Here is a 53666-nt window from a genome sequence, read left to right as displayed (position 1 = left end):
TTCTCTAAATATAAAATATCTGTTGAACATGTAATGGGCTTGATTTTTAATGATAATTTTCACAGATCATTAACTCTTTTTATATGATATAGTGAAAACTGATACAAACTATTTTCCGGTCACTCATGGGTCTCCAGTGGGTCCGGTCACAAGACACGGTGTGAACATCACTGATCTCCCCCTGTGTGATTGATGGAGGACAGCTTACTATATGGACTTTAACAGACATATTGAAAAAGTTATGCAAAATCTTATACAAAATATATAAAATGTATAAAGAGGATTTGCAAATGACATCCTAAACTTTATTACAGATGTCCTGGTATAAAACTTGTAAAAGATAAAATACTGTATGAAACAACTAGCTATTAAAAGAAAAAAAAAATAAGTGTAAAGGAAATTTACACGTATCGTAATTGTCCATTCAACAGATTTACTTTCCCAAATATGAATCTTCATAGAAAAATGTATTCATAGAGGCTTCTGATTTATCATTATCATTTATCAAAGTTGACATGAAACGCAAGTTGCGATATTCCTTTCTTCCCTTTATTGATGTAGGCTATGTCCAAGTGAAATTGCTTCTTGTTTTTTTAGTTTTTTTTAATATATATGTGGGTGGGACTTGATTTTGGAATTGATCAGGAATTGATTAGATCATTGTGGTTTACTATTGACTATTGGTGGATCTCATGTGAGTGACAGGTTGTCCCGCCCTCATGCCAGTAAACACGTCATCAGAGAAGAGATGAGATGTCACTGCAAGTTGTGTGTGTGTGTGTTGGGGGGGGTAAATAAATCAATCATTAATTTATTTTTATTAAAGATTACGAGTCGAAATAAATAAATAAATAAATAAAAAGATGTGCACAGATAAATCATTAATAATAAATACTGCAATATTCCATCAAAATAAGAATTGGTCATTTGATTTCATGGTGGCTTTATTTAATTACATTATTTCATTTATGTGAAATTATTATTAAATTGCCCTTTTATGTTAATTTTCAGTTTTATTTTTTCACAGTAAATGCAAACAAATGCAAAGTCTGTCCAGTCAAATTCTATCGAACAGTAACTTTACACTCCTCTATAGAATCCTTCACTGTCATTGGAAAGGTTGTGACTATCAGGACATCTTAAATGAGCAAATATTTGAGCAAATGAAAGTTTTACGGTCAAGGATAAACTGCTCAGTTTAATAATGTGAGCTGTCCTTTCGTACTCTAGCTGTCATCGCACACAGATCTTCACACTTCATTACCCACACTCATAACATTCACAGGCCACTCGCTATAAATATTCAGCGGCACTGCGGAGTCACTCATGGATCAAATGGCACTGGCAGTGACTGTCATCACATATATCAAGTTCTTTTAAATCCTGTATTGATTTTAAAATAAATAAATAAATAATTTCAGTGCAGCTCAAAAACACAAAACAACATCAAATTCAGTCCAAACTAAAATTAGGTATATACCACACAAATAATTAACATGATTCTGATTGCAGGAATATCGAGGATGATGTGACCTAATGATTAATAATTTTTTTATGGCTCAAGTCTTTAGTTTGTTTTGAAGTTGAATGTTGATTAAAATGCGTGGGTCATATTTCACCACCAAATCAAAAGAAAAATAAGAGATTGTATTTTGCAAGAAGAAAAAGACTATAAAAAATGTTCAGAGGATGAGCTATGTTATGCTCGTAAATGTCACAATGTGAAAAAATATTGATGGCTTTATTTTCTTAAAGAAAAATATAGCTCCTTATGTTTTTCTTTTCGTTTTTATAGTGAAATAGGCCTACGACCTACACATCTTGGGCCTCGTTTACACTGTCAGTGAAATGTGACCCAATTCCGATTTTTTGCTCATATGTGACACAGATCGGATGTGTTCTATGACCGTGTAAACAGGAAAAAAACGCATGCATTTGGATATTTCGAGATCAGTTTCAGGCCTCATTCATATGTGGAAATAAATCTGATCTAAATCGGATATGTGCCAATGCGACTGTCATGTAAACAGGCAGATCGGATTTTCTGAGGCATTAGGCAACGTCTCCACGGTTTAATGATGAGAGAAACCCCGACTCGCTTCTGCAAAGGGAACATTGTGTCGTCGTAGGAGAGGAATATCAAAGGTTGGCTTGCTCATCCTAAAACGTCGGACCCGCTACGCCTCGTTAAAGCCAATATTTAAACACAATATCCCCCACCAGTCCTGAGATAAGTCCACACAATAACTGAAGCAAATGCACAGGGCTGCAATGATGGCACTTTTGGTCCTCCTCCGCCTCATAATCATGGTGATGTTTGGCGAACTTCGCATATATCGCAGAGCTAGCGTCAATCATATTTTGCGTTCGTCCATCTGTGCAAGATAATTTAACCCTTTAAGCATGCGCAATGTTTCAGATAGTATGGCAAGTGTAAACGCATGAATCGGATATGGGTCACAGTTGAAAGAATGTGTAAACGGACGGTCAAAAAAATCGGATATAGGCAACAAATCAGAATTGGGCATCAAGACCTGCAGTGTAAACGAGGCCTTAGTGCGATTCACTACTGAACACTGCTGCTAAGAAATGCTGCTGCTGCATAAATAGATATACATATTAATCCCGTAGCAGATCTAGGCAGGTGGAGCTGGGGGAGGTGGAGGGTTTCAGAGGAACCTGCACACTGCAGCTTACTAGCTTACAGCAAACAACGAACCAAACGATTTCAATTTTGAGCAAGCAATCTCATTGGCTGCAGGATAAATTGTTTAGTTGTTCAGTACATATATATGATACTGAATAACTGAACAATCATATATACCATAATGATGTAAAATAATGGACCATAAGGTTAATCAAATGGGGCCTTTCTATGTCACCCACACAAGGAAAAAAACACCATAAACACCATTACTAACACAATTACCATTAACTACTAAACAACATAAAATACCCTAAAGTACACAATAGAGCTGCATGATTTATAGTTAAAAGATCGCGATCAAGATTCAAGCACCCATGCGTTCTTATTCCTAAATGCCAACGATTTGGCTGTGTCTATCAAACCTGTTGAAAGTAAAGGCCTATTTATACTTCTGCGTCGGACCTACGCCGGAGCCTCTACGCTGTAGGCAACGCGTTGGTTTTAATTCATACTTCTGCGTCGTTGTCCGCGTTGACGCGCAATTACTCATGCAGAGGGACCATGTGAAACCCGAGGGAGGGGTTCTAGCAGACCAATCACAGCGCTTGCGTCCGCGTAGAATTGACGCGTTGTTACATTTTTGGAGAGGTGCGCGTCAGGGTACGCCGAAGGGTACGCGCGCTAAACACAGCCTACGACGTAGCTACGGCATAAGTTCGACGCAGAAGTATAAATAGGCCTTAACTTGACGCTTCAAATAAAGCTTGTATCAATTACATTGTTACAACAGTAGGTGGCGCAAGTAACTTTAAAAAAATGTATTTGTCATTGAATCATTCATTCAAAATGCTAGTTCATCCTGTAATGAAACAAGTGAAGTCTTTGAGTGAGTCATTGAATCATTCACTCAGATTAATTTTTTTTAATTCAAATTAAGTATATTTTTTAAACAGACTGCAGCAATTAACATTTTGTCGTGATCTCTATTTTAAACAAAAAAATCGTGATTCTCAATTTATCCCCTAGTACACAACTGATAACATAGGAAGCAACATAGCTATATAAATGCAATATAACATAATGCATCATGCAGAGACTTATGATCCATCCTTTTTACTGTTTTGTCTTTTACCAACAAAAAAACATGCATATTCTTTTTAAATATAAAATGCATTTTGAACGATAAGGTAACTTACAGTTCACAATTAGTAGCATTTTTACATTATTCTTTTAAAACTGCACACATAAAAAATGACAGTGTAAAGAATAGTGCTGTATTCTTTATGTAACAGCCATCATGTGAATGCACAGAAGCCTGCAGGACGAATCACAGGGCACAGGGGGTGAACATTAACAGACATTGTTTGGCTCACATTACTGCCTCTTTGTTTGTTCTGATGACTAGCGGGAGATAGACATTCCCTGACTGTTTTAGAAGTGAGAGCTGCTGTCTGTACTATCACACCATGCCTGGGTTTGATTTAAAGCCCTCTCTCACACTCTCTGGAAGACAACACTCTGCTGCCATGCTCTTTGTTGACAAAACACTTCGTATCTTGCCCACTAGACACTAGGGTGCTGGATTTGGTGTCCGTCTGGGTGTAAGTGTGAGGCAGATAGGAAGATATGGGAAGTTTCAAACATTCTTGTCAGCTTTATGGCTTTGCGTAATCCCGCTGCAACCCCACTACATCATAGTCAGCGTTCTCCTGCTGGGCTTGGCAGCGGGGGGCTCGTGCCTTACAATTTTCAACACTTAACACTGGAGAGACTCTCTCTGCCCCAGACGCTACTCGTATCGGATTGTGTGGCGTACAGTGTGTGACTGAATGTCGATTTCAGAATTTTACTTGAATCCTGTCCACAATTCAGACACTTTTTAAATCTTAATCACGTTAATCCTTTACAAATATTCACCAGTTACTATAGTAACACTAATTACGGCATACTATATATTGTTAGTGGAAATGCTGTTTCGCCAATTCTGGAAAGTCTATTAGGGGAATGAAGGCATACCTTGTTTTTATTACAATGATTTCGAAATGTCTGTTTTTCATTACAAATAAAAGTTTCTTTTTTATAAACCATGATTTATCTTGGTAATGGAAGCCATCAATGGTTGTTGTTTTTTTGGTATTGCTACAAATACCACCAAATATTACAATTTTAAAATAAAAAAATTCTATTTTTGGCACGTTCCTTCAGAAATCATTCTAATATGCTTATTACAATAATGCTTATTAGTACAAGAAACATTCCTTATTATTATCAATGTTGAAAACAGTTGTGCTGCTTTATTTTTTTGTGGAAAGCGTAAGACATTTTTACGATTCTTTAATGAATAGAAATATCAAAAGAACAGCATTTATTTGAAATAGAAATCTTCTGTAACATTATAAATGTCATTATTGTCACTTGATCAATTTAATGTGTCGTTGTTGGGGAATATATATATGTGTGTGTGTGTGTGTGTGTGTGTGTGTGTGTGTGTGTGTGTGTGTGTGTGTGTGTGTGTGTGTGTGTGTGTGTGTGTGTGTGTGTGTGTGTGTGTGTGTGTGTGTGTGTGTGTGTGTGTGTGTGTGTCAGCTAAAATAATGACTATTAATGTCCAGCTGGAGTGCCTATGGTAGCCACCAGAGGGCACTCTTTCCGTCTTTATCTCATCAGGGACTGCATTTTCCATAACCCATTTCCCATACTCATTATGCTTGATTACTTTCAGCTGCTTCTCATTACCCTTGTTAACTCTGCATAGAATGAGTGAAAATACAGGGCTTATATAGGCAGAGTCTTTAATGTTGTTACATGGCATTTCTGAGTGTTATCCTTGTTTTATTTCTCTGCCTGTTTTCAAGATTCCCCATTTGCCTGTGTTTTCTGCCCTGTTGCTCACTTGTATGGTTTGCCCATGTGTTTGGGATTACGATTCTGGATTGTCCCAATAAAACTGCGTTTTGAAGTCTCTGAGCAACACCTACAGCAAAATATGGTTCTTGATAAGAAGAAAATTCTTGTAATGTACAATGTAAATGTTCATAAGGTGAAGGCCACTTGGCACATATCTCAATGGCATTGAAAGCACCTCGTTCATTAGTGTCATATTCATCCGTCTTCACCGTTCTCTACAATCCAACTCAAAACCCAGTCTAAGCTCTGTATCAAAGAACGTTTGCCAGGGAGAGTAATTAGCATATAAGAATAGCGCCTATTGAATCCACCGCTTCTAAAAGTGTGCTCCGCAGAGACCTACTGCCCCCTAATTCATCAGAGGAGAGGACAGACGGACAGGCGCGCACACACACACACACACACACACGGCAGAGTGGTTGGCATGTAGATCTGAAACGATATCTTACGAAGCTGTCTGCACCTTCTACATCGTTTCTGGCTCAAAACACTTCTCCTCTAAAATAAACCCTTTGCTTTTCTAGTCCTAACCTACTCGCTGCCCTACAAAGACCCCAGGTCGGCCACACACAACTGGTCACAGATTGAAAAACAGATACACTTTCACTGGTTTTAAGATTAAACACGATGTCTGTTGTGCATTTTTGTGCTCCTGTCTGTTTCAAGCACTGAGATTATAAAAAAGTCTATTTGGTTTGATGCAATGCCATTTATATAGGCTACTTACATAGGTTATTTAAGTGTAACCAGTATAAGTTCAGTACAAGTTAAGTAAAATCAACAACATGTCCTCCTCGTCTGGGTTACAGTGAGGCACTTATAATTATAACTAATGGGGCCAATCCATAAACATATGTTAAAATACTCACTCAACAATATATGTGTTGTTAACATGATTTTAGAGTGCAAAAACTCGCATAATAATCAGAAGAATTTTTGCCAGAAGAATTCATGGAAGCTTTCATAAATTAATTAAATAATTAATTTGAAAAATAATTACATTTATAAATAAGCTTAACATGCCTTCTTCTAAATTCTTGAAAATGTACTTATATTGCTCATTTGCTTATATTCATAAGTGCCTCGTTCTTTTTTCTTTTTTGGATATTAATGTACAAGTCAAAATAATATTTGTGGTAATCAACATTATGCCACCAAATGCTGTTGAAGGATCATAACTTGCATAAAAGCCAGATCATTCCCTTAAGTGTAATACAACAAAAGCATCTGTGCTTCTTTAAATGAACAGCATTTGATGATCTTCAAAAGCAGAATTCTTTTTCTCAACTTATGCCGGTGTAATTTACAATATAAATGAGAGTGCAAATGCCAAATGAGTCACATAAAACAGTGGCGTACAGTCTAGAACTTGATATGTAATATGATTATAGTGTTCAAACGAATCCATTCTGTGACAGCAGGTGGCAAGAAACCCATGATCCACTCACGTTATTCACACCGGTGGGAAAGAAAATCATTCTAAAGTGAGATCAATGTCAAAGCCAGTCGGTGATTTTCACCCCAAATTAGCGTTCCTGTGGTGATGAAGTAAGATTATCTCGCTGAAACCATTATACTAATTTTGTGCCCTGCTTTTGTTTTTCTTCTTAATTTGCTAGGCACATTCTAGGTCACTGAAGACGAGTAGCATGTTGCGCGTGGTGCATATTTGGGATAATATGAAATATGCAGCAGCAGGGTTTGGCTGACCGTCTGTCCACACTGAACTGTAATTCCATTCCCGATGGCCTCCCAGGAAAGAAACACTGGTGCCCTTAACACTATCCCAGTGTCTAAGACATCTCAACTACCATGACATAATTTAGTGTCAGACTGGATGCTAATGTGACTGATTAAGTAAGACCCTTCCTGCTCATGGGCTTGAAATCTACACTCTTAAGAAAAAAAAAGGATCAAAGGCGTTCTAAATAGATCCCTTGTGTTCTTGACTCAATATTAAAGAACACTTTAATTTATGCCAAAAAGGTTCTAACGAGTAAATGTCTTAAATGATTGCATAATATACGTTTCATGCATAAATGGTTATATATATATATATATATATATATATATATATATATATATATATATATATGTATGTATGTATGTATGTAGTGATAAAGTGTTTACGAACTGTTTTTAAGGGTATTTTTTAAGAATTCTCATTTATTAATGGATTTTTATTGCCATTTTGTGAACGAAACTTCAAAAAACAAAACCTTCCTCCGATTTCTAGTTTGTCTATGAAAGCCTGATTTTTTTTTATGTGAAGGACGTTTTTGCCAGGGAAAGGGATGCAACGGTTACGCGCTCTCCCGAGAGCCTCTTCTTAAAAGTTTAGGATCATGCCGAAAGAACCATTTTGTACAGTAATGTCAATGTGTCATGCAAAGAAAGGGGAATAATTCAAACTAGCTGCTAATCTATTGTCATCAATATACTCAAACTATCATCTGAGTAATTTGAATTACCTCATCTGTCGACATGATGCCGCTGAATTGCAGACCTGGTGCAAATCACTATGATCAGATGCTTTCTTAACTGCTGCTTTCTCGCTGTCCTTCTTGTTGTTTATTTTGTTATTGAAAGGAAAGCGATAATTAACGTTACATATTCATAAACGTCACTCTCGTGGACGGCGTCGGGATGTTCCTTAAAAGTATATCGCTGCAAAGGTATTTCCAACTTACTTTTACCTCTAAAAGCGATGAACGAAAAAGAACATTGTGGTAAGTATATCGGGGCCTTGCCTCACGTTCAATCTCTTCTTTCTTGTAGGCCTACAAGAGCCACGAGAGCGAGCACGAGCACGAGCAGTTAGTTGTTGGCTGCAGTTCACTTAACGGCCATCGGTGTCGCTAATAACAAGGGTTTCTGAATTCTACGTTATAGCCAAAGACTATAGAAATACAAAAAAGGGACTTTGATATAGACTTTGACCCTTTAATTCATAAAATAAAGAAGAAAACAAACCCCTAAGCTTCTGTAATACAATAAAATATAAAGAAGGAAATACACAAGAGGAAAAACAAAACAAATAAATGATAAAGTCATGATAATGGTATGCTAAAAAGTTTCCAGGATCACTTTAAAACAAAAAAGGGAAAAAGGTTACTTTATTTTAAGGTAACGTAGTTACATTGTACTTACTCAAATAAGTACTGAGTAATATGAATTAACTACATGCACTTACTAAAGAGTTAAGGTTAGGTTTAGGGTTAGTTACTTGTAATTATGCATAATTTACTGTTATTACAATAAGTACATGAAGTAATGTGTATCTACGTCACCTTCGCTTAGAATAAAGTGTTACCAAAAAAAAAAAAATCTTCAAAAAATCTTCAAGCTCTTGAAGAAATTGTTAAAAAATCCCTAAATTTCTATTTATTTAATTAAAGTATAAATTATTGAATATAACTTAAATATACTGATAATTATAGAGAATAATTAGTCAAATTAATAAGATTTAAATTATTTCATAGACATCCATCCTGTTATGAGGGATTTGATTAAAATCCTTGTTATGAATAGATATTTTATTTACAAGTATTTCTTTCAATTGACTACAAACTAAACAAGACATTTTTGGGGTCTTTGTCAAGTTGTTCTTATAAAATAACACAGTCTCTTTGATGAAAGATCTGATGAATGGAGATAAAAATAGAATCTGATGATGTTGTGAGAGTACGCAAAAGACAGTCCCCTTCGACCAGACCGATAAACTGTTCTTTAAACAGATAGACTGTCCAACACGTGCATAAACGCACATATGACCATATTCATAATTTTAAAAAAAATCTGCTTCAACTGATTATTAAATACTCTGCATCTTAAAAGCCAGTTCTGAAGTTCTGATCGCAGTGTTTTTGTAGAAACTAAAGGCCAACTTAGGTTTTTGTGCGTGCTTCTGAATATGCATAAACATATCTGGGGACGTATGATATGACATCTCAGCCTTGTGTGTCTGATATATGTCAGTGAACATGGGTGGAGTCAGCACCGGAGAAGTGTAACTCTTCCCAGAGTGGGTGCTTCTTCCATATAAAGCGTTGCAGGAGCTCAAAGCCCTTGTTAGAACAGGAATCCTCAGTCACTTCGGCTGCAGCACTGCTACTGCTGCGTCTGGGCGCCCTGATCCTTTGCACAGCTGCAGAGAGGTGAGAGAAGGGCAGAGAGAGATAGACAGAGAGACATTACCACACAGCTAACAATGGCAGATTTGTCGATTAAGTTCAATCCTGTGCATTATGCATGCATATGGACACTGTGTTATTCGGCTAGTCTGAATTTACAAATATTTGCATTGCAGTGATTTGAGAATAATTGTGGGTTTAAATGTTTCTTAAAATTGCCAATGCATATTGATGGAAAAATCCATTTTGGTTGGATTAAATACACAGTAAAAGTGGTGACATGCAATTGTTACCTTAAATAACTTTTTCTTCCTGATTTAATGCATTCAAATTAGTTTGTGGGTATACATCAATTTATTCAGGTGGATTCAGTGATGTTAAATAATATTTTTTGACTTGAATAAAACCGGTTGATTTACATGTTACCATTTCATGTTTCAAGGTTACGATTTTTTCAGTGTTTAGCATTGATTTTGAAAAGCTGAATAAATTCTGGACTAAGAAGGCTGGACTATATCATAGTGTGATATAATTCACATGTACATTAATAAAGTAATTACACGTGCATTTATAAATATTTATTTAATTTATGTTTTAATTTAAGTAAAGTTATTAAGAGCATACATGGAATCATGTTTTTATATTATTTTTTTCCTGTTCATTGTAATAGCATGCAGTGTCATTTACAACAACCTGCTTAGAGTTTAAAAGGAAGGAAGAGCTCATAAACGATAATCACACATACCACACATAACCACATTACATTCTGCATTTATATTCCTGATGCGGCAGGTCTTGCACACGTGTTTTTGTAGAGTATCAGAGTACAGAGAGCACAGGAGCTTAACAAGAACGGGAATGTATGTAGTGAGTGTTTGGAAGCTGAGGAGGAATGTGTTGATTGTTCAGTGATGAGTGACGAGGACAAACAGAAACACTCCGCTATTGCAAAGTGAATGTGCAATACAAGACTTCCAAACGCTAAGAATCAGTTTTTGATGAACATTTTATTCTTTTTGATTTATTTATTTATTTAGAATTGCTGTTTGGTGAAAAATGATTTTCTCCAAGATGATGTAAAGGAAAACTCTAGAAATATATAATAGTTTTTGTTATTTATTAATTAATAATTAACTTTATATTTATTGAGTGGTCTGCTGTAACCTTTACACAGGGGTCCTTTCTGTGATGTAATTTACAGTTTTAGGAAAATAGTTTACATGTTAGTTAAGGCACACCTTTTTGTGATTTTGAACGTTTTTATTTTAATATTAATAATAATAATAATAATAAAAATAAAAAAATAGAAAAATTGAAAAAATTGAAAAAATTGAAAAAATTGAAAAAATTGAAAAAATTGAAAAAATTGAAAAAATATATATACACTGTAAAAAAAAATTACATCCCCAAGTCAAAAATTTCTAGTGACTGATAACATCTAAATTTTTCAATTAGTCTGACATATTATTTCTCATTGAGCCAATGTTAACAGACTATTGCAACAAGAATTGCACTTGGGCCAATTGAAATTTTTTTATGTGACCTGTCACTAGAAAATTTTGACTTTGAGAGGTTAGACATTTTTTACAGTGTGTATATATATATATATATATTATACATCATATTAATAATATATTTTGAATAATAATTTTTTACAGTGTGTGTATATATATATATATATATATATATATATATATATATATATATATATATATATATTATACATCATATTAATAATATATTTTGAATAATAATCATATCGCCTACATAGACAAATGCACATTTACAGCTGGGCACAGTGTCTATTGAAAGGCATTATGTTGTTAAGGTTTACACACTCTAAAATGAACAGTGTGCTGAATATTCTTTGGTTTTCTTTTATTTCCCAGGACAGGCAGTGCAATGATTGAACTGGGCTCAGTGGAGGAGGGCAGCAGTCTGATAGACGAGCTGATGGAGTTGACATCTCAGAGCTTATGTCAGCTCGAGATTAAAGAACATTTCAACATCATTAAAGAAATTGGCCGTGGCAAGTATGGCCATGTGCTGCTGGTCACCCACCGCTGTAAAGGTACGCTATTGAGCCTTCATTCTGGATTAAGTCACTCACTGTGTTTTTTAAAAGTTCAGTAAGTTCTGTGATTTAAAAAATATATAATAATACATACCTGATCCCAGCATTAAAAAGTGCAATCTTGGGTTTTTAACTAACCCCTTTGGGGTCTTGTATCACCCTGAATGGATTTATTTTAAGATAATGACTTGCTGACTGTACATTTTTCAGCTCACAAATGATTACACTCACTTACACAATAAATATGACACAAGACGAAAACTGTTTGAGAGCGCGAGTGAATGGATGAATTCAGCAATTAAATAAATTGAAACCTCAATGGGGTTATGCACTACTAAAAACTTCTGTATTCTGTAAAACAGGTCGCATCGCTTCCGGTTCAGGGCCTGTATTCATAAAGAATCTTAATGCAAAGAGTAGCTCCTAGTGACAAAATTCTAAGAAAATTCTTAGAAATGTGGGCGTTTACTCTTAAAATTAAAGAACAAATCCTAGTAAAGACAAAAGTAATTCAGAAAGCATCTTAACCCTTAAAAGAGGTCTTAAGGTCAAAATTGTTAGGAGCACGGACGAGGACTTTTAAGAGGCTTAAGAGTTTCTTTAGCAGAGGAGAAAATGGCAGAAAGACGAAGAGGGAGAAGAAATGTGTTGCAGGCAATGAATAACAGTGAGTTAATAAGACGCTATAGATTAGATCGTGCAGGGATCATGTTTGTGACAGATCTTATTAGAGACGCGGTAACATCTCCGACACAGCACAGAAAGCCACAGCGCCAGAGGTAATCACTACATTACGATATTTGGCAACTGGGAAAATTCCATGTTTGATACATTAAAACCAACATTCAAACCACCACTTAAATAGACATGCCAGCAATCAGTGTAATTGGAAAGAGTGGAACAATTTTTATCATTCTAAGCCAAGCAAACACCTTATAGGAAATTAACAGCATGGTAAATAAATAAAAAAAGGATTTATATACACATATATAATGTGTGTGTGTGTGTGTGTGTGAGAACGTTCAAATAGGAAAAATTACGCATGTAATTTCAAAGTGAAGGCTTAGAATAGACCCTATACTTAAAATCACTTTTTTTTTTTTCTTCTTGGACAACCAACCAATCACAGTCTTCAAAAGATTGTGTCATACATAGCAACGGGGTCAACCCCGCCTCCTTACTAAGATGAACGTTTTTGTCTTTTCCTTACTCAGAGTTGCTCTCAGATCGGTCCCGAATCGCTTTTAAGCTAAGACTCCTACGTAAAAGTTTTTAAGCTAAATTAAGAGTTTTCTTAGAGGATTCTTAGAATCTTTATGAATACGGGCCCAGGTCTTTTGTGCTTCATCAAATATAGATATAGCTGTTTTTCTCAAGATACTGTCAAAGGAGTGAAAGACTATGTGTATTTCAGTTGACTTTAGTCAGATGCATTTACATTGTTACTGTGCCTCAAGATGCAATCAACTGAAACTGTGTCTGTAAAGTTGTGAACCAAATGGCCCACAGGAACTGATAGGTCAGACGGCCCACACAAATCTTGTGTATCGAGTCTCTGTTATAAAGTTCTGCCCCACAGAAAGAACGCTTTTTTGAAGGACGACATGCTAACATCGCTGCTGAAGAGCTGCTACACTTCAAACCTTTAATAAATTATTCTCCCCACACGAACTCTGGTCAAACGTACTTATTTTATGTATTATAGAAATCTAATACATTAGCGATCATCCAAACGACCGCTAACTGGAGCAAGCAAAGATGATCATAACTGATGTCCATTGCATGCAAATTGATATCTAAAAGTTTCTTTTTCTCACTAACATTTAGATATTTAAATCAATAAAAACTATAAAAAAAGAACTAGCTAGGTTAGCGTATTAGCTTGTTAGCACTGTCGTTAACACTTTCTCCCACACACAGATTGCATGAGACCTGTTTGATCATGTGACGTTCGGCATAAAGCTTCCGAAAACGCATAAGAATAGTTTTTATTCTCAAGATGGTAAATGGACACCACTCACTGAGTTGAACATGCCGAGGCCATGACAGGCGTACTATTTGAAATGTTGCCTGTGGAAAAACCCTTCTGTTTGATTTAATAAAATAACCTAAAGTAGAATATTTTGGACTTTTATAAAATCAGTTTAGATTCAGTTCCCACCTGAAGCACATGTTTAGGTCATCCGACAAAAAAAACTTTATATAATAGCTAGTTCATTTGTGTATGCCTACCAAAAGCATAAAATAATTGTCATTATTATACTAATTAAAGCAATTTCCTGACCAATAATTTGTGGTTAAGACAACTAAAGTGTTTAGCCATTTTGGTCTTGTGGTGTACTTAAATAACTAGGCAAGGCACGCGTTTAACTGCTTTATATCAAATATCGGGGCATCACATACAAAACTCCACATGTGGGTATTACAGGCTCGAACTTCGTTATGACATGCGCAGAATACACACTAGCCAACAACGGCAAGTCTTTAGGGACAACATTAATGCACATATTAAATAGTACTGAATACACCACATTACCTCCCCTTTAAAATTAAAGGTAATCCCCATATAGTGCATTAACATACAGTACACACCAACTTAAAACTATACTTCTTTCACAGAATAGTGATTTCACTCCGGTTAATTTAACGACCGGCAATTTAAACAAAACATGTTAACTTTACAATAACACAAACCCTCTTAAGTAACAAGTCCCAGTATCAATACTATCTTTAATCTCTGTAACGTGACGGTCGCTTAGTCACGCGCTCCGAGCGCCTCAAAGTCACCGTCTCTGGATCAGGCAGCCCGGGCTGGTCCAACGTAAAAGGTGGTGTTGGTGCAGGAGCTGCGGAGACTGACACAGCAAGGTCACTCTCCTGCTCAGTTGACTGAGTTGCTCCTTGAGGCTCTGGGTCTGAATCACTCTGAGGGTAACGAGGTCGCAACTGGTCTCCATGACGCCTGTACACCTGGTCAGTTAACTCTCCCTGCACCCGGTACGACACTGGACCTGTCTGTTGTGTAACTACTCCTGGGATCCATTTAGGTTTATCCCCTGCAGTATTTCGTAGATACACCGGTTCATCCACATCAAACTGTCTCTCAACAGCCCGATTGTCATGTTCTTCCTTCTGCTGATACTGCCTCCTCCTCACCCTCATGGCGATGTTTGGCTTTAGAAAGTCCAACCGCGAACGCACATGTCTCTTTAGGTGCAAATCTGCGGGTGACTCTCCAGTTGCACTATTGGGAGTTGTGCGATATCGCAGTAGGAAATGCGAGATTTTGTCCTCAACACTCAAATCCTCTCCATTCAGCTTTTTCATGCCTGCTTTGAATGTGGCAACATACCTTTCAGCGAGGCCATTTGTAGCTGGATGCCGCGGTGCACCAGTTGTGTGAAGGATACCGTTCCTCTTCATGAACAGCTGAAACTCCTCTGACGTGAAGGTTGTGGCGTTGTCTGTGACAACTTGCTCCGGTAATCCATATGACGCAAAAAGTCTCCGAAGCCTTGAAATGGTTGTGGAGGATGTTATTTGTGCCATTTTGAAAACCTCCAGCCACTTAGAATATGCGTCTACAACTACCATAAACATGTGACCCATGAACGGACCAGCAAAGTCAATGTGGAGCCTTTTCCAAACCTCTCCCGGAAACTCCCAGGGATGCAGAGGAACTGGGCGTGGCATACGCTGCTCCAACTGACACCGGTCACACTGCTTACAGAGCTTTTCAACGTCCATGTCTACATGCGGCCACCAGACATACTGCCTTGCAATGGTCTTCATCTTTACAATGCCAGGATGTCCACTGTGGATCTCCTTAAGCACTGCTGTTCTCAGCTTTGTAGGCACCACTACTCTTGTTCCCCATAGAACACAACCTTGCTCAACAGATAGTTCCTCTCTTTTTTTGTAGTACACTTTCAGTTCTTCTGGTACTTCTTTTGGCCACCCTTCCATGATGTATCTGTGCAGCTTAGATAGCTCTGCATCTTTGCGGGTTGCCTTGGAAATCTGTTTTGCACTCAGTGGTGCGTCTTCCAGGTGTTCACAGATTAGTGCATACAGGTATGCTGTTATTTTCTCTGTTCCTGCGTCCGTGGTTTCCGGCAGTGGAACACGAGACAGACCATCTGCGTTGCCGTGTTCTTCTGACTGGCGATAGATTATGTGATAATCATAGGCAGACAGTATAATTGCCCACCTCTGTATACGCGCTGCTGCCATTGTTGGAAGTCCTTTATGTTCTCCAAACAGCGTGAGCAGAGGTTTATGGTCGGTGATTAAGTTGAACTTTCGCCCCCACAGGTATTGGTGAAATTTCTTCACTCCATACACCAGGCTCAACGCCTCCTTTTCAATTTGCGAATAGTTCCTCTCAGCCGGTGAGAGCGTACGAGACGCATAGGCTATTGGATGCTCTTGCCCATCAGGTGTTGTGTGCTGAATAACGGCTCCAATTCCGTACGCTGAAGCGTCACATGCAAGAGAGAGCGGCAGGTTCGGATCATAGTGAACTAACACCCTGTCGCTGGCCAACATTTCTTTGCACCTATCAAAAGCGCTCTGTTCCACTTTACTCCACCCCCATTTTGTTTGGTCCTTCAGCAGTCTGTAAAGTGGGGCCAAAACAGTACTTTGCTGCGGCAAAAAACGACCATAATAGTTCACTAACCCAAGGAAAGCTCTCAGCTCTTTGATGTTTGTGGGTGTTGGAGCATCATGCACGGCTCTGACCTTGTCTTTAGAAGGGTAGACTCCTTTTCCATCCAACATGTGACCCAGGTACTCAATTTGTGTTTTTCCGAAGTCACACTTTGCCTTTTTTACTCTTAGGCCATTTTCTTGCAGCCGCTGTAGAACTCTGTCCAGGTTCATCAGATGCTCAGTTTCGTCCCTGCCCATCACCAGCAGGTCATCCAAATAGACCACAACATTGAGATCCTTCATCACATTCTCCATGACCCTTTGGAAAATACTGACAGCAGAATTAATGCCAAAACAAAACCGATTGTACACAAACAGTCCTTTATGCGTGTTCACCGTTGTATACTTTTTTGACTCGTCATCTAAAAGGACCTGTTGGTAGGCGGCTGCCAGGTCAATTTTGGAGAATATCTTCCCCCCACATAAGGCTGCCAGAACTTCTTCTATGCGTGGTAGTGGATATGTTTCAGTGTTTGTAGCCATGTTCACAGTTACTTTATAGTCGCCGCACAAGCGGAGTCCACCGTCCCGCTTGGTTACAGGGACCACTGGAGCAGCCCACTCGCTGTGCTTCACAGGGCTGATAACACCATCTTTTTCTAGGCGTTCCAGTTCTTTTTCTACCCTTTCTTTCATTGCGAAGGGTAGGACACGGGCTTTATGGAACCTTGGAACTGCGTCAGGCTTCACAGAAATTGCTGCTTTAACGTCTTTTAACGTCCCCAACTCGTCTTTAAAAACATCAGCATATTTATTTAACACATCTTGAATTGACTTGGATTTAGTTGTTGGGTGTATAATGCTTCCTGTTACTTTTTTTATCATTTTCCAATTCAGTTTGATTTGATCCAGCCATTCACGCCCACACAGAGAAGGACCTCCTCCAGCCACTACTATAAGTGGTAGATCAGCAATCTGATTTCCATAAGCCACTTTTGCAATGAACTGTCCTTTCACTGGAATAGTCTCTCCTGAATAACCCTTCAGTGCGACGCTGCTGCCCTCCAGTGGCACATCTGAGAATGACTGCTCATACACATTTTCTGATATAATGCTAACTCCTGCTCCTGTGTCAATTTCCATAGGCACTTTTTTTCCATTTACATCAAAAATTGCCCTGTATGGCCGTCGGCCAGCACCAGTTGCACTGAACACAGAAAACATCAGAATGTCATCTTCTATTTCGTCAGCTCGAACGTAGCCTGTCATTTTTTTATCTTTGTGTTCACTGTTTCTCTTCCCCCTTTTCTCCTGCCTGTCACGTGTCTGACCCCCAGTCCTGCATGCCTTCTGAATATGCCCGACTTTGCCACATTTATGACACTTTACATTTTTATAGAAACACTCGCTGGCGCTATGACCCTTTCCTTTACATCTATAGCACCCTTGTTTTGAGGGTGAGCGCAGTCTCTCCTTTACCTTGTGAACAGCGGTAACGTCATCACCTTTCCGCAACTGCTGCGCATCTCGGTGGGCTGTCTCCATATTAACAGCAAGCTCTACGGCTCTCGCAAAAGTCAGTCTATCCTCTGAGAGTAATTTGCGCTGGCATGCCTCAGAACTGACTCCGCTGACAAATCCATCACGTAGAGCTTCATCCAGCCTATCCCCGAAATCACATTTTGCAGCGAGTTGACGCAGCTCAGCAGCATATTCCGTCACTGTCTGGCCGCTTTTCTGAACACATTTACGGTACCTGAAACGCTCGGCGATGACCAATGGTTTAGGTTCATAGTAATCCTTTAGAATGGTCACAATTTGATTAAAGGTTTTGTCCTTTGGCTTGTCGGGCTGGACAAGGTTGCGTAGAAGGCCATACGTTGATGCGCCGACTGAGCTCAACAATATTGGGACTTTTTTTCCATCGTTGACTTCATGAGCTTCGAACAGCAACTCCATGCGTTCAACATAGGCAGACCATGTTTCATTCTCCGGCTTGAACTCGTCCGGTCTTTGGGAAAAGTATGCCATTTTCACTAAACCAATTTATCTCGTCGCCAATTATGTGGTGTACTTAAATAACTAGGCAAGGCACGCGTTTAACTGCTTTATATCAAATATCGGGGCATCACATACAAAACTCCACATGTGGGTATTACAGGCTCGAACTTCGTTATGACATGCGCAGAATACACACTAGCCAACAACGGCAAGTCTTTAGGGACAACATTAATGCACATATTAAATAGTACTGAATACACCACAGGTCTCGGCACTTTTTTTTTCTTTTTTGCCCAGGAGTGTAAATGAACATCGGAATTATTCAGTATACATGTATCAAAGTACTATAGTATTACAGTTTGATAGAGTTACTGCATGCACACTTCTGTTAGAGATCACTTCGAGCAGTGCAGAAATGATTTAATGCTATTTAAACGAAACACTATCTCCTCTTTTACACTCCCTCAAATCTTAATGCCAAGACATCATAACAGCTGTGAAAATACTTTCCACTAGGCCTATACGTCATCATTTTATGTCTCTATAGAGCACCATCTACAGTATGAAGGCCAAAAGTCCTCTGATCTTGTGTATTTTTCACTGCTGATTGTGTCACAGGGACTCCAATGGCTCTCAAAGTGCTTCCCAAAGCCTCGACCAAACTGCAGGGCTTCCTGAGAGAATACTGCATCTCCTTGCACCTGTCCTGCCACCCCTGCATCGTGGGCTTGTTTGGAATCGCCTTCCAGTCCAACGAGCACTACGGATTCGCCCAGGAGCTCGTCACAGGACGGGACCTGTTCGCCATCATCCAGCCACGGGTGGGTGCTCAAACATCAGCAGATCTTTCCCTTTATTCATATGCACTGTAATGCTAGCACTGCCAATTCACACACGCATGGGTCTTTCTTCAACTACGGGCACTTTAAAACTCAAACATTAAAACTGATTTGGAAACTTTTTACCATGCCGCCATTATTTTTACTACTTTTCAATTGCATTTTATATATAAATTTGTCCTTTGTCCTGGACATTCAGTCTTTAACTATAACAATTCATCATAAAATAATAATTATTAAATGTTTAATTAATTAAATTAAATACATTTAAAAATATGTACTTTTTTTTTTACACAAATTACAAGGTGTTGATCATGGTGGAAATTATGCCACAATTAGTGTAAATATTACAGTAAAATCAAGATCAATATCGATTGTGCATCATTTCCAATAAATCTGTAATTATGTCAAATGATGCAAAAAGTACAAAAATATTATTTATTTGTGTATATTTAAAACTGAAACCCAAATAAGTCAAGATTTTTTTTTCTTAATCTGTTGTGATCATGATATTTTCTTGGTTTGGAGGTAATAAAATCACTTTCACACACACACTAATAAATAATATTTTTGTACTTTTTGCATCATTTGCGTGCATATATATTATATATATATATATATATATATATATATATATATATATATAGCCAGACATACTGACTATGTCTGTCATTGCCAGATAGCTTACAAATCAATGTCCGACACTTGAGAAGGTTACAATTTCATCGTCACAGACACTATGTGTCTCCAGATGTGATATATTTTATGTCTGCATGCTTATATAATGATGTCTGACAGATGCTGATTTAATGCATTGCGGACTAGAGATATGATGGGTGATTTTTTTTGTCTCAGAAAATAATGCACGGCCTCTGAGGGCTTTCATAACTTCCAGATACTTTAAGAAAATATTAGCAGCAATGGAATAAGCTATGGAGTCTTAAAATATTTAAAATGTTATTTTCTCTTCCGTAACATCCAACACAGAGTGATTCCATAATTTGAGATGGTGGAATGGTGAAAATGACATTGATCGGATCATTTACTGTTGAGCACACAAATGAAAGAAACTAGTGAGAAACGTATATTTTAGGTTTATTTTATTATGTCCACAGTGTCAAAGTGCCCATAGCTGAAGTAAACACTTGCACAGTATGTGACTAATAAAGCTCCAGATCCTTAACATGCCAGTGCTGGCCTGGAGTGACTTTAAGGATCTGGAATCCAGACCGCACGCTAAACATGTTCACATGCTTTTCGTACTGAATAAGGAGCAGGAGGTACGCCTGACATATTTCGGTAATGTTCACATGTCTTAGGAAATCTTGGAGGGTGTAATGTGTGAGATAAAGAGCAGAGCAGCTGTTTTTCTCTGTCACAACACGAGTCTCTGTTACTTCAACATATCCAGTGAAACCTTAAGCCAGACGTACTGAAGGATTGGAAAGATTTAAAGTGGCAATAACACAGCAGGAGCTCCTAAACTCATGCAATCGTATATTGCAATGATGTTGTCTTGACAAAGTTTTGTACCTGCACATAAGCAGAGTTAGCTAAATGTTATTTATATACATTATACACTATTATTCATCTACATATTACCGAAGTAAATTACTGAGCAAATTCAGTTCAGTTCATAATTGTTTTTAAATGTAAAAGATGTAGTTATATATTATGTAAATATGTATACAGTAAATTATTTTCCCAAATTGCCGAACTGCACCGGCTTGTATTTGAGACAGGCGTCTATATGAGACAGGCCTTTAATTTAGTGTTGAGATGAGCATGACAGTAGGAGGTTACCAAATCTGTATTTGTTTAACAGATCAGTTAATGTAAGAATTAGCCTACTATATTATACTATATATACTATAAGGGGGTCGAACACCAGACGAGAAGCGCAGTGCCACGTCTTTAAAATTCGAACACATTATTCTCTATGAGTGTACAGGGTGGGCCATTTATATGGATACACCGCAACAACATGGGAATGGCTGGTGACACCAAAGTCCCGTTTGTGGCACACCAGTACATGTGAGGGGGCAAACTCCTCAAGATGGGTGGTGACCATGACATATACTAATGTGCCACAAACAGGACCTCAATATCACCAACCACTCCCATGCCACCACGGTGTATCCATATAAATGGCCCACCCTGTACATTGTCTCAAATCGGCGTTAATGTATATACTGACTTCACCCTGTGCTGCAATATACATTCAGTTTTACACTCATTAACAGAAATCAGCTGCTTGAATGAAAATTGCTGATGTTATCGGATTTTCAGGTGATACCAGTATGTACACACATATATATATATATATATATATATATAGTCAAACCAAAATTTATTCAGACACCTTGCTATCCTAACTTATATAAATGAACTATTGTGTACTGCACCCTCTAGTAAAAAATATAAAAAATTATATATGGTGTCTGAATAATTTTTTGTTTGACTGTATATAGGCCTATATATATACTACCGGTCAAAAGTTTTAGATCGGTACGTTTTTTAAATGTTTTTAAAAGACGTTTCTTCTGCTCACCAAGGCTGCATTTATTTTATTAAAAATACAAACAAAAACACTGTCATATTGTGAAATATTATTACAATTTAAAACAGCTGTTTTCTATGTTAATATAACCTAAAGTGTAATTTATTCCTGTGATCAAAGCTGAATTTTCAGCATCATTACTCCAGTCTTCAGTGTCACATGATCCTTCAGAAATCATTCTAATATGATGATTTGATGCTCAAGAAACATTTACTATTATTATCAATGTTGAAAACAGTTTTTTACATTTTAATTTCATGATGCTATGATGAATAGAAAGTTCAAAAGAACAGCATTTATCTGAAATGGAAAGCTTTTGAAACATGAAACACTACCGTTCAAAGTTTGGGGTCAGTAAGAATTTTATTTTTATTTTTTGGGGAAAGAAATAAAATAAATCAATACTTTTATTCATCAAGGATGAGTTAAACTGATCAAAGGTTACAGTAAAGACATTTATAATGTTAGAAAATATTCTATTTTAAATAAATGCTGTTCTTTTTGAACTTTCTATTCATCAAAGAATTTTGAAAAAAAAAATTGTACACAACTGTTTTCAACATTGAAAATAATAATGAATGTTTTTTTTTTAGCATAAAATCATATTAGAATGATTTCTGAAGGATCATGTGACACTGAAGACTGGAGTAATGATGCTGAAAATTCAGCTTTCATCTGTGGAATAAATTACATTTGAAAATATATTAAAATAGAAAACAGTCATTTTAAATTGTCATACTATTTCACAATATTACAGTTTTTTTGTTTGTTTTTTTATCAAATAAATTCAGCCTTGGTGAGCAGAAGAGACTTATTTTAAAAACATAAAAAATCTTACCCATCTAAAACTTTTGACCAGTAGTGTATGTACTCAAAAATAAAGATTTACTGTATTAGTTTTTTGTCATTTAATGTCATTTATATTTCATATTTATTTTATGTTACCAAATATTAGTTGTTTTTTTTTGTGCCATTTTTGTGTACAATATAACCTACTTTTAACAAAAGTTTACTGATAAACTGTACTGTATTTCTATTCTTCTCCAGGTGGGCATCCCTGAATGCGCAGTGAAGCGCTGTGCCGTTCAGATCTCTTGTGCTCTGGAGTTCATCCACCAGCGTGGCCTGGTCCACCGGGACATCAAGCCTGAGAACATCCTGCTGCTGGACACACACTGCCGACGGGTCAAACTGGCCGACTTCGGCCTCACCCAGAGACAAGGAACCTTCATCCGCTTCATATCAGGCACGCTGCCGTACATGGCTCCAGAGCTGTGCGCCATGGTCTTAGAGGAAGGTCAGAAGGAGGAGAAAGTCCCTCCGCTCCGAGTGGAGCCCACTTTAGACACCTGGGCCTTTGCTGTTCTTCTATTCTGTATCCTCACGGGCTTCTTCCCTTGGGAGCGCTGCAACGACAGCGACGATTTCTACGAGGAGTTTGCAGACTGGCGCAGAGCGCCGGCAAAGACCCCCGTGCCGTCTCAATGGAAGAGGTTCACACCCATGTGTATGCAGATGTTCAGGAGGATGTTAGCGCTGGATGCCGGTGAGAGGTGCTCCATAGGGGAGGTCAAAGGTTATGTGGGTAAAGACTGGGTACGGGCGAAGGATGCCAACGGATGGGTGGGAGAAAACGGGAAGGTCAGCACGTCCACACCGAGCCCTTGCAGAAGCAGCCACAGTGATGAACAGTGATGGTGTTATATGACAAATGAGCAATCAGAATGTGGTGCTAATTGCAATGCAGACAGATGATTGGTGGGCTGAACTGACATCATTAGAGGTGTTGATATAGATATTGCTTCTCCGAAATAACATCTTAAAGAGTAAAGAGGAAGACACTAATTTGCCAGTATTGTATTGAATTATTGTGGATTTAATACAATTTAGGCTGCTTTGACAGCAATTCATAATTAATTGTCTATATAAAAGTAAGAGGATTCAAGCTATAACATAATTCTTGTAATGTATACTGTATGTTTATTTGACCTTAGAAAGCCTTTGTAACAAAACACTTTTCTACAGGATCTGATTCGCACATGGTTAGATGCGATTTATGTGAAATTGTAGTAAAATGTTCTTGAAATCTTTATTATTGTTACAAAACTCTTTATACCAATAGTAAGGGCAGAGGAAGCAGGGATAATTGTAACGCTCAATATATGACATTGACACAAGACGCCATCTTGTTCAAAATTTCCAAAACTTTTTGGCAATGTTATTTAAATAATATCTGGACAAAATCTGACAACTATGCCATTATAAATCTTTCTTCAAATTAGCTTAAATTGTACATTATTTTCTAGGCTGGTCCATGCACATACATAGAGTAAATAAACTGGCGGTTCCTCTCTCATAAATGTGGTCGACTCTTTTAACTGAGGACAACAGCTGCCATATTGAGCATTACATTTTTCCCATTTATTTCTATATGAGTGGACCGTCTCCTCCCCTTTTATCTCTGATGCAGGAATGAACACGCACAAGTCAAACCTCTACCTCCACACAAAATTTACAGACACTTTCAGGAATGATCCATATTGTATAATTTTATGATTTGCCAATCAGTTTTTTTTTCTAGCATAAATGAGGGTCCAGTGAATGAAGAATACAAAGACAAGACATTAAATGTAGTGTAGATGAAGGGTAGATTTCAAACAACTGTTGTATTTTACTCCAAGTTTATTGAAATATCTATTATATATTTGTATAAAATGTGTATAATTTCATATCAACCAGTTTGTTTTGTTTGCTGTGTGCTTTTGATGAGACCGATGTCACTATTAAAGCCAGTCCTATATTATCCAAGGATAAATCTAGTGTTTGAGAATGTTGTGTATTAACTAACATTAGTAATATAACCATTTTAGTTTACTTGTACTTAATTATAAAATTCAATCATGGCTGCTTATGTCAAAAATGGTGGAGACAAAATTTCAAAGCTTTATGCCAAACATTTCCCATTGTAAAGGCAACATAATATCAGATATGTTGCTTTTAAAACATTTAACTTTAGTATTTTTATGTCCACTTGCACTAAAAACGAACATAAAACTGCCCTTAAATGTCAAACCAACTAAGTATTGATTTACTTATGATTTAAAAAAAAAAACAGATCTGATGTGCTTTTCATAATGCATGAGCTAAGAGCTCTAGACTTCTTGACGAAAGAAAGAAAAAGGATAATTTGCATTAAAAGCAATTCAGTTTAAAAATAAAGTTCCCCAAGTGAGGTATAGTTATTTACCCTTGAAATATGACTGACAGGATTAAACAAACAAGCAGCTCCCCAACTTTTTTTTGTTGCAAAATGTGCTTTGAAACCCCTTCTAAGCCACAGATGGCCTTTGCTTGTAACCCCAGTAATTTATTACAGTACATACAAACACAGAGAGCACTACAACCTTCTCTGTTCAACATTCAGAGACCTCCAGGCATCTGTTGCAGCTGGTGTGGTATTGATGGATTCTGGGCCGGTGTTTGTTTAGGCCCGGCTCTAGAGAAACTGTCCCGGTGGTGCGTCGTCACGCTGGGGATTTGACAGCGCTTCTGAACCCAGCAGCTCCCTTTGCTTTGCAGCATATTTAGAGCGTTACACTAACCGGGATAATGTTACGGCAGTCCCTGTGAGCTGGTCCAATCAAAGACCTTCATTACTAAATACTCTAAAGCAGCCAAAAGCCCATCATGGGGTAAAGGGTTTAACAGCTTTCACTGAAGCTTGACTCCTCAGCAATGACTCATAATCTGTTTCGGTTGTTACTTTGAGCCAGATTCTTCTTACAAAGCGTCTGGCAATAACAGCCGTTTCGCTGGTCACTTTGTGGAGACGGACACTTTATGGTTGTCAATTAATGCAGTGAACTACACCTGTGGTTCCTCTGCTTGGACTCCTGTGCAGGGTTATTATCGGTAACTAAAACATTTCTGTTCATTGAAATAAAGCTGAAATAAAGTTGAAAGACTTAAACTAAATGAAAATTAGCCCTTAAACGCATACCACGGGTCTTTAGTGACCCGGGATGTCATTCACTACCCTCCCCCTCATTCATTTAAAAAAAAAAGTTAGACATCAACCTTCTTAGTATAGAGGGTATGCGCGTGATGTCATCGTCGGCCGAAGTGACTGCGGTTACGCCCACTGAGTGGCAAAAAGACTGAGTGGCAGCATTGGTTTTCAGTGTGAATGCCATGGAAAACACACAAAACACATCTAAAAAGGGAAAGAGCTTTGAGATTGACTGTACAAACAGATTTGACAAGAAATCTGAGGTTTATTTTTACAGACTGCCGAAAGCTACAGAAAAGAGAAGCAAATGGATCGCTGCATTTCCTAGAAACAACTAGACTCCAGGCAGTGAAACATGGATTTCCAGTTATCAGTTTGTCTCAATATGTTGAATTTTGGGGTAAAATCGTATCCTATATATTTAATTGTTATATATTGTATTACCAGCTTATCAATTAAATATTTACCATCGTATATTCTGCCTAATTTGATGTTTATAATAAACGAGGACAAAAAATTGTTTTAGGGCTGGACGATATGACGACAAATTTAACATTGATAGCCTATAAGTGATCAACCGGATTTAGACCAACTATTGTATTTATATGAAGTGTTCACGGGCAAATTTGCTTTATGTATTTTCCCGGCGTTGAAATCAGGCACATATAAAGGTCATAAAACACGTTTCCTGCAGGTTGCATGTCAATATCCATGGATCACTGGATCTTTGGTAATTGATAATCATTTGTTTTACTTGCGTTTTCGGCTGAGGGGGCGTGTTCCAGTGGGTATGCATTGACGTCACTTTCCCGCTGGAACACGCCCCCTCAGCCGGACTGAGTGGCAAAAGAGCTGCTGCTCTGGGGACCAAAAACGCGCCCGCGCGTTTTGCTCGTTTTTTTTTTTAGCAATGAAAAATAAACACAAAATGCTCTGTTAATTTTGATCTTTCATTTTCGTGTAATACATCAATCGATCCTGTTCAGTTTCTATTTTTTTTCTGTATACTCACAATACAAATAAAGTGTTTTGCTTTTTGACAAATAAAGAAAAACTAACATGATGCTATTTCTGCCTTCTCTCTGTCAGTAAACTCCCATTTGAAACGCGTTCGAAAATTATCTATAACTCCGCGAAAATTCAGTCAAACAGGCAAACAGACCCACGGGCATAAAGCTTGAGATCGCAGCTTTTAAATGAAGTAATTTATATAAAAAACAAATATTATCAGCTTCTGTAATCTGTATAAAAAGAGAGCGACTCCAGTCGAGCTCATTAGGAGCCATTCAAAAGTAATTTGACCACGCCCCGGAGAGCGCGTGCTATTCAAACGCAAATTCTGAGAACCATTTCAGTCTGTGAAACGCCCCCACATCAGCTGTAAACAAAGAGGCATAATATAGCCTACCTTATGGAGAAAATTTTCCGTGCTGATATGAGGAGCAGATCCCGCTGAGGAGTGAGGTAGGCTAAGTTATCCTTTCTCAAGTGTTAATGTGGAATAACGTTATGGAATAACGTTGTAGGCTTATGTAAACAAAAAGATGAATCGCGTTTCTATAATATGAATCGCGTTTCTGTGAATGAATGAAGGGTACATATTTGTAAAGAGTGTTTAGCCTAAATATGAATCGCGCGTCTGTGTGTGAAAGAATAAACTGCTTTTACAGTTACAGTTACTGCGTTACAGTCAGGCGAAGTATGAAAGACAACATTTTGTTGACTAGATTTGGGTACAGTTTTTACTGTAGAATATACTGTCACATCAAATAAGCTTTTCTGCTCATATATATAAAATACTATTTTGTCAAAAATAAAGTCATAGACTAAGATGTTCCAATGTTGGCTATATTCAAACTAATGAATACATATGATAAAATGTAGGCCTATAATCTTTTTTTTTTTTTTTTTTTACAAAGAAAGAGTACTTTTTTGCAGAAATATTGCTGAAATTGTAATTATTGTTGTAATTGTAACCTTTTTAATAAAATAGCAAAACATATTTACAAGATAGATGTAAGCAAAATCTTAAATGGTCAATATAAGTCTTCTTCAAAATATATATTTTGTCCTTGCATTGTGGCTCAGTCAGTGTCACACCTGAATGAATGGCTAATTATGCAGAGTCATTATGCAGAGTGGGTGGGACTGGGTAATCTAAGGTGTAAACTACTCCTCCCCCTCGCATATTGGCTTTCCAAGCAAAACCTGTTTTACACCATTTAAATCAATGTATTTTTTTTTGTGAACGATAAAGCAAGACTATTTTCACATAATTTTGAAGCTAGAACTGAAAGGGACAACATCCATTAGTCAAAAGTCTTGTGGGCACATATTTTGTATGAGTTTTGTGGTCTTATTTCAGCAACTTTCATTTTTATTTTTTTAAATAACCACGCATAAACATTATTCTCTTAAAAATACAAACATCTACATACATGTTGCTCGCATATTATGGTAGGCCTGTTTGTGCTATATAGAGTGAATTTACACCTTTGCCATTAACATGTTTATAAATAACTGAAAAAAGCACAAATGTCAGAGCATGTCAGAACATCTCAAGGGCCCCAAAAACAGCTTGGTCCCCAGAGGGTTAATAGGAGAAACTGCAAAAACGAGGGTAAAACAAACGATTATCAGTTTAAACTAAAGGTTGGACTCAATATAGTGTTCCTTACAACTTACCAAAGATCCAGTGATCCATGGATACTAACATAGTATTATAGTAATAGTGTTTCCTGACATGTATATTATGCCTAAACCGAAAATTAAAACCGAAATAAAAATAAATTAAACGAATATGTAAATAGCCTAGCAATATCTAAAATAAAATAATAAAATGACAAAAGCACAAAAAATTTAACTAACATGAAAACTAAAAATATAAAAATAAAAGCTAATTCAAAATATAAAAACTATAATAAAACTAAAATAACAATGCTCTTGTGTGAGCTTGAGGAGAACTGACTTCATTCATTCACTAAAAATCCCCCAAAAATTAGGAGTTGAAGAAAAATGATAAATAAAAGTTTCAAGTTTCTCTTAAGTCATGCGATCAGGTTCAGACATTTTAAGTGTCTGAATCCTTTTTTGAAGGCCACTGGAGCAACAACGCTAACCGATACAGTGTCAGTTCCTACTTTGACACCTGCTGAAATGGAAATGAAGTTATCACACTGCACTGCACCAATACGAGGCTCTCACTGATATAATAAATGCCACTCAGATCATTTCTGCCACATGGAGCCACAGACGAGCACAACTTTAAACAAACCATCATGTTAAAACATATGTTAAAAATGCTCTTTGAGCTTCTGTACTTTGTTGACAGACTCGACCGCTTCACTTTTATGTGTTTTACGATGACACTAAAATATCACCCACCAGTGGCTGCAGTTAAACCAGTCACAACTATATTTTACAACTATCTTTTTATCCCATAAATGCAACATGATAAGTATATGATATATTCACTATTAAGGCCATTACATTCAAAATGGTTTGTGCATTGCAACTGAAATCATATTTGTTGTATTGGTGAATTGTTATCATTCAAATATGCTTTGCTGCTATTAATAATGGTTCTTATTGATATAAATTAGTTGTGCTGCTGTTTTTTCTTCTTCTTCTGGAAACAGTGCTACATTTGTGTCAGAATTATTTGATGAATAGAAAGTTTCTTTACCATCAATCAATTAAATGTGTCCTTGATAAATAAAAGTACTAATTTCTTTCAAAAAAAAAAAAAAAAAAAAAAAAAGCTACTTACCCCAAACTTTTGAACATTAGTTTCCACAACAATATTAAGCAGCAAAAACAGTTTTCAACATTGATAATAATAATAAAAGTTTATTGAGCAGCAAATCTCAAAAATAGAATGATTTCTGAAGGATCATGACACTGAAGACTGGAGTAATGATGCTTTGACATCAAAGGAATAAATTACATTTTAAAATATATTTAAACAAAAAACAAGTTATTTTGAATTGTAATAATATTTCACAATATTAATGTTTTTTACTGTATTTTTGACCCTAACCCATTACTTTCAAAAACATAAAAAAATTATAAAAAAAACGTCATTATTCCAAACTATTTGCTGTCATATTTGTCATATAATGTGGGAACATAAAAAATCAGCTATAGACCCCTCCACATGACATCACTCTCTCCAGTATCCCATGAGGCTTTGAGGGCCAGATGTCATGAAACAGCGGCCGAAGAACCAATGGATCCGTGTTCCTGCCAGCAGCAGCTCATGCACTACTGCTAATAAATCTTTGCCGTTATGGAAAATCACAATCTCACAGCCAACAACTGCTTATATCAATCCACAGGCATGTTTGTGAAGGTTATTTCTGCTCTCACAGTACAGTAGTGTGTCTAGACTCATGGAAACATTGAGCAAAGCATCATATGAGATGACAGCTTGATTATATTTCTGAGCATCACTCACTGATGATATTATGCATGAAAGCTGTTTATGAGCGTTATTAATCTACCGAATATTGAGAACATTTTAGAATTATAATTTTAAAGAAGGCCTATTCCGTGACAGTGTTGGTGGTAATGCTTTGCAAGTAACGTGAGATACATACTGTAATCAGATTACTTTTTTCAAGTAACGAGTAAAGTAACATTACTTTTAAATTTACAACAAAATATCTGTCTTCATTTTTTTCAAATAAGTAAGTTACTTTGTTTTCCCATTTATTGACTGACTCTCCTGTCGCAGTGTTGAGAGAAATCGTCATGCGTGCTGTGTAAATGGTTATTTTAGTTCTAGACTAAATGTGAGCATGCATTTATTCATCTCACCTGCACAAAAACAGTTTCAGTTTTTCTCAAAATGAATACAAACAGGGAAATGCGAACTCAGAATATTATACAAACATGAGATAATTAATGTTAAACTATACAAAGATGCATTTCATCTCACTTTATTTTGCAATGTCTTCGCTGCTGACCTTTGATGATCTAATTCAACCATAATAAGCAAAAATTATTTTAGAGAAACATCACATTTGCATTATTTTTTTTTTTTTTATCCGAAATCACATACTTCCCTAACTCTCCCATGAGGCCACAGTACAGGGTTTATAAATGGCAGTAAAGCGACGTAACTAATGCTGGTCGGTCTCATAATAATGACAACATGGTGATAGTACGTCCAGATTATTCATATTACACAGATTCATACTAGAATGCATTTTTTTTGCCGTCGTGAAGTACTTATACAAAATAAGTCGAGAGTATGCGATTTCGGACGCAGCCATTGAACTTTCTTCTCCTGAATCTTATTCTTCTGCAATCCAGAAAGGCTGCACAGCTTAAAGGTTTTTTGAGTTGCGCCCTCTACTGTACAGGTGTGAATTTGCATTTCCTTCAGTCCAAGGCTTATTAATTTCACTTTTTGTATGAAAGGGCCGTTACATTTGCCAAAAATATAAACTTTTTGTTGTTGTTATTAAAAAACAAACAATTAAGCCCAGCCAAGGTTGAGAAAAAGTATGCAAAAGTAACAACACTACACTGTAAAAAAAAAAAAAAGTTGCTGCCTTAAATTTTTAAGTACAATCAACTTGGATGTTTAAGTTATTTCAACTTTAATTACATTAAAATGACTTGAAAAATGTGTTGAATCTTGTATATGTTGAAAAATATGTTGAAAGTTAAAGCAATGTAAAACGATCATATTTTTATCAATGTACCTTTCATAAAAAGTAACCACGCAATTTGTAACTTTTTTAGGGAGTAATGCAATATATATATATATATATATATATATATATATATATATATATATATTTATATTTACATTTTTTGACAATAAACATGCCAGAATGAGAACATGAAAACACACATTAAAACAACTACCCACCAACCAATCCCTTCCTCCCCTCCTAATGCCCACCCCACCCCGCGGTAGTAATGCAATATTGTAAGCATTACTTTTAAAATAAACTTTTCCAAACAATTATTAAAGAATGCAGTGTGAAAATTTGATTACAAACCAAAAGATTATGTCAGATTGCAATGGTCTGCTGCATCATCCACAACCAAACTCTCAGAATCGGCCTACAAACTCATTTTCTGGCTGCATAATTTGTTTTAAAAATGATACAAGGTCAAAACAACAATATAAACAAAAGACAAAATGTCCACCTATTATTTCACACCCATTAGCTCGGCACAAATCGGCACAGGCGTGATTAAACTTCTTAAACAGGCTGAGTTTTCACGGAACTGTAGAGAATGCTAAACAAATCCCGGATAATCCTCATTTGAATTTCGGAATGTTCTATTCAGAGATTCCGGCCCCTGAAGACACACGGTCACTTCTCTTCAAAAGAAACATGTTCTGTTTACACAAAGCACTTACAAATGAGCCCCTCTGGGTAAAGCAGATGACATGTGAACTTCACCGGCCACAGGAAGACGTCACCAAAATACACTAACACTAATACTACTAGTAATAGTACACAGCAGCTGTTACTGCATGTAGTAATGTAATCAGACATTTTTGCAATTAAATACACAGGTCATGTGGGATTTAGAAGAAGAATTCCTGATGAAACACAGAGAGCAAACTCTTGTGCTGTGAATCAAACTATAGATGTTATAGAACGGTACAGTTTAACACACGGCACCAGAGCGCTGCATCTCCACTGACATCGTTTCACCCTCCAGCGCTTTTGAGATTTACTGGACATACATAACATTTAAAGAGAATGCATAATAATGTACAAAAGAGTCGGAACTATCAATTACTTTAATGTGAAATAAATCTATAAAATGTAAAAATCCATCAAAGCAGTTTTCAAAGCAAGCAAATAAAATAAGGCAAAGGATCTAAACAGTGCAATACTGGATAAAAAATAAAAACACAGAACAGAAAACTTGGATCTTATTGTAAAATTTTAAATCATAATTCCTTTTAAAATAAGCAGTATCTTTTCAAATTGATGACTTCGTAAAATTAATAATCACATAATTATAATTTTATACATGCACATACTAAATTCTGGTGACTTTGTGAGCAGCGTTTTTACAATTTCTTGAGTATAATGTAGAATTGAGAAAACTATTGATAACAGATTCTTCCATTTCTTGCACAACTAAATTTATATTGTTACAAGGTACATTTTTCCTTATTAATGTTCCAGAAAAGAGATGGAAATTAAATGGATAGTTCATTTATGTTCACTCATAAGCTGCGTTCCAAATCAAAGGCTGCATCCTTCGAAGTCCACAAAGATTGAACTGAGCATTGTTAAACGGGAATGTCTATCCTACAGAAGATTGCAACTGTGAAAGCTGCCATTGACGAGCAACAGTAACATTTGTACAGGACTTTTTTAAAAAGCTATATTCAACTGTCTGAAAACAAAACAGGATTCACAACCAGTCTAAATATGTTCACCCATGCCCATTCATGTACATAATAACGAGTATAAACTATCTATAAAGTCACATCTTGGTGAGATACAAGTCAATATTTGAACAAAAAAAAACTAAAAAACATTTGAATCGTTAGATATTCAAGTAAATTGAAACCTAATACTTATTTGAAAATGTAATCTGGAATTTAAAAAAATCCTGTTGTCATCTGTGCGCAATGAATCTTACAACAGCCTTCGTTGCGCCGCTCTTCTTCGAATGAAGACGAAGGATGCCGCCTTTGAGTTGGGTTTCATCCAAAAATGAAAATTCGGTCATCATTTACTCACCCTCAAATAGTTCCAAACCTGTATGAATGTCTTTCTTCTGCTGAACACAAAAGAAGATATTTTGAAGAATGTCGGTAACCAAACAGTTGATTGTTTTTTTCCCTTACGATGGAATTCAAAGGGTTCATTCAACTGTTTGGTCACCCATATTCTTCAAAATACCTTCTTTTGTGTTCAGCAGAAGAAAGAAATTCATACAGGTGTGGAACAACTTGAGGGTGAGTAAGTGATGACCAAATTTTCATTTTTGGGTGAACTATCCCTTAAAGTGAACTTTGGCCTCCTCATTTTTTATACAAACATTGTGTTACCGGGTCATGACAATTTTAAAGGCATCGCTCTTGTACAATTTTAAAATATGTTATATAAACAAGTGAACAGGATAGCCTGTATCAAATTTAAATTTTAAGGATTTCTGCAGAAATCTCATGTGGACCTACTCATAAGCTTCAACACATTGAAAACAAATGAAAAAGAATATAAAAAAACTTAAAACAGAGAAAACCAGACCAAACCACTACAAAGCACATCAAAACCTGAAGAATTTCATCAAGTTTGTATTGATGATTTGGTCATGAACGATTTGTTCATTTTGAACGAATCTTTAATATGACTCGGGACTACTTAGTTGTCTCAGAGAGTGATTCGTTCATTTTGTGTTGACCACGTATGCGCAACATCCAATAGGTTCTGTAGTGGAAACAGAAATGATTAGTTCACCTCTCGAGTCTTCGGGTTCGGGTCCGAGTCTTTCATTCTTCCCGTCAGTCCCATACAGGCTGTCATCAATTCTGTATCCGGTACCGACTGCATTGCTCAGCGTACGTGGCTGTCACGTGATGAACGAACGACTCAAACCCGAAGTCGATAGACTCGAAACGTGAACTAATCAATTCTGTAATAAATCTTGAGAGTTAGCATCATTACACAACATTCATATATAAGACTGTATTATCTTCCTAATGTTCTACTGATATGAAATATAATAAAAACATAAAATCGTATCTCTTATTATTATCTTAAAAGTAAAATTTGGGGTTACACTTCATTTCGAAGGTTCACTTTAGACAATCTACTAACTATAAGTAACTTTGCAACTACTGTATCTGTGTGCATTGTGACTGATTTGATTTTTTTTTTAAACATTGCCCCGTTATATGCCCCCTCGTTCATTTTAATGGGAATTTCTAAAAGTGTGTGTGTATGTGTATTAATGTGAGTGTGTTCTGCATTGGGAATGTTCTATAGTCTCATGCCTTCATTTGTGTGTGTGTGTGTGTGTGTGTGTGTGTGTGTGTGTGTGTGTGTGTGTGTGTGTGTGTGTGTGTGTGTGTGTGTGTGTGTGTGTGTGTGTGTGAGTGTGTTTTTTTGGGGGCAAATTTTAAAAAATCCCATTTTCCCCCATTTCATTCCTTATGGGGGTCAAATTGACCCGCAAGGTAAAGATTGGTTACTATTTTTATCACAACCACAAAAACTCCTTGAATCCAGTCAGTTTGTTTCAAGTGCGACAAAACTCCAGAGGTCTTGGACCACTCTGATGAACACAATTTTAAAAAATTTAAGAAAATTACTTTCGGGTCAAAATAACCCGAACTAAGGATTTAGTTGCAAAGTTACTTACAGTTAATGGAATATCTAAAGTGGACTATAGAAATAAAGTGTGTAACCATGTGGCTGCATCATTACTCTTCTTCAGCATGAACTTCTACCTCAGTGGTCACCACCACTGCATCTGCATTTACACCTGTACCTGCTTCTGAACCTGTGCCTGCATCCACGGCTACATCTACTAGTGCTTGTGTGTCTGCCATCCCTGCATTTTCGACAGGCATGACATCATCATAGTCCTCCTTGTTCTCTATCTCCACTTCATAGGTGTCCTGATCTGCTGAGAACATTAAGGAAAAAGGTCACCACCATTTCCACAAGGGTACTAACTAAACGCAAACACACACTGCGAGGTGTGCATTACCTAGAATGTTGTTGGGTCGCTTGGGAAGGAGTGGGAGGTCGTCATCAGCGTGGGTTTGGGGAAGAGAGATGTCACTGTTTTGTCCCTCAATGTCATCATATTCGGTCCCAGAGGAGCCTTTACTTCTGTCATCTGCATCCTCCCCTCCTGTTGGAGAACCGAATATGATTTACTCTTAAACAAATAAGTAAATATATATTTATTGTGTGAATATTATTATGATTATTCCAAATCAATTTAACCTACGTGTCCTTTCTCGTAAAACGTGAGAGTAAGCATCATTAAACAGCATTTGTATATAGGATACTGTGCTAAATACGAATGCTAAATATATATATTATATATATTTATTTATATAAACATATTTAGATATTTTATATTGCTTTTTATAATTTTTTCTTTTTCTCACATAGTCCAAAAATCTCCTATTAATTTCAGTCTTATTCATATTCATACATTTATTTAGCCTGATATGGGATGTCATTTTAGCTGACCAAAAATAACATTTTAGTTTATCAAACATTTAAAAAAAAGAAAACCAGTGTAAATAAAATCATTTAATTATCATATTTTCAATCTTGTCTTGATTATTGTTTGACAAAAGTCATGATGAAAAATTTTATCAGTAATTTTGTTGAGATTAACAGAGTTATTTTAGTTACAGAACACTTGGATGGAAAAATGGACGTGTAGGCAGACAGACAGACAAATATTTGAATATCTTATCTTACCCGTCTTGTTGACAGAATCCACATCCTCATACTCATCCTCATCATATTCTAATGATGACGCCTTTCCTTGAGACAAATCTGAAACAGATTTGGCTAGCAGTAAGAAAAATGTCAGCATTTTTACATTTTCGAAAAACATCAGTTAGTGTGATTTAGAAGTTTATTTATAAGTTATAGACCAAATACGGACAATAATTTCAGACGTTACGATTCTTTGTGGGGACATTTTGTCCATTTAGGGTTTACCTGGACCACACACACACACACACACACACACACACACGCACAGAGCTACATTTCCATTGGATATCATTTTCAAATGTTTTGTATTAGCTCATGCTTTTTTTACATTATGCATTATCCTATTCACATCGTTCAAAATAAGAATGAAATGATATACCTCTGTCCTCTTTCTCCATGTTTTTCATTTCATTCCTGTCAATGTTGATGTCTTTGCCATTTTTATTTCTGTAATTTCTTACTGCAAAAAGAGAAACAGGTAGAAAATTGTGCTTTTGGAGGCCAAGGATGATAAATGTATACAGTTAATGTTTTGTTATGTAAATGTTATCATTTTATATTTATGTGAGTGTTGTGCCTCTATTGTTCAATCTGTAGTGAAACAAGGACTGGGAAACAGCGCCATCAACAGGTTAACAAGATGAAGGCACTTCAAATATCACAGTAACTTCAGCGTGTGAAAGTAATGTTTGTCTGCAGATCAAGATGACTTCTTTCTGCAAGGTGCAAGCGATACTTACAGACTAAAAGTAGGCGTCTCCTATTCATCCACATAAAAACCATAATCAGCAACCCCAGTATGCCCAGCGATAGTCCCACTATCAGACCAGTATTCCCTGGAGATTCATCTATCTTCTTATAACCTGCAGTTTTAATGATAGTTTCAAGGGTCAGAATATTTATTAACCTTTACTAAAGCTATTTAACAAGAAAGAAAGCAGTGGTAAAACAAATACTAAAAAGATAGATGATTTTCCTGTCATGCTTTTTTTTACCTTCACATTTGATTTGAGCATGGTCTTCTGTGCATTTTTCCTTGAGAACCTGCACACACTGAGAAATGTTCACGTACTCCCCTGGACATTTAATGGTCACCATTTCTTTGGCTACGTCCTTTATCTCCACAAGTTTTTGACCATTCGTGCAGCTAAGCACTTCACAAACTTCTTTTTTATTAGCTTCATTTAGGGCTCCACAGACATATACCCACTGATCTCCATACTTGACCGCAAGCTTCCCGCCACACTTCTCAGTGGAGCCGAACTCCATTCCCTCTGCAATAAAAATGTCAATTCTGTAAGTGGAAGTAAGTGGAAGTTTATTCTTCCATACATTTGAATAATCTTTTTAATGTTTAAAAACTTGTATATATCTGTTTCTGATCAAAGTAAATTAGCAATACATAAGCATGTAGATGAGAAAACAGAAATTGACCAACAGCTACAAAACCCAAATTTTGATTTCATGGGATGTTTAAAGATACACTGTAACTTGTAACTGCGTGCATTTTGTGGAAGAACATTATTTTGGTTGTGCTTCGGCTCTGCTTGACTGTGCGGATGAATATGATTATTTTCATTCAGACGGTCAGGCCAAATCCGATTTTGTTGCATATCCGATTGAAATCCGTTCAGAATTAGCTAATGTGAACAGCAAAAATGAATTGATATTTTCACAAATCCATTTCAAGCTACATCCAAATGTGGTTTGAAATCCCCTTCAAATCTCTTTTCTGGAAATCTGTTTCAGTCGGACTGCTCTGATCGATTTCACATGGTTTATGTGTCTTTCTCATGCAAAGTAAAATGTAAACGTCAGGCGTTGTTATAGGAAACATGCTGAAAGTCGCTGCCTCTGCTTGTGCCGCTGTCTCAGAAGACGCAGTGGTCCAGCGCGGCGGCTAAGCATTTCCATGTTCTAAAATTTAAATAAGACGACATCTTTACAGCTAACCCCTCTATGTTGCGGTTTGTTGTTGTTTTTGGCGTATTCCTACCAACGCCATCGTCATAGAAACCAATGCAGATATTCCGGAAAACGAAAGAGCTGAATGGACACACAAATCGGATCTGAACAGTTGCGATACACAGTGGGGACATCAATAATTTTGGATCAGATTCCAATCGGATACGCAAATAATCGGATTTGGACAGTGTGAACATGCTCATAAAACATTAACTACTAGGCTTAAGAGATAGAACCAGTTTAGATGGAAAGGATCTCAAGCCGACTAGCTGAAGACATTACTGTAGCTTTAGGCAATAATAGACACTATACTTCCTTGAAAATAAATTCTAGCACAGCGCTACAACAACCACAATGAAATGATCCAATAGATATAGGGGAGCGCGGGCCACAACCTAACGCGGGGCTAGTTGTAACACGCTTGTTTTAAATACTTCCGCACATGCATGGATGACGAAACTTTGTGTATTTACTAGTTGCCATATCAACATTATATAGAAAAAAAAATTCCGCCAAAATTATATATTTTTTTGGAAGATATCCATAGACATTTATTAAACCATAGCAAAAGTACATTTCTTACTTAAGTACATTTTTCATCTCTATTTTTTGTGTTTATTTAAAATAAGACAAATCTGATATTATTTTAATCTCCAAGATGTTATTTAACAGTTGAGATAGTTATTTAATGCTTCGCTAACTAGCAGAAGACACTAGCAGGGTTTAAATCCCAGTTGTGCAGGCGGGGGCATGTTGTAACACTGCGTTAAAATGTGCCCCTATTAGAAATATGCTATTATATTCTATACTTTTATTAATTTTATTGGGAAAACGTGAGAAAAAGGTGAATAAAGACTGAGAGTCAATGTTCAGAAATGACTAATTATTTATTTGTTTTGAACTATGTTGTATAGCTGTGTTTTCATGTGTTCGTAGTCAAAACTCAAAAATTTGTTTATATTTAATTATTAAAAATTGCCATTATTTTATATGAAAAAGTTTTTTAATTGTATTTTATTTAGAAAATATTTTAGTTTGTTTTGTATATATTTTTTATTAGATCAGATAACATTTTAAGCTGTCATATGTTATGTTACAATGTGCCCGACACATGTTACAATGTGGCATGTTGTCACATTTCACTTCCATTCTTTCGGGGTATGTCAAGAAAAAAGTATATACTGTATTAATAAAACAAAACCACATAATTGTACTAGACATGTGGGAAATTAATGTGGAAAAAAATAAATACTCTGAACCATAAGTAGATTTACACAAACTGAGAAAGTCAAAAAGCGTTAGGTTGTGCCCCGCTCTCCCCTATCTTTACAATGACCTCTGTTAGAGTGCTACATATGGCATTTCACTTTCACAACATTTCAAATCCCTCAGTTATTGCCATCTCTACAAATCCAGTGTTGATTTTGTTTTTATTACAAGCTCTGACTAATTATATTTTTCAAGTTCGAGATTGAGTAGCTTGAGATTTAGCGCCTCCATGTCAACCTTTCTCACTCGTTGTGACAACAAACATATGCCACTCCCACATGCGTCAAAGCAACTTTTCTCTATTTACGGAAATGCACGGGCGAGTGAAGTGTGTACGCAATTTCCCGAGAAAACCTGACATGTTTAAAATATTAAAAACTTACAACAGGCATACCATAATGGATCAGGGTAAGACAAAACACGTTTTGGAAAAAAAGGATTGATGATGGATTGACATTTAAATGTTGTTAATTTTGAACAACAAAAAAAAGTTACATAGTGTACCTTAAAAAGAGGACCTACACATTTCAGCATCCATTCATTACAGTAACAGTCCTATTTATAGCCCAGTATTATGTGTATGACTCACTTTGACAGGTCACAGAAAGGATTTTGTTACATCTGCCCTTCGTAGAGCCGCACTGCCACAGCAGCGTCTCCTGGCCAGTGCAGCTGAAATGCCAGCAATCTGGTTTCTGCATTTCTGTACTCCAGCTGTGGAAGGCCTTACCACAGCCGAGGCTGTCACATAACTCACTGTACATCTGATTGTCCAAATGAGACGGACAAACATTCTCCTCCTTATTTATGCGCACCTCGCCTGTGCAGCCTTTGGAGAGGCTAATGGGTGGACGTTTAGCTGGAGAGGAATGAAACCAAACAATCAGGTATTCCTGTATGGCATGTTTATAGAATAGTTGGGAAAGAGTTTAAGAATTGATGCCCTTTCAAATCATGAGTTTGGCATGGCCAGTCTCTTGAATTGAAATGACTTAATTGGAAACCAACAAAATCTGAAATAGGCAAAATACTAAATACTGGCATGCTGTTTATGTCCGTTTTGAACACTTTGGTGTAAATTAGAGTGGTCTTCTATAATGGTTTAAAAAAATAAATGTAATTTTTTTTTGGTTTATTTATCAAATAATTAAATTGATTGAAAAAAAGAATTAAAATGTATATATATATATATATATATATATATATATGCATATGTGTGTTATTTTAGCATCATTGATATACTATAAAAAAATTATTAATATTTTTAATGTTTTTATTTTTAGATTAAATTATTTTTTTTTTTTTTAATTTAAAGTTTTAGCAATTTTGTTGAGTTTTTGTCATTTTTAATAGTTTTGGTCTTTAAAAAAAAGAAAAAAGGCTATATAGGTTTTATACATTTTTATTTTTATTTCAGTTTTAGTTATTTTAGTTTAGTTTTATTATTTAATTATTTAGTTTTTAGTATTTAAGTTAAACTAAATTAAAATGAGAAATGTTGTATTGACCACTAGTTTTAGTTAACTAAAATAAACCTAATTTACTGTACATTTAATATATATTTAAGTTCTAATACAAAGCACAAATATATTGATTAATTTATAAATTAATTGGAATTTGATGTTTAAAACTGAATTGTCCATTTAATTCTGAATGGTGCACAACCCTGGTTTACTTAAATGTCAAAAAAAAAAAAAAAAAATAGATGGCAGTGCTGCTAAGAAAATACTGTTCTCAAAAAGTAAGTGTTTATAACTGAGGTGATACCTACCGTCACATTTGATGTTTAATTGAAACTGGGAGGGCTGATTATCTCTCTCGCATTCCCAAATATTTGTCTTCCCTGAGCAAGTATAGGTCTTATTCCACCACTCTTCCGTGTATTCGGATTTATTGGAGTGTGTTATGTAGTTTCCACACTGTAGATACTTGCACATCTCTTGCCCTTCCTCCTTGCCCCATCCCTGTGCGCTGACGAGCCGTGTTTTCCCTCCACTCAGAGCATATACAGGACCACTGCAGGGGCCTTCCTTTTTATACAGGAGCAATCGTTTCCATCCTGTTACATCAACGACAGAAATATCAAAGGTTTCTGTTAGCATGTTTAAGATGGAGAGGTTAAAGTCAGAGGATATGCAGAAACCACACCCTTCACCTAAAAAGAAATATATGCACATTTCAAAAGAATTATTATCATCAAAAAAAGTGCAAAATACCTGTGCATTTTATATAGCCGGCAGTGCAACTGCCTTTGTCTGAAATGTCTTCGAGGTTACATTCGGAAACAGATTTGGCATCACTCTGACATATCATTTTTGATAGTCCTGCCTTTTGAAACTGGTCTTGTGAAACAGTAGTAGGAATAAACTCCCCACACTTCAATTCCCTGCAGATTGCATTACTAAGATCTGCATTAAGAGTGTCTTGGCAGACGGGTGTCAACTTCCCACGGTAAGACAGTGACACAGTTCCAGCGCATTTGTCTCTTGGATCCTCCAGTTTAGCTTTGACGCTGCCTGCAGGGAGATCATCAAATAAATGTTTATTGGGTTAACATCTTATTTAACCCGAGATTAATGAAGAATGAATTAAAGAACTGAGGTAAATGCAACGTTAAGTTAAAATGTCTTTCCGCTGTTGAAACACTGATTGAGCGATTACATGAGACATGATACATTTCGGTAAGTTGTAGCCTACTGTATTTCCCAACATACTTTTTAACATTCATGCGTGTTTTTTGTTTGTATTAAAGACGAAAAGATGACTCGAAAACACCATTTATTGTTTGAACAAAGCAACTGTACACATTACCTGTGCATATCACTTGGGCTGGGTCTTGGCAGGAGTCGCCGCTGATGGGAATAAACCTGCACATGCTTATTTTTTTCACCTCATTTAAGCAGTGCACACTATAGCGGGTCACAGATCCACGGTATTGTGTCGGACTCTGGCTCTGAATTGGTTTACCACAGCGCAAGTCATTACAGATCTTTTCAGAGTCTTCTTTTTCAATTTTGCAAACTCCTCCACATTTTCCATTTTGGCAGACCTCAACCGTTCCCCAGCATTTTTCATCCTTTCCCTTTTCAGGCTTGTTTCGAAGTGTCACGCTCACCGAGCCTACAAGTGGCATTATTAAGAATATAAGCATTTTACACACAGCAATGTTAAACCTACACTATTCTTGTGTAGGTCTTGGTCCTCTAGTGGTTAAAAATAAAACTGCATATATCTTGAAAATCAACACTGCTTTAGTTGCACTTCGGCTTTGCTCCTCTGCAGATGAATGTGGTTTGATGGTACCGGTGTACAGAGATACAGGACATCTTATCAGAGAAAATAAATGACAGTTTCTATAACTATAGTGGCTGTTCTTGCGTGTGTAAATCCCCTAAAATTCCTGTAAGACTTTCCAAATATATATAGGCAATAGGCTTTTTTTTTTTTTTAATGAAATAAAAATGATAAAATTAGGAGAATTTGGAAGAATCATTGAATTATGAATCATTTACTGCCATTAATATTAAAAAAATATTAAGCAGCCCTAGAATAAATGTTTATTGAGAAGCAAATCATCAATATTAGAATGATTTCTGAAGGATCATGTGACACTGAAGGATGGGGTAATGATGCTGAAAATTCAACTTTGCATCAGAAATAAATTACATTTTAAAATACATTCAAATAGAAAACAGTTCTTTTAATTTGAAATAATATTTCACAATATTACAGTTTTACTACTGAGCATAAGAGACCTCTTTCAAAAACTAAGAAATTGTAATGTATTTTTTTAGAGGTACTGCTCATTTCCTCACTTAAGTCTAAAATGCAAGTAAGATTCTGACTGACTATTTTTTTTAAAGGCTGCTGTGCCTTTAAGACTGCACATGCTTATGGTTTTCTGTTGAATCCAGTGTAGCTTTTCCTTCAAAACTATTTGTGCTAAAATATGCAATTGATAAAATTAGATTAAAATGACAGTCAATAGCCAATCATAACAGAGTCAATTATGTGAGTGGTATAAGACCCCTTTACTAACCTCAGGGGAAAAAACAAAAAACAAAAAATGCTGTAAAAAAGTGTATGATATGGTCTCTGTAATTCTAAAGTAACTTACTATTCACTAGATCAGTTATTTAAGTCACATTTTGCTAAATAACTAGTTTGCAGAAAATTGCAGTCATATACAAGGTAAAAACAATGAGACATTTTGGTGACACACATACCTGAACATTTGACATTGACATATGTGTCGTTTTGAGTTTCAAAGGAGACTACATCACCACACTGCGTTGCACGGCATATGTCGTTGGCTTCTGTCTTGTTTGCTACAGGCCGCGGATTGGCCTTGGCCTCGGTCTCATTAAATGACTTAACGAGTACTCTTCCCTTGCAGGGTGAATCACCTTCAAAGAACATAAGTTCTTCCTCTGCGAATAAAGATAATGGATTTGTGGTTACTTATAGTGCATGCTCTACATGAAGAGTAATCAGAGTGATACCTTAGCTTTAATTACTTAATAAACAAAAGCCAAAACTACTGGGATGAATTATGCTGAAACATATGTAAATATTGTGAAAATATGTCAAAAAAACACAATATTGGTATATGTTTTTATATCATATTATTACTTACTTTGGCACACGATATGTACATTTCGCTCTTCTTTGCTTAAAGGTCTCTTCTTTTCTTTTAAGCACTCATGGAGTTTTGCTGAAGAGCTTTCACACATGAAATGCCATTCCAGTTGATTCTGTTTCCCTTCAATGAAGGAAAGTTGATTTTTCTTTACTGAAGTACCACATTTGAGATGTGTACACACCATGTCTGAGTTCACAGGTAACCACTCATTGGAGCTTATGGACTTCCATGAGCCCTCCAATTGCAGCTCTACACGTCCAGAACAACGACCCAGACCATCACTCAAACGCACATCCAAGCTGCCTGCCATTTAAAACCATCATATTTTATTATTGCCTCAGTTGCAGGTGATTTAAGTAACTTTCCTGTATATTCTGAGTAGATCATAATTAACTGCAAGGCTGTCTCAGTTACCTGCACATATAACAGTGGTTGGCTTGCATCGTTTTTTCTCATGTTTGGCCAGGCAATGCCACAGTGACGTCTCGTCGCCCAGGCACTCAACGTTAGTCAGCAAACCCTCAGTAAAGACGCTGCCCTCTTTCTCACTCAGCAGCAACCCTCCACAGCCAAGCTCTTTACACACTTGCTCCCCCAGTCCTTTATTTGATGCACTGTAGCACACTCCATAGTTCAAGCCGTTCACACTAACACTAACAGTTCCAAAACACGTTGATGTGAAGTTGCGGAGCTTGACGTCAGCTGTCATTTTAAATGAAACATTTGCAGTTAGCATTCAATAAAACTTGTATGCATTAACACCACAGACTACTAATGTACATCAAACAAAACAATAAGAATGAATATGTGATGCTGACTTTTCAAATATACTTTTGTCTAAAAATCCAAATTTGTATTTTTTTCACAAAAATTCTGTGACTATTTTTTCATATCATAGTCATGTTTTTTCCTTCATCAGAAGGATGGCTTTTTTTGGCCTGTTACTACCCCTGTGTTTCACAATTCTTGCAAGATTATAAAATCTGAACAAAATGTATGGAAGTACAATTTAGTTTTATCTCTCTCTCTCTCTCTCTCAAATATATATGAGAGAGAGAGAGAGAGAGAGAGGGTTTAATTGATGTGATGTATTAAAAGCTTTTATATTTTATTAAATAAGATATCTTATTTGTTAATTAGACTATTTATGATCTATATGACTATACACATGCATAAATACAATAAATACATATAAATATTTTTTTATATTTTTAATAATGTCAGAATTACTATCACATTTCAGAAGGTTGTACGACCTTGAGCATGTAATGTCAACTCAAACTGTCTACCCTATTAACATAATAATAATAATACAAATAATAATAATAATAACCCTATTATTAAATTGCAACACATTTTAATGTATTAATTTAACTTAAGATGAAACAATACAATTTTCAATTTGTTATAACATTGTACAAAAAACATATTATAAAATATAATAAATACAAATAAATATATAGTCTATTAATAATTTTTACATTATATTCACATTTTACAAGGTTTTACAACCTTAAGCGTGTAATGACAACTCAAAATGTCTATCCTATTACCATAATAATAATAATTAACAACCCTAATATTAAATTGCAACTCATATTAAAATGTAATTTAACTTGACATGAAAAACATTACATTTTCTATTTGTAATAATAACATTGTGCAAAAAAAACTGAATCTTATCGAACTGTTTCTCTCTATTTGTATTAATGTAGCATTTGTTTATTAATAATGACATATTTAATAATAACATATCAAACATTTAAATACTTATTAATATTTATATATTTATTTATGTAACATTATTCACAAAAGAAAACATTACCTGAGCATGTCAGTCGGAGGCTGTTATTTTTATAATCGGTTGTGAAATTTCCACCACAATTTAATTGCGTACAGATGTCGTCGGTGATGTTGCTCTTCTGAACAGGAACCCATGCTTTATTTGTGAAACTGTGCTTTTCCAAAATCCCAGAGCAAAGATTGTTGTTGTCACCTCGCAGACGGAACCTCTCGTAATCTGTACAATACAAGTATTCCAGTGTAAATATCGCTGTGAATTTTACCACTCACTTGATACAATCCAATGAAATACTGTCTGGGACAATTTCTGGAAAATTGCAATGAATTTCAGTGAAAATGTTCAGTTTCCCGGATGAACGGACTGATTTACACTGTTGCTATTGACGACGGTGAATATTAGAATATCAGAACGATGAATACCACCAATCAGAGCGACGTACTTCAGAAAGCTTTACACTTACTGGTGCAGATCACACTGGCTCGTTCCGCGCATTTCGTTGACTCCATACATTGCCAAGAGAACTGGTCTTTGGCATCACAATTAAGCACTACATTTTCTTCGCTCTGATTTACTTTGAACAGTCCAGGTTTGGGGATGTATCTATGATTTCCACATCCAAGCTCCTGGCATATCTTGTCTGCTTTTTTGTCACCTGGCCAAGATAAAAAAAGAAATACATAAAGATAATCCTTGCATAAAGTGTCAGCTGTCACTTGCAATAGTACATACTTTTTTTCAAATATATATACTTCACTCCACAAAAGACCAATTTGAATTTCATGGCCTTCAGTAATGTTACACACACACACACACACACACACACACACACACACACACACACACACACACACACACTATTTATTCATAATTACATATTTAATATTAATATGCAATGACAAACACCAAAGTTAACAGACTATAATCCACAATATATACATAAAGCTAAACATTTATTTATTTATGTCATTCATTTGTAATGCAATGACATTCAGACAGTCTGATATTGATGTCACATTTAGACTCTAAGAAGTACAAATTAAAATAAAATTCTTGTTTTTGTCCACTTACCCAAGTCAGATTCACAGACGCCAAAGATCCTGCCTTCACTGGTTTTGTACTGCACCACTCCAGCACATTTACCACTCTGCCCATTCAGATCCAAGCTCAGTTTAACAGCTCCTATGGTGAAAAGCTTGGCATCAACAAAGTGTATTGACTCACCTCTGGAAACTAACCAAGATGACCTCAAAACATAAATATAAAATTGAATAATTTCACAGTTAAACATGCAAAACCAGAAACACTACCTACCAGAGCATTCAACAGCAATAAAACTGTCTTGTTTATCGTCTTTGCACACTGTCTTTTTTGCACCATGAAATCCGCACTGCCAAAGGCTCGTTTCATTCGATATGCAGTCCACTTGATCCATCAGATATTGTTTGGGTTGAGATAAATCTCTGTACCGGGTCATTTCTATACCGGATTCCACCTCGTCCCCACACTTTAATGATTTACACACAACCTGTCCATTTTCTCTCTTCCACCCGAAATGACACACCAAGCCCCACTGGCCTGCATCGTTACGCACCTCCAGCCGGCCTTTACACGGGCTGTCCGATCCACGTAAAGACACATTGAGACCTGCAAAACAAAACAAACTTAAATTACTTTTTTTGCTTAAAAAACTTTAAAAAAAATCTTTTTTGTGAAAATGTGTTTTTGTTTTGAAATTGCTACTTCTTTTTAATGCAATAAAAGATTGTAAAGTAAACTTTTAAGTGCTATACATCATCACTTTTATCAGATTGAATAGATTTATGTTGTCATAAACAGTGGTGGACAGTAACAAAGTATTTTTACATTGTTACTTACTTAAGTGCATATTTCAAGTAGGCTATATATGTATATTTTGGGAAACGTTTACTTTTTCTTCTCTACATTCTTAAAGCATAACAGGCCTATCATACTTTTTGCTCCTCATAAAAACATGTCGTTCCTCGTTATTTTGAACCGAAGAAATCGTCCCTCGCTTCAAGACGCAACCGATTCGTAAACAAGCTGATTTCAAATAAGCTGTTAGTTACTTGTTATTTGCTAGTTAACCTGTTATAACGATTCATTCTTGAATTGGACCGATCTGCTTTTTGAGTCAGCAACTCACTGATTCAAATGATCCGGTGAGAACGAGTCTCCAGTTAACAATTCACTAAATTCACAAGTCTGACTTAAAAGAACAGCAAGTCCTCGGTCCCGACTGTCAGTTGTGTGTAAACTAGTCCTGCTGGCAACTTGACAATTCATAATTATTCACAATAATAATAATAAACATTCATCCATCAGTACTTTCTACTTTTGATTCTAAAGTACATAAAAAATCAAGTACTTTTGTACTTTTACTCAAGTAAAATTTAAAATGAGTACTTAATACTTTTACTGGAGTAATATTTCCACTGTAAAAATGTATACGAGTTGTGTCAACATATATTTTTAGATTGCTTTGACACGTCAAAATAAGTTAAGCAATTTTCAACTTTTTTTTATACGTTATACAAGATTCAACACATTTTTAAGTCCGTTTAATGTAATTTAAGTTTAAATGACTTCCCAGTTGATTAAAAAATACAGTTTTTACAGTGTTGTACTTTTACTTAAGCAGGCTACACTTGATTTGTGTACTTCGTCCACCACAAAACACACAAAAAAAGGGAACAGAAAGATAATTTGGTAACACTTTACCATAAGGTCTCATTTGGTAACATTAATTAATGTATTAATAACATGAACTACATTTGTTACAGTATTTATTGATCTTTGTTAATGTTAGTTAATAAAAATCCAGCTGTTCATTGTTTGTTCGTGTTAGTTCACAGTGTGTTACAAATATTTAAAACTTTTGATTTTAATAATGTATTAGTAAATGTTACAATTTACATTGAGATTATTAAATTCTGTAGAAGTATTGCTAATTCCTAGTTCATGTTAACTCCGTTATTGTAAAAGTTAAATTATATAATATCCTCATGGTCAAGGTGTCGTTTTTAACCTTATATGGTCGCTGGAAAATGTGGTTGTGAATTCTCAGAGCAGATGAACCACATGTTCTGCAGAAACTGCTGCGGTCTCTTATCTGCCTGTGGCTTTCAGCTCTGAAATTCTGGCAAGTTGCATGTTTATGCAGATTCTGAGATAAACCCGCTCCACATAAGCATGAGTAACTTAACCACAGGTATAACCGTGTCTTTCCACAGGGTTATGAAGAACATACAAACCACTGGTTTGTATCTTGGTTTCGGAATCATCAGGTCTATAGCTTTGACATGTATTGCAACAAACATGAACATTATGGAAACTCATGTAACATGTTTTAATGTGCATAAATATTAATGTATTATTTTTCCATAAAGTACAATAAGGTCTCATTTGTTAACATTAGTTAATGTATTAACTAAAATGAACTTACAATGAGCTATGCATTTGTTACAGTATTTATTCATCTTTGTTAATAAAAAATACAGTCATTAATTGATTGTTCATGTGAGTTCACTGTTCATTAACTAATGTTAACAAACTTTTGATTTTAATAATGTATTAGTAAACATTGAAATTAACATTAAGATTAATAAATGCTGTCAAAGTATTGTCCATTCTTAGTTTGTGTTAACTAAAGTATAGTTAACTAATTTTAACTAATGAACCTTATTGTAAAGCATTAGCAAAATAATAATAATACATTTTATATCAAAAAGATGCATTATCATATTCATCTATATATTAATCATTGTAGCTGTTTTAATTTAGAATGAATGCTATAGTGATTTTGATTGGTTTGTTAATTTATACTGAGAGGAGATAAGTAAAAGACCGGCTGAAATATGTGAATATATAACCTTTTTTTTTTTTTGTCCATTCAACTTAATTTTAATTAATTAAAAGACCGGCTGAAATATGCAATCATATGCTATATGTGAATGTATAACCTTTTTTTTTTTCTTTTTTTTTTTTTTACATTTAACTTAATTTTTATTCATTCATTTATTTATTTATGTATCCATTAATTAATTAATTTCAAAGTTAACTAATAATTTTTTTTCTCAGAAACTTGATAGAAAAAATATGTTCAGCGCTCTAGTTAGGTAATCAAATAGCTAAATAAAAAGCTTATATATATATATATATATATATATATATATATATATATATATATATATATATATATATATATATTTATATATATATTTATATATATTTATGTATGTGTATATATTTTTTTTTTTTAACAATAATTATTATTTTAATGCATTTCAATAATCTTTGTTTCGGACATGATCCTGCATAATGCAGACATATAAATTAAACAAATTAGCCATTAGTTTTAAAACTGCAATTGCATTTATATATAATTTATACATTATTTACATTATAAGAGCATGTTAATGCATGCATTTCTATACAGGCTTATCACATATATTATTTTATTATATAATGAAGATGAAGCTAAGGAAATGGCATTGAAATTAATAACAAACAAATGAATAAACAAACATTTGCAAAAATTATGGCTAATTTTTTTTGTGTTAATTTCTCTGTCTGCATTATGCTGCATCATATCCAAAACAAAGGTCCCCAGATTTCATCCCCAGATTTTTGAGATTTTCAAGTAGTATAGTAAAACAGTGATTATAGCTTAATTTTCATGTCAATAAAAAGTTCTTTTATTTTAAAAATGTTAAAAACAAAAAAAAGTTATACCGTTTCTAGGTCACTCATTAGCCATTTTATCAGATTTATCAGTTAGATTTTCTTGCTTCCAATAAAGCAGATGCTCTTTAGAGAACATGACCATCAGGTTTTGCTCATATCGCTTAAGTGATACTGCCATTAAAGCAAAATTATTATTATTATTTTTAAATTGTTATCTTGATACTATAAATTGATGAATGATGCGTAGCCTAATGAAAAGTGTTGCAATTAATTACAAAATAATGCTAAATAATACTATTGGACCCAGATTAAACTAACATCTGCAAAATGAATAAATGTGCATGTTATTTCAATAGCCTGTTTGTTTAGCCTATATCCATTAAGTGCCTCATTAACAGCAGCGTGGAACACAATGGATGTAAACACGGCCAGAATATGGAATTTGTTTTAATTAGGAAATACAAATTCACTTGCCTTGAATAGATGATATTTGCAAATACAGGAGCAGGAACCACATGATTTCAGAAATGAGGACAGAGGAGAGGGACAGGCCCAGTGCTGTATCTGCTTTTAAGGGCTCTGTGATGTCACTTCATTTTTATTAGCATCCTGTTCATTTCCTTCATCTGAGACCATTCAACTGCATTTCAACTGATAAAATGAGCCGTGTATATTATTTAAGCAGTTATTCGCTGATAATCCTCTCAAACAAACTCTGTAATCCATTGAAGCTCGTTTCCGCCGCGGAGTAAAAAAAATAAAAAAATAAAAGAAATATCACAATTCGGAATTCTCACTGTTCTTTTTCACAGAATTGCGAGTTTATACTATAGGCCTACAGTATCTCACAATTCAGAGGTAAAAAGGTCAGAACTCGCAATTGTAACATTTTTCCTCAGAATTTTTAGATATAAACTAGCAATTAAAACATATAGGCTAACGATAAACTTGCAATTGCGATAAAAAAAAAAGGGTCAGAATTGTGAGTTAAAAAATACCTTTTTAATTCAGTGGCGCAAACAATTCCATAATCTCATTCGTGGTTTATATAAAGCAATGACAAATTGTAACTTTTGTGTGAACTTTTCCTTCAACAAATAGACCTTATTCAGAGCAGCGCCATGACAGGTATGAAAGTGAGGCTGCGAGTTTTTTGTCAACTGAAATTTCTTGGAAAGATAATTTTCCAGTGTTTCATGAGCAGAACAATCCAAAAACACTTTAAATAACAGTACAGCCCATTGAAGAGATGCATGTCTGTCCCTCGAAGCCTCACTTTCATTCCCATTAAAAATCAAAGATGGCGCTGCTGTGAATAAGGTCTATTGACACAGCCTGTCCTCTTGAGCTCGCGCTGCTGTTACTCTAACACTAGAGGTCAGTGTTGCGTAATCATTTTCCCGCCTTTCACATGTCATAGGCTACTCATTAGTAACGTATGAAAGCTGCAGAAAAATATTAATTATTCCTATTTTATCGTTTCTGTTCTTGCTTGCTTTGAGAGGAAAGGAGAATCAAGAAGATTAGAGAGGAAAGATGGACAGAGAGACCAGGATTAAAATGGATTTAAGAGAATAAAGAAAATTAAATTAAAATGGTTCTTAAAAAAAGTTCTAATTGTAGCAATGAAGTAATCAATTTAAACCATTTGAAAATAATGTTTTATTTTAAAATATGCCCACATTCATTCTTATTCGTATGTCAAATATCTCGAAATAGCAAACGTCCCATTCAGTTATGAATTAGGCCTACGAATCGTGTAGGCCTAAACTGATAATATATTTACAATTCAAAATTTGATAAAACATTTGAACATTTATCGTAAAACAGTAGTCAAATATTGAATGTTTTGCTAATTGCATCTCACCCATAGATTGGATCTCAGCACGAACTCTTTTAGACTGCCATTGAAACTAAAGCCAAGCCGCAAGCGTGACGCGTCGACTCACGTTGAGTCTTCGAGTCTTCTGTGAACAGTAAGGCCCGCCTTCTTCGATTTGATTGGTCATCTCAATCATTTTGACATTGATGACCTCTGATACTGTCATCCTAACTAGAGATTAGTGCGTAATGGAGTGCAGCAGAGCAGGGTCAAGAAAATAAAAAATGCAGGGGGACAATTTGCCCATTTCTAATGATTGGGGAGGACTTGGTTACGGCCCTGCCCCAAAATGAACATTCTGTCATTACTTATTCACCCTCATAACATTCCAAACCTGTATGACTTTCATATGCAAACGTTTAAATCACAGATGCCAAAGTTTATAGTTGTTTCTCTATACCTAATAATCAGCTTATATGTTGTGTTTTGTGTTTATGCAGTACCCGGAGAAAGGTATCCATTTGCATTCCCATTGAAATATAAATTCCAGACATGCAAAACCTGGCCAGCTTTATCCACGGCTGCAGGGAATGATGGTGGAGTGGAGCTTGATATTGAATCAGATTCCTGGACTGGATGTAACAGCTTTGATTACATAAAACAAGCCTATAATAAAATAAAATATACAGAAAATTATTTTTTTTAAAACTGATCATCATATCAAAGTTATTCCATAGTAGGCTAGCCCTATATGGGCTTGGAGTTCAGTGAATTGAAAATTCACCCGATATATTTTCTAAATGCATTAAAAATGTGTTGTAAACAATTGTTCCCTCTGCTGACCAGTTTTGCCAACTATTTTCAGTGGAAAGTTGGTAAAGCCTGCGCAAAAAGACGTTAAATATCGCCAGATGACGTAATGCGTCAACTGTCCTCTCTGTATTTTAACATAATATATAGCTAAATGTCCAATAAAGCTGTTCTCATTTAAATATTTTCTGTCAGACAACAGAACGAGTATGATATAGTAAATGTCAACCAGCAGTCCAAAAAGTCGCTAGTCAATAGTTGCTTTTTTGCAGCTAAAGGGATGTGAAAAGTCACTAATCTATAGCGACAAAGTTGCTAAATTGGCAACACTGCTGGTGACGTAAACAGGACCTCTCCAATCATTTAGTCA

The 53666-nt window shown here is 35.7% G+C and overlaps 2 protein-coding genes across 3 annotated transcripts; one reads left to right on the top strand and one right to left on the bottom strand.

The window, feature by feature from the left end:
- The first annotated feature begins 9603 nt into the window (after positions 1–9603).
- Positions 9604–24629, top strand: LOC309513369 (serine/threonine-protein kinase SBK1). The gene is made up of 4 exons (XM_082189176.1): positions 9604–9711; positions 11577–11758; positions 19034–19236; positions 22862–24629. The coding sequence occupies exons 2-4, from the start codon at positions 11590–11592 to the stop codon at positions 23507–23509; spliced, it is 1020 nt and encodes a 339-aa protein (XP_082045302.1). The 5' UTR covers positions 9604–9711; positions 11577–11589; the 3' UTR covers positions 23510–24629.
- Positions 24630–34744: 10115 nt separating this feature from the next.
- LOC309512205 (scavenger receptor cysteine-rich type 1 protein M130) lies at positions 34745–47600 on the bottom strand. Of its 2 annotated transcripts, none has more exons than XM_082187676.1 (17): positions 47272–47600; positions 47029–47139; positions 46421–46612; positions 45982–46176; positions 44571–44858; positions 44151–44459; positions 43741–43944; positions 42326–42634; positions 41731–42030; positions 41286–41573; positions 40104–40373; positions 37276–37554; positions 37021–37143; positions 36660–36740; positions 36260–36337; positions 35529–35675; positions 34745–35444 (listed from the first exon to the last, which is right to left on the bottom strand). In XM_082187676.1, exons 1-17 carry the CDS (start codon positions 47432–47434, stop codon positions 35239–35241), a joined length of 3543 nt encoding a protein of 1180 aa, XP_082043802.1. In that variant the 5' UTR covers positions 47435–47600; the 3' UTR covers positions 34745–35238. The 2 variants fall into 2 exon arrangements, with proteins under 2 accessions (XP_082043802.1, XP_082043803.1); XM_082187677.1 differs by having other exon boundaries at positions 34745–35441.
- Between the last annotated feature and the right edge of the window lie 6066 nt (positions 47601–53666).

Source organism: Leuciscus leuciscus (genome assembly GCF_965113295.1).
Source record: "Leuciscus leuciscus genome assembly, chromosome: 13".
Taxonomy (NCBI): domain Eukaryota; kingdom Metazoa; phylum Chordata; class Actinopteri; order Cypriniformes; family Leuciscidae; genus Leuciscus; species Leuciscus leuciscus.
This window is presented reverse-complemented; position numbering and strand designations above follow the sequence as displayed.

What these genes read in the sequence shown, in the direction of transcription:
- LOC309513369 (XM_082189176.1), top strand. Translation starts at nt 11,590, where the DNA reads ATGATTGAACTGGGCTCAGTGGAGGAGGGCAGCAGTCTGATAGACGAG. An exon ending in GGTCACCCACCGCTGTAAAG is followed by an intron (nt 11,759 to 19,033) that starts GTACGCTATTGA and finishes ATTGTGTCACAG; the next exon opens with GGACTCCAATGGCTCTCAAA. An exon ending in TCGCCATCATCCAGCCACGG is followed by an intron (nt 19,237 to 22,861) that starts GTGGGTGCTCAA and finishes ATTCTTCTCCAG; the next exon opens with GTGGGCATCCCTGAATGCGC.
- LOC309512205 (XM_082187676.1), bottom strand. Translation starts at nt 47,434, where the DNA reads ATGACCCGGTACAGAGATTTATCTCAACCCAAACAATATCTGATGGAT. An exon ending in CCTCCGACTGACATGCTCAG is followed by an intron (nt 44,859 to 45,981) that starts GTAATGTTTTCT and finishes TTAAAATGACAG; the next exon opens with CTGACGTCAAGCTCCGCAAC. An exon ending in TGTCAATGTCAAATGTTCAG is followed by an intron (nt 42,635 to 43,740) that starts GTATGTGTGTCA and finishes TGCCACTTGTAG; the next exon opens with GCTCGGTGAGCGTGACACTT.